The sequence below is a fragment of the Schistosoma haematobium genome, chromosome 7 (assembly GCF_000699445.3).
Source record: "Schistosoma haematobium chromosome 7, whole genome shotgun sequence".
NCBI classification, from domain to species: domain Eukaryota; kingdom Metazoa; phylum Platyhelminthes; class Trematoda; order Strigeidida; family Schistosomatidae; genus Schistosoma; species Schistosoma haematobium.
In genome coordinates, this window is record NC_067202.1 from 2,409,630 (window position 1) to 2,477,525 (window position 67,896).

The 67,896-nt window shown below is 35.9% G+C and overlaps 2 protein-coding genes across 2 annotated transcripts; one reads left to right on the forward strand and one right to left on the reverse strand.

Moving 5' to 3' along the window:
• Positions 1–24,325: 24,325 nt before the first annotated feature.
• MS3_00009426 (uncharacterized protein) lies at positions 24,326–26,521 on the forward strand. Its single transcript, XM_051217793.1, has one exon. It carries the CDS (start codon positions 25,610–25,612, stop codon positions 26,207–26,209), a length of 600 nt encoding a protein of 199 aa, XP_051064216.1. The 5' UTR covers positions 24,326–25,609; the 3' UTR covers positions 26,210–26,521.
• An 18,717-nt stretch (positions 26,522–45,238) lies between these two features.
• Positions 45,239–60,555, reverse strand: MS3_00009425 (uncharacterized protein). The gene is made up of 12 exons (XM_012943062.3): positions 60,516–60,555; positions 60,271–60,475; positions 60,179–60,234; positions 60,050–60,144; positions 59,889–60,017; positions 59,785–59,853; positions 57,353–57,685; positions 55,139–55,389; positions 53,253–53,334; positions 51,304–51,384; positions 48,389–48,528; positions 45,239–47,535 (listed from the first exon to the last, which is right to left on the reverse strand). The coding sequence occupies exons 2-12, from the start codon at positions 60,390–60,392 to the stop codon at positions 47,406–47,408; spliced, it is 1,488 nt and encodes a 495-aa protein (XP_012798516.2). The 5' UTR covers positions 60,393–60,475; positions 60,516–60,555; the 3' UTR covers positions 45,239–47,405.
• Positions 60,556–67,896: the final 7,341 nt, after the last annotated feature.

The following is a 67,896-nucleotide window of genomic DNA, read 5'->3' on the forward strand; positions in this document are numbered from 1 at the left end:
ACTACTACTACTACTACTACTACTACTACTACTACTACTACTACTACTACTACTACTACTACTACTACTACTACTACTACTACTACTACTACTACTACTACTACTACTACTACTACTACTACTACTACTACTACTACTACTACTACTACTACTACTACTACTACTACTACTACTACTGCTGCTGCTACTACTGCTACTGCTGCTGCTACTGCTGCTGCTGCTGCTGCTACTGCTGCTGCTGCTGCTACTGCTACTACTACTACTACTACTACTACTACTACTACTACTACTACTACTACTACTACTACTACTACTACTACTACTACTACTACTACTACTACTACTACTACTACTACTACTACTACTACTACTACTACTAATAATAATAATAATAATAATAATAATAATAATAATAATAATAATAATAATAATGATAATCAACTCTCGCAAACTCAAACATACACAAGTAAAAAAGTGATTGGCATACATTTTGTCGTGTTTTTTCTCCTCTTTTTTTCTTTTTCTTCCTATTTACTATTTCAATGAGACTTAAGCATTTGTAAACATGAATTGTATAGATGAATTTATCTGTTAATTACATTTCATTGTAATGATACATTGATAGATGTTAAAATGTGATGAAACATTAATGAATTTTAGTTTTATATATTTTGGCAACTGAGTCTAATTTATAAACTGTTACTCATAGACTGAAATCAGACAAGGGTTTATGTGGAGATTATAATAATTTAATAGTTGAATTCATGAGTTCATTGAAAGATAGACCATTATGGCAAAACTGGAAACAATAGATGGCCGTTTCATCCTAGTATGGGACTCCTCAGTATCAATGGGCATCCAGGATCCCGCTTTGCGAGGTTCGAACTAAGGATCTATAGGTCTAGCTTCTATTCATCTAACTTCAATTGACCCATGAACTCAACTAATAAATTACTATAATATCCACAAAGCCCTTTCTGATTTTAGTCATCATACGATTATAAGTGACTGGTTTCAAGAAGTATTTCGTGGAGTTCTAGTGAGAAGCAGTGACCAGTGGAGTTCAACCAGGTCAGTTGTGAGATAGTAACTGAGTGATGACAATGGTGAATGTGTCTCTCAATTTCGTGGATTAATTGAAGTTAGACATTAACACCGTTGGATGCTGACCAGTTCAGTGGTATAGTTGGTTAAGCGCCTGGCGTGCGAGACCGTTAGGACCTGGTTTCGAATTTCGCAAGGCGGGATCGTGAATGCGCACTGCTGAGGAACCCAACAATAAGATGAAACGGCCGTCCACTGCCTCGAGGTTTTCGATGATGGTCTAGCTTCAATTGACTCACGAATTCATAGATTGAACTTAATTAATGTACCACGAAAAAGCAAGAAAAATATATAACACAATCGTTTTTGTCTCAGTGTGATATTCATCAGTAACGTACATGTACGACCCTACCTGAGATCAGTCTAGAACAGATATAACTTAAAAATTAAACCTATCAACCGAATTATAATTTCTTACGATAGAAGGTTTGTAGAGATTTTCGAATTTTGTAACTAATATTGTGAACTGATCTTAGTTAAACAACCATTGAAAACCATGAAGCTTTGGATAGCTGTTTCCTCCTGGTTAGTGACTGATCAGTTATGAGTATTCAAGAGCATTCGCTGTTTGATCCTTGGTTCAATTCTCCTCAGTGTTGGCAGAGTTAATTCAACACACACCAGTTAGCCTTAGTTTTTAGAGCAAGGTAATTGTTTTTGAAAAGTATACAGTTAATAACTAACTGCCAATATAGAGTGATCACATAAATAAGCACTATATAAATTCCTAATTCCTACATTTATTTATTTGAACACATAAATATTGGTACAAAATGCATCAAGTACAATATGGGCCACACAAGTCACTTGATTTGTGTGTGGGTTGTGATACTGCCCAGAATGAAGTAGATGGTTTCCTTAGGGGGCCACACCCGGAGCCTTCGACTAGAAGGTCTGATCCACAAGGCAGTAGCCGGTGACCAACGATTAGTTCATACGCCATTTGTTCCCTCAAGATACAGCGGCCCATATGCACCACTGGTTTTAAATCAGGATTTTCCAACTCCCCTAAGTTGAAAACATTTTGTTCAAACAGAGTTTAACAGGAAGTTCTAAAGAACGACGGATTTCGTGTTACACTCTGACTAGATAGTTATCTATTTTGTTATTAAATATAGAATGGTTCCATAAACTTTCTAAACATTAATATGATGGATTAGCCTTGTCTTTTTACACATAATAATCATAGAAACAAAGTTTTCGATCGATTTCCTGAGCAAATTGTCTCGATTTCACTATTTAGTCTCAAATTATTATTAGGAATGAATAATAAAGAACAGTGAAATCCATAACATGCATTTTTTCTTATTTGAGACTCATCAGCTGAATATTCCTGGATTCAAATGTTGTTCATATACACCTTTCAAAAAGGATCAAATGTAGGCGAATTAAAGAATGATGAGAAAGTCATTGCCACCTATTCAATTGATAAATGTTACTTAGTTACTTACTTGCACCTGTTACACACAATAGAGCATAGGCTGCCAACCGGCATTCTTAAACCCACTCTGTCCTGAGCCTTCATTTCTAACTCTATGCAATTCTTATTCATTCTTCTCATATCTGCTCGGTGTAACGTGTCCTTTAGTCTTCCTTTTCTCCTTTCACCTTGAGGATTCCAAGTGACGAGGGTTCGCCTTGTGACCCAGTTGGGCACTTTCCTCAATATGTGTCTTATCCATTTCCAGCGCTTCTTCCTGATTTCTTCCTCCACTGGAATCTGGTTTGTTCTCTCCCACAGTAGGTTGTTACTGATAGTGTCTGACCAACAGATCCGAAACTCCTCCTGGAGCCCTCCTTGAGCTACTGCCGGTCACAAGCCCAGATAAAGAAGGTGGGTTGGGTATAGAGTTAGCGACCCCATCCTGTAGAAAACTAACTGGCTAAAAAAGAAACGCTAACCGGAGAAATTAATTCAATTGATAGATATATCATATTTAAAACTAAAGAGGTATATATTCATTGATTATTATTATTATTGTTATGATTAGAACCCAGTTATTCATCATAGATACAATTTTTATGAGTTTTGTTTCCAGAAACTAGATGATGATAGATTCATTATTTTGATATGGTATCCTCTTCTTCTTCTTCCTCTCCTTCTTCTTCTTCTTTCTATCTTTTGAACTTTTACAAATGTCGGTATAATCATTCAATTCAATATTTAGCCTATTTTCATCATTTCATGTTTATTATTACAGTTAGGTAAATGTTTGTTTGTTTGTTTGTTTTACTTATCTACTAAATTTGTTTTAATATGAATTACTCATGGTTACACACGCACACACACACACAGAGACAGAGAGGGAGAGTTTTAGAATGAATCTGAGTAGAATTTCATGAAACAAGGTCAATGGATTGATGAACCGAAGAATCAGGAAATGATAAATTCTAAAAACAATAAGTAATTTTTAAGGTTTAACATGAAAAAACAAAAAAAAAGATGTTCAGGTGATATTAGAAATGGAGTGAACAGATAACTTTATTGGATTAGTGAAATTGTCACTGAGCTTTAGTTAAATCATCTTGGTAGTTTGGTTATTGAATATTGAACAGATCGTCGATTCCTGTCATAGTCAACGATAACCGGGCGTGCATCAAATAATTGTATGCTATGGACTGGCTAATGTGATGGTGGTTTAGTTATCTACTCTGTACTCATTCTTACTAATATATTTCCATGATAACTTCTCTTGTGTTATACGGTCTTCAAAGCAGCCATGATACCTTGATAAGACGTTAATTGCTGACCGCAAGGTATAACTTTTGGTCACACGATTGCCGTCTAGCTAGAACAGCCCCCCAATCATTCGATATAGATCATCTATGTTGGTAATATACATATACATGGTATTGTGGTGTATCCTACTGATGTCGACATGTATAAGTAGTATGTATTACGACTCGGAAGTGGAATGCCTGGAGACAGAAGGTTGAGAAAATTAAAGAGAAGAGAATAAGAACAGAGAGAGAGAGAGACAGAGATGGATATAGAAATGAAGATACAACAAAATCTGAGACAATTGGTAGATATTTTACAAATGAAGTATTTACTGTAATGTTTCAGAATGATTCAAATAATGATATACCGTATGAAACCCTATGAGCTATAATTGAATTTGAATATTAGATAATCTGATCTTTTAACAACAAGTCAGTTTAGGTTCGCTACATGATCCAATGTATGAATTGTATAGAAATTACCTCTCAATTCTTCAAACGACAAATGTAGAGGTAAATATATGAACCATTGTTTTTCAGGAATTACACTTTACATTAGTTTGTAGACATTCTCTGAAAGTACGTTAATATGTGTCACTAGGGAGCGTAATTAAGTAGTTAAAAGAAATTCAGAACTGGAAAATTTCTGACAATAAATACATTTTCAGAAATATGGTTACTTAGAGGTTTGAGCAGGTGACTCTAAGTATAACTAGGCTAGTCCAGAGTTCCCCGGGTCTAAAGTAGTCACATCAAATCATAAACCATAACGAGGTTAATATCGAAAATGAAAGAAAATATATACCTGTTGAAAAAAAACTATAATTCTTCTCAGACAGCACTGAATTCATATATCATTGATGTTAGATCGATGTTGGAAATAGCCAACATGAAACCTTAGACCTAGTTGTTATGCTATTTGGTACTCATCAACAACGTGTACCTATAGTTTTTTAAGGGGACTGATGCTTATTGATGGGTTCGAACCCATTTAATCCATCTTTATGGTCAGTGTTATAATCACTAAGTTATTCAGATAAACAGAATCCGTTCAACTCTGAGAAATACTTGACTAATCAATAATTGATCATCTGTAAATCATACTCATTGAATACTTATTACTTTTTCTACAATGTACAAGTGAAAGTCATGTTTATTAGTGCTATGTTTGAAGCAATTACGAGTTCACTTAATCTGCGAATGGAACAAAGACTTGTGACCAAAGACCAATAAACTGGCTGTTCTGATGCGTCCCAGCTCCACTAACTAGAGAGAGAGAGAGAGAGAGAAGTCGAAGTTCGAACGAGGAAGTATATTCCGCAAAAAGACAGAAACACGAGTAATCACGACAGGCACGAATCACAACGTATATATATATATATATATACAGCACAAAACCGTCCTTGAGGAGAGTTAGGAAAAAGCATATTGAATGACGCAACGGATCAATAGCGTTTAAGATTCTCATAAGTAGGTCATTTTCCAAGTGATTTCTGGGGATCTAACATCCCTAACAATTAGTCAATCTCACCTTCAAATTGTACCAGAAACACTAAACTGTTTTTCTATCATGATATACTATTAATTTGAAGATGCTGAAAGTTCCATATCGAATATGTAGGTGGTATACTCAGTAGTCAGTTTATTGATGGATGAATTATGTTTACTTTTGATAGTTTTTCGTAATAATAAAGATCTTATTATGTAACGTAGTATTTCTTTTAGGACAGTTTATTGCTTAAACTCTTCTCATTGCTAAGCTTCAATGATTCAACATTGAGTTCGATTGAATTAACTCATCTTCAAGTCATGTATCTAACTTTCTCTCCCCCCATTCTCTCTCTCTCACTCAATGTTATAAATATTAATCTTAATCCACCCCCTTATCTACCTTTACATCTGTCTAGCCAACCATCAGGTATCATGGCTGACCTTTAGAAAGTGAAACTAATTTTAAATATTCGAATACATTTTTCATTGGATAATTTAAAAAGAGAAAAAAAAAATTATTTTTTTCATTTTAGCTCATGATTAACCATATTCAGACTGTCTGTCTGTCTATTTATCTGTCTATTTGTCAATCTATCAATCAATCAATCGATCGATCAATCAATCAATTTAATTGTTCAGTCAGTAAATCAATCATTTAAGTATTCACTTTTAAAAAAAATGGGAAAATCGATAAAACAATTTGCTTATTTCATTTTTATCAGAAGGAGGTTTTGTGGAGATCTTTTAGAAATTTCACAGATTGAAATCATGAGTTAATTGAAACTAGATCACTATGGAAAACCTGGGAGCATTGGAAATCCGTTTCGTCCTAGTATAGGACTCCTCAACAGTGCGCATCCATGATCCCGCATCCCGCGAGCCCAGAACCTATCAGTCTCGTGTCAGGCGCTTAACCAACTAGACCACTGAGTTGGCCGGCATCCAACGGTGTTAATGTCTATTTCATTTTTACCAAAAAAGAGAGAGATTGAGGAAAGCATTTGTCATAATCCGTTAAAAAAAAAGAAGTTGAGAGTCATGGGAAACTTTCTTTAATTTTATTTTTCATTACACGAATAATCTAAAATAAATAAGATAAAGAAGGTTACTTGAAATAGAATTATATAATAAATATGAAACAGAGCATGCGCAATATTGAAGAGTCCCTACAATAGGACAAAACAACTGTCTAATGCTTCCAGGATTTCCATGGTAGTCTAGCTTTAATTGACTCATGATCTTAACGATTAAAATTACTAGAATATCAACAAAAACCCCTTTTGATACTAATTAATATATGCTCACTAGTGATTGACTTTAAGAGGTATTTCGTGGAGTTCTAGTGAGAAGTAGTGACCAGTGGAGTTCAATCAGGTCTGTTGTGAGATAGTAATTCACTGAACACAATGGTGAATGTGTCTCTCAATTTCATGGATTAGTTGAATTTAGACATTAACACCGTTGGATCTAGGCCAGCTCAATGATTTAGAGGTTAGGCGCTCGCGCGAGAAACTGTTAGGACCTGGTTTCGAATTTCGCAAGGCGGGATCGTGAATGCGCACTGCTGAGGAGTCCAACAACAAGATGAAACGGCCGTCCAGTGTCTCGAGGTTTTCTATGATGGTCTCCCTTCAATTGAGTCATGAATTCAACTATTAAAATTACTACAATCTCCTCAAAACCCATTCTGATATTAAATAGTGATTAGTTGTTATTTCCTTCTTTAGTTTTATGTATGTGCTTTTGAATTCCTAAGGTGATAGAGCCTGTAAATGTTTAATGGTTAAATCAAAATTTACTTGATGTTGTTGACTTGTATTTTCTCATTGTTGCTTTTAGGACTGTAATTGATCAGTCTTTTACTGGTATATGTGCATCCTGTAAGGATTGTCTCGATATAGCCTTAATTCACAAGCTTTATAAGTAAAGATGGTTAGTGGCTAGTAGTGGAAACCAGGACGCACATTTCGTCTTATCTAGGACTCATCAGCTGGATGTACATATGCACAGGATACACATATGCCAACAAGAGTCTAATCAATTGCAGTCATAAAGACAACAAAGGAAAGATGCAAGCAAACAATATAAAGTGAATGTAAAATTCACCCGATTGCACAAGTGAGTGGTTATAAGGACTCAGTAACTAAGTGGATAATGCAACTGCGTTCGAAGCAAACGGTACTGTGTTCGAGCCCCGGAGTGAACATCAATTCTGGGACGCAGGTACATCCAGCTGACAAGTCCCAAATACGACGAAATTCGTGTCCAGGATTTCACTGCTAGCCATTATCTTTCTTTGCTTATAGAGTCGATGCTTTCCTGATTATTGATAATCTATCATAATAAAGTGGATCATTGATCAATATTAGTTTAGTGTGTTATGTTTTAAGATTTCTCTTCTAGTGAAGATCAACTAAAATTATGAAAATAGATCCACTTAAGAATGGAAATCTCTGTGATGAATGAGAAACACATTTCATTTACTCAAAGTCAGTTTCGTTTGGTAATAGCAATGCTGGACATGGATTCGAGTTATAAGAGAATCTTCAGCTGTCAAGAAATATACGTCTTATTGATAAGTACCAACTAACTAACTAACATATAACTTTGCTTTACAACTTTTCACTGATCGCCTCAGATTATCTAACATTATGAAATAATACAGATGATGTCGAGTTATATACCTTAATGGTTACACTGAAACATGATAGCCATGTCTGGGCTGAAAAAATTTTGAATTTGTGTCATATCTACAATGTTGTTCTTGATATACCGCGCATAACGTCAGCACTAGAACGCCAGAATCCTTCCAAGTCGCAATGAGAAGACAGAAGACTAATGTAAGGAATATTATTTTCAGACAGTGTCAATTATAGTACAAAATTGTCAGGTATTTATAGTTTTTAGTAAGAACAAAATCATCATTACACTCCACCAATCAGTATACAGGAGGTTATTAGCATTGTCCAATCGGGAAGCTACACGCAGGAATTCTAGAACATTCTTCCAAAAGGTGATTGGATGGAATATCTTCGGCTCCTTCTGAGCTTCCTACAGCTTCATCGAGTTCACCCGTGGTCCGCCGTCATACTTTGTATACAGTGTTCGCGTGTCTTAAACTCGAGTATTGTATGCAAGCAGCTAGCCCATGTCTAAAAAGAGACAGTGAGCTTTTGGAAAAGTTTTAAAGAACTTCAACTAATCTGATTCCCTGAGTAGCATAGCTCCCGTATGATACTCGATCGGCTAAAGTAAACCTATTTCCATTGTCATATAGAAGAAACAGAGGCGATTTGATGACAGTTACTTAGTGATAAATTTGTATCTGAGATACTCCCATTTCTCTTGTCTTCCAAAACAGAGTTTTATGAAAGCACTAAAAATATTCACAAGTTAAGAACATATTACTTGTCAACTGTCTATTGACTTTTCCATAGAATCGTCAACGAATGGGATTCATTAGCTCGACACGTGGTTGAAGTTCTATCTCTCATATCTATAAAAAGACAGTTGAATAACTGAGAGACAACTACTCTAGGACGAACACAGGCCGCCAAGCCTCCTCTACTTTCCAAAGTGGAACTAAATTCACTTTGATAAACGTCAGTGATCAGACAGAAAAAATGGATATATGTAAGTGAATAATCGAATAGAGTTACGTTTCATCAAGATTCATTAACATTAGTAATTAACGATGGGAATGGAATCTAGATATTTTGAGAATATATGAACTGAACAACACGAATATCATTTCAAAGATGTAGTGCTTTCAACAGAAAAAGTGTGGAAATACAATTAACTGTTAGTAGGAAAGATTGAAACGATACATGGGAACAGAATGTTAGAAACATGTCATTAGATGACTGTTTTGAGAATTTGTAAAATTTCGACACAACAACATTTAAGTAAAGATGAATGGTGGTTAGAATTGAAATCCAGGACGTGTGTTTCATCTTATTTGGCATACTTCAGCTGGACGTACCTGCATCACATAGTTGATATTCCACTTAGTCACTGAGTTCCGGAGTGAGCATCGACTCTGGGATGCAGGTACATCCAACTGACCAGTCCCAAATAGAAAGATACGCAGGTCCTGGGTTCCACTACTATTCATCATCTCTGCTTGTGACTTAAGGCAGATTTGAGGAAATCCGCACAGGATGCACATATGCCAATAAGAGAATGATCAACTACAGATTCAAACAACCAATACAAAAATCAACAATATGAGGCTTTAAAATGATTGCACCTATGCGTGTACTACTTAATTGTAATAATAAGTAGGTTAACACTTTAAATGAAAAATCGTGAACGTGTTTAAATGAAATTTACGCAATAGATAAAACAAAAAATACTGCGATACACTTTAATATTCATTGGAAAATTGTTTTCTGACATTAAGGAACTATTTAAGTATAATTGAATTTACACAAATGTACACTATCAAATGAAATGGGCTTACGAGATGGTGAAGAAGATTTGTAGCTCAGGTAGATGATTTTGATGGAGTTTTATTCTCTCAGCTGGGTGGTTTGGTTGATGAACGTTGAAATCTCATGAGTCAGTAGAAGCTAGACCACAATAGAACACCTCGGAGTACTGAACAGCCGTTTTGTCCTAGAATCGGACTCTTCAGCAGTGAACACCAACGATCCTGCCTCGAGAGATTCGAATCCAGGATATATCAGTATCGCGCGCGAACACTTAACCACTAGACCACTGAGCTGACTGGCATCTAACGGTGTTAATGTTCATTTTCAACTAATCCACGATATTGAGCGACACATCCACCATTGTCTTTAGTGAGTTACTATTTCACAACAGACCCGGTTAAACTCCACTGGTCACTCCTTGACTCATGATCTCAACTATTAAAATTACTATAATATCCAGAAAAGTCATTTCGTGACATGAATTTACTTCACCTGTGTTACTATTGCATCACATGTACGATGAACATTAAACATTGTTTCTCAGTCATGTTTCATAGTTTGTTAATTCGAAACTCGAATTCATTGCTTTTTTACGTTATTGATGTTAAACAGAGTAGGGAGTTATGAGTTATGTACGTTGTTACGTACTACGATCTCTCTTCCCATCTAACATACAGGAGAGAATTTTTCTCGATCTAGTTTATAGCCTTAACACAATAGGCTATGTAGTTTAACCTTGAGGCTCCCAAATGCCCTGGTACGGTCGAGAGTGGGGAGAGTCCGCTCTCCCTCTACAAATGCTCTCAAGTGGCCACGTGCATACAACCACTACCAGGGAAGTCCTACTCACTGGCTTCTCGCATCCCGGGTGTTATTTACAAAATTGAGGGGACGAAAAGCGAATGTCCGGCAGGGGCTTAAACCGGGTTGGTGGACACAGAGAGTCCATTTAGGGAAGTTGGAAAACCCTGATTCAAAACAGATGGTGCACACGGACTCTAGGATCCTGAAAGAACAAATGGCGTATGAACCAATTATTGGTCACAGGCTACCGTGGGACCGCATTTCCTGATGTTGATCTACTGCCTTGTGCATCAAACCTTTAGGTCAAAGGCCCTGGGTGTGGCCCCCTGAGAAAACCACTTGCTTCAGTTCGGGCACCCGAGCAGTATCCTATTCCTCACACAAATCAAATGATTTATGTAGCGCATATCTATTTGGTGCATCCTTGTATTAATGTTTAAATGTTTAAATAAATAAATAAAACTCATGTACTTGTTTAAACAATACACTTTCTTCCAAAGTATCATCTAAAAATGTAGCCTAATTGTGAACAATATATAATTCGAAGTCTAGTGTTTGTTTTTTCTGTATTTGACGCTGTAGATTGCATAATAGTATTGTTGCATAGACAAATCTTGTGTTTTAATTTCAAGATTTTTGTTGTAATGTGAGATATCTTTTTATAATATTGATAAGCATACTTTCTTCCTACACTTGAACACTACTGGTTACTTAAATGACAAAGGGGGAAATGTGGGAAGGAAGCTTTCATTAGTTAAACAAATTGAAATGCATCTATATGCTCATGTTATATATATATATATATATATATATATATATATATATATATATATATATATATATATATATATATAGCTAATTCAGTGAAGAAAATGCTCTCTTCTGTAGTATTGTAGGGTATGCTACTTAAGTTGACAGATATAAGTAGTATGTAACATCAATCTGTAGTGGGATGCCTTGCAGTAGAAGATTGAGAAGATCGAATTAAAGAGTATAGGAATGAAAGAACGATAAAGTATATAAGAGACAGCTGATGGAAGATGTGCAATTGATGTATTTAATGTATGGCTTTCATATTTTACGTAGACACACTGTAATTTTGTGATAAACAATAAATTGGTCTTTACTGCCCAAGTCTTCGATTACAACAGTATTATTTAGAATTGTATAGAACTAGAAGTAATCGGTACATCAGTATAAGAGTATCTCATCAACTCCGAAAAGGTTGTTCCACAATAATCGTTCTTCAAAATAATCTAAATGATCGAAGGGAGGTTACATCAAAGACTAGTACACTCTTTAGATGTCATCAATTCACCAATTCGAGCCTGAACTCTGTATGTTAAAGCAACGTATGTAATCTATAATCCTTCTTTGTTCCTACCACCCTTTTCAACTTGTCTTTTATTCTATGCTTTCATTTTGTAATCAATTATCCTTTATTTCTCAAATGTTATTATGATGTTTACACTCTTATCATCTTTTTATTTATGTCAAGTGAACAATTATCGCTTCTTTTTCTAATCTGCAAATCATTTTCATTCTCCTTTGACTTCTCAATCATTAAACAAGCTTATTTTAATGCTTGACATGTCCAAACACTTCTCCGGTAGTGGTTGTATCCACGTGGCCATGTGTGAGCATTTGGAGAGGGAGAGTGGACTCTCTCCACCCTCGGCTGTACCAGGGCACTTGGAGGCAATTAGTCCAATATATCAATTTCGCTTATTATTTGGTTGTTAGATTAAGACTATTTAAAAGATTCTATGCTAACACTTCAACGCTATTCTTTAATGCATATTCGTACCCACTAATAAGAAACAGATTTCCAAAGTTTAATTCACAGATCAATCTAAGCTAGACTGTAGTAAACGAGAACATAAATGAGGACAATCTAAATGTATTTAAGTATAAAATTACAGAATCTGAAAATCATACAGTAAATACTTCATTTAAAAAATATTCATCACTAATCACTCTGTATTCTCGTTCTCTTCTCTTCTATCTCCTCAATCTTCTGCCGTTAGGTATTTTACTTACGATTAGTGATACTACTTATATCTGTCAACATCAGTAGCATACATCATAAAATCACCATTGAAAACCCGGAAGCATTGGACGGTCCTATATTATGAAGAAATAGTCGTTCAATACTTCCAGGTTTTCAATGGTGTTCTAGCTTAGATCGACTTATGAATTCAACAACTTTGAAAATATTATAATCTTCACAAATTCTTATACTGATAAGTAAGAAATTGAATTCATTTAACTAACTCAGCTGAGATGTCATTAAGTCAGAAAACTGTTTTCATTAATCGAGAATATTTATATCTGGATAATTTATGATTCTATCATGAATGACATATAGTTACTTGAAGTTAAACTTATATTCAAACTGATAAGACAACAATAACGACAGTCTATCACATATGGATATAGAGTACCGATCAGAAGTAGCAAAATGTCAATCGATGGTAGTCAGAGGTGACCCAAATGTTAAATGTATTTCATTGAGATCAGTGAATCGATTTCCTAAGAAAATAATGGTATCCATATATGTGAATGAGTATTTGTGTATTTCGTTCGGTAATCACATTTGATTGATCACTGGGTGGTGATCAATGTCATGCTTGTCTAGTCCTTATTAGTGCAGATCGAATGCTATCGATCATGTTGCAATGTGGCCACCAGTCTAGGTGACTCGACACTGCGGGCACTATGTATTGAGATTTTAGATGGTAAGTCAACAGGAAACCCTGGACCCGGGTTTTGTGCTACTTGGCACTCGTCAGCAAGGTGTACCTGTAATCTTGAGGGAACTGGTGCTCCCTGGCGGATTCGATCTCGTGTTAACTACCTCCAACCACCATCTAAAATTTCGTTCGGTAGTCTAATACAATTTCTCACTCAATCCTGTGTTCTTGCTAAAGTAGGCAGTTGGAGGGTGGGGGAAGAGGTTAGCTCGTGGCATACTGTGTACCGCTATCAGATTTCAGACACCACATACCACAACAATTCTGTGCAAATATTGTTTTAATGAATGCATAAACGTCAGTTATCTGGTTTCTAATCATTTATCCCATCAAATTTGTTGCAAACTTGTTTTAAAGATATCTTATTAAAGAGCTAATATGTACTGTAACATTAATAAATTATTTGTGTATTTTTTCTCCTACTTATAACAACAAGAATGAAAGATTACAAGATATAAGTAAGTGAATTATAGTGATTGAACAATGAAGTGTGTGATCATGATGAAGTCGATGGTGATGATGATGACGATGAGGAAGGTGGAGACGAAAATGACGATGCTGACGACAATGATGATGATGATGATGATGATGATGATGACGATGTTTTAAATAGTAAATTTTCATATATAATCACACCTAAAATAATAATGACTATCTCTATAGGTATTAAACATCCTAGAAACCATATTGAATAATAATTTAATGTAAATGTTTTCCTTTGAATTGATTTATCATTAGATTTATTCAATGATATTGTGATACATTTCTTTGATGGGCATTTTTGAATTTCTTGATTGGATCCAATACAACCAACATCTCCATGACATAAACGTAAACGTGAACGATAACGTTTTATACCACAATTTGGTAGACAATCACTCCATGAATTCCATTCTTAGAAATGAAATGATTAAAAACCATTTTAATGATACAATTCACAATATGATTAAGTAAATACTATTATACATACAATAGAGTCTTACCCTAACCGGTAAAATGAATTGAAATCAATAAAAGTTGTCTAACCTTCACTTAAATAGTAGTCGAAGAAAAGTCACCGGCGATTATATCACGTTGAAAGCATCGGTTTTCGTCCAAAGAAAAGTCATCAAATAAAGTGTTGTAAAAACCTGATAAGCCCTTCTTATAGAATAGATAGACTCTAACTACTAGTGGATATTGGGGATGCATGCTGTGTTCTATCTAAGATTTTGTTTACCTGGATAAACATGTATCCTAGTGTGGATTATCACAATGATAGAGAATGAAGCGTTTGTTGGTTTGAATACTTTGATAACTTGTATATGACAAACTAAGTTATCGTGAATTATCTTATTAAGTATATAATAGCATCATATGATGATATCGGAAACTTTCAGGAAATCAACTAGATTGAAGATAACTCTGTGCAAAATTGAAAAAACGCGGTGAACTGGACATACTGTAAAAATACTTACATCTAGGTCTTAATCCGTTGATTACAAATTGAGAGTATTTGGTATGATTTGATACGTAAAAGAACGATGTTTTGAACCTCAGCTGTTTTATTTAATTCTTGTAACTTTAACTACTAAGATAATATTATGATTATAACAAAAGTCAGTTAGGCTCGTTCACCACAGATACGTCGTGCCAACTGGATATACTTTAACATAATAGTGACACGCTTAGCATGGATAGCGAATAAGTTGGTATGTGCAAATAATCCAACCAAGTAAGCTTCACTAGCTTCCCGAAGAGCATACATAGTTGAGCTGTGGAATTGTAGATCGGTCTTGAAGTCTTGGGCGATTTCTCGAACCAAACGCTGGAATGGAAGTTTATGAATCAGAAGTTCGGTACTCTTCTGGTAACGACGAATTTCTCGGAGGGCGACGGTCCCAGGTCTGTACCTATGTGGCTTCTTCACACCCCCGGTAGCTGAAGCATTTTTGCGCGCAGCCTTGGTGGCCAGCTGCTTTCGAGGTGCCTTACTTCCGGTTGATTTGCCAGCGGTCAGTTCTTTATGAAAACACTAAACCTAGTAACAAGCTCTAACATTTATAACCTTAACTTATAACATTATCCGGACTCTTGACTAATAATCTTAACCATTTTTCGCGCATTGATCATGTCGAAACTGTTAATCTAGCTATAAATTACTATCTATTTGTCTAATAAATCACTCAAGATTGCTGTTATAATGTAAAACCGAAGAACATATTATCTCGTCATACAATTGTTGGGGTGATCCAGAAAACTTTTCTCAAAAGACAAGAAAGGCTCAGGAAACACTAAGAAGCATTTTAGCTAATCAGCATTCACTAAAATTTTAGCCAGAAACATCAAGAAAAGTCACATGTAAAGTTTTCGATTGGATGATTACTATACTGCAACTATGTTTAGTAGCATTCCGGAATCTTCGGGAAACCCAAGGACATCTAAAATACTATAAAATCCCTATATTTTCTGTACCAGAACAAACCTTTGGAGTGAAGTGTTTCTCGCATATTTTTCGTATTTTCTCTCGTGTTCAGGTTACTGTGTAGTTCTGGCTTGAGGGTTACGAGAATAGCTTAGGAACCGAATATAGCGTTCAATTATCAAGACTTAACAACAGTGAAGTCAACAAACTTCAGAGTTAGTACCACAAGAAATGATTCGAATCTTGTAAATCTCCATCTTTTGTTTTGTTCTAGTTAGTACAAATAAGATAAAACTATTAAATTCTATCATATCAGAATGATGTACAGTGGATGCGCACTTCTGAAGAGTCCCATACTAGAGAAGAAACGGTCATTCAATGCTTCTAGGTTTTCAGTAGTGGTTTAACATTGATCCAATTATGATCTCAATCGATCCCTAAAATCTTAAATTCCTTTAGTTAAGATTATTTAGAAATAAACAAGAGAATCAAATGATTAGAAGTTGCATACGAATCCTGTATGTTGTTGAACTGTAGATACCAACGAATATTTAACATACTTACTTATCTACTTACATACTCACTTACTTACTTGCTTATTTACTTGCCTACCTACTTACTTGCCTACTTAATTACATACTTATGCCTGTTACTCTCAATCGAGCATAGGCCAACGACCACCATTCTCCAACCCACTCTGTCCTGGGCCTCCCTTTCTAGTTCTATTCAATTGTTGTTCATTCTTCTTATGTATGTCTCCATTTCCCGGCATAATGTGTTCTTTGGTCTTCCTCTTTTCATTTGACCTTGAGGATTCCAAGTGACAACTTTCTTGTGACACAGTAGGGTGCTTTCCTCAATGTGTGTCCTATCCATTTCTAGAGCTTCTTGCTGATTCCCTCCTCCGCTGGAATCTGGTTTGTTCTCTCCCACAACAGGTTGTTGCTGATAGTATTTGGACAACGGATTCGAAATATTTTGCGAAGACCACTGTTAATAAGCACTTGTACCTTCTGAATGATGACTTTCGTAGTTCTCCAGGTTTCCGCCCCATACAGTAGAAGTGTCTTGACATTCGAATCGAAACTTGTGACTTCGGTGTTGGTTGATAGTTGTTTTGAGTTCCAGACGTTCTTCAATTGTAGAACTCCACCTGCCCCCCCTAGAGCTACTGCCGTTCCCAAGCCCGAATAAAGAAGGAGGGTTGCGCATTAGGTTAGCGATTTCATCCCGCAAAAAACTAACTTACTAAAAAAACGCTAACCAGAAAAAATAATTCAAACCAATATTTAATATACTTTGATCATATATGGGATTTCTTCTTCAATGGGATAATAGCCGACATGTTTCATTAATAATAGAAATTCGTATGACAGAAGTAGAATGCGCCATATGCTTAGAGTGAAAAGGTCGATCATTTTATGATAATCACAGCACATTTTATCAATTTGAGCTTGGAATTCTCTTTTTTATGTCAATTATCAACAATGTAAAACTGTTTGATATCAATCATACAACTCTTTATTTGATATAATGAGATGGTAAGACCTTTAAAACTAAGTTTTTCAGTCACTAAAACCCGAATATGTTATGCGTACTAGTCATCTTGACCGTTACGCCAAGGCAACATCTATCTACCACAATTGAATATGGATAATATTACTGTTTATCAATCCTGTAAATTCAACAGGTAACTTTTCTGTTATTTGTACTCATATAAGTAATTCACAATTTAAAATACGAGCTGATCTTAGCTAGAAAACTATTGGAAATCTGGAAACACTGGACGATCATTTCATTTTGAGAGTTTGAGAGTTATTAACAGTGTGTATCCATGATTCCGCATCAAAATGTAACTTCTAGAGTTCTAGTAAGAATCCGTAACTATTGGAGTTCAATTCGTGTTAGACATGAAACAGTTATTGAATTTAATGAACATATGAGGATCGCGCAGTATTATGAACTGACTGAAGTAAAACATTAACACCGTTAGATGATGACTCCATGGTCTTGAGGTTAAGCGTTCACGCACGAGATGAGAGGTTATGGAATCGACCCTTTCATAAAGGGTAATAGATGCACACTGCTGATAAGTCCCACACGAGGATGGAACAGCCGTTCAATAATTTTATGTTCTCATTGGTGATCTAGCTAAGATCAGTTTGTGATTTAATTTGAAAATCCAACAATCTTCACAAATCCCATAGACTAGCAATTGTATATCAAGAGGGTAAAAATAGGGAATACAAACGAATCAAAATGAATAAGAAGTTGTTGTAGTTTTTGATTGATTACTTACCACTCCATATACCTTCTTTTAATTCACAATAGAAACCAGTATAACCTGGTTGACATTGACATATTGGCACTTGATTATATATATGATTAGTATCATTAGTGGTAGTAATCTCATCGTTATATTGATCAATATAAGTTACAAGTCCTTTAGTTACATAAATACATTGTCCACCATTTAAACAGATATTTTGACCACATTTATAAACAGTTTCATTGTTGTTTACTTGTTCAGTTTGTTTCCAACAATTATCCATATCACTGTAATTTACATCTTTTTCATAACCAATATTACATTGACAATAATATTGTAAGCCTAATAATCAATACAAAAACGAGTATAATATATAGTAGATAATGATGAATCTTCTTATTGATGATTAGGACTGTAATTGATCAGTCTCTTATTGGCATACGTGCATTCTGTGAGGATTGCTTTGATATTGCTTTTATCAACAAACATGATAAGCAAAGATGGATGGTGGCTAGTAGTGAAATCCAGTTTAACGAGCGTTTCATCCTATTTCGAACTCGTCAACTGAATGTGCTAGCATTCCAAAGTTGATATTCACTCCGGGACTCGAACTCAGTATCGTTCGCTTTGAACGTCATTGCGTTATTCGCTCAACTACTTAGTCCTGATAACTATTTGCTTGTGCAATGGGGTGAAGCTTAAATTCGATTGGTGTTGTTTGCTTGAATCTTCCCATTGATGTTTAAGTCTACAATTGATCAGTCTCTTATTGGCATATGTTCATCCTGTGAGGATTGCCTCAATATAGCCTTAAGTGGCCTAGGATATATCTGATTCTAATTTGATTATGTGATTACCGTTATCGACTATGACATATCATCAGTCCTCGTATATAATTATCGAATTAAATCGAGTTAGTGAATAACAGAATTAAATAAGTCGAATACGAGAATGAAATGTTGAATGCGAATATTTCATACAATCGTTGATCTGAACAGACAATCGGGGAGATGGAACAAAGAAAGCGAAGAGGATTAGTGAAGGTATTTAACAAGATCTACACATATAAATTAATGAATACTGGCGAGACTATAATTTATGAACGAACCAATCAGGTGTATAAGGTAACAAGTGTTGGATTTTGACGTGAAATTCAGTTATCCATTTGGCTAAATAATGTTTTGGCATTTTAGCTGATGTCAGTTCGTGATGAAAACCATAAATCTAATTCCTAACCTTAACCATCAATTGTTAATCATAATTCTAATGTCTTAAAAATCTTGCCAGCATCTGTCGGGATCACCGGGTAAGTAATAGTGAGGTTAGATGCAGGGTATTAGGGAATGACGATGAGAAACCAGCTGATGAGATTGTAAATCTCCATCGACTGAGATGGTTGGGCCACCTATTACTTATACCTGAACACCGATTACCAAGACGCGCAATGCTGACTAGTGGTCTTAGCCATGTTGGTAGATGCAGACTACTTGGTTGAGGTCTGCGTGACTATCGTAACCAATGGTTGGAGACTTGGTGACATGGCTCAGAATCGATCACAATGGCGTAAGTGTATACACTCGCTGTCTTCCCTTAAATCATGAGATTAAAATTGCTTCATATCTTTCTTTCTACGAACTAATTCTTTCTTCCTGTACTATATCCTCATTGCAATCTTTCTTTTATATATTACTACCACTGAATTAACTACTTCTATGAATCCGGTGTCCATCTTGCTGTGCTAATGTGGTATGGCAATTTGGACTGATGCATATATGTGCCTGGTCCTACGTTGTAACTGACTGACTGACTGATTGACTGACACTGGTTAATAACCATCATTAAGTCCTAGTGAATAGATGAACACTCTGACGGTCACTTTTGCATCACTCAAAGATCATCCATGAATTATCAAGTTTAAAACTTGTATAAATGAATAAAACTATCCAACTAAATAGTTATTATTACATTTCCTTTTTTGTAAAATTACATTATTATATTATAAATTATTTATGTAAATGAAGTTAAACTATTTCAAATGTTTCAATGGTTAAAATCATGAATCAGTTGAGGCAAGATCACCACGGAAAAGCTGGACGGCCGTTTCGTCCCATCGTGGGACTCCTCAGCAGCGCGCATCCGTGACCCCGCCCCCTGCAAGATTCGAACCCAGGACCTACTGGTTTCGCGCGCGAGCACTTAACCACTAGACCACTGAACTGACCGGCATCCAACGGTGTTAATGTCTAACTTCAACTAATCCAGGTTTTCCATAGTGGTCTAGCTTCAACTGATTCATGATCTTAACCATTGAAATTACTATAATATCCACAAAATCCATCTGATATTTCATATGTATCATAATTGATATGATGGAAAGAAAAATCGGAATTCAATTAATTTATTCATTATGAGTTTTTGGTTCAGCATTACTTCTGTTTTTGATTCAATGTAATGATTATTCAGTGTAATATTCAGTTTTGCTTTCCCTTATGACTTTTTTATCCGGTATAACATCAGATATTCTTGTATTCAATGGACATCAACTATGCTCAGCATATGATTTATTATAACCCTAAGTATCTATTATCTATGTGATTTCATCCTAATGATTAATCTAAGTGTGTGTACAACCAAAAAATGAGTGTACTTTCTACTAGAGTCGTCGCCATTGTCGTCGTCATCGTTGTCGTCATCGTGTTTTGGGGGTTAACAAATCATCACTTATACCAGTCTTTGTGTTCTTACTTTTCGCGTCGTGAGAATTGCAATGGTTCCTCATTTTCACAAGTATAAATAATGATCATTTTCTGACACAACCAACAATTAGCAACAATCTAGATATAAAACAAGTAACATTCAAACACAAAACATATCAATATAATAACTAACCAGAAGAAGAAGAAGAAGAATGACATGTACCATAACCAAATGGAACACCACATAACCAATTACCAGTAGCAGATTTAAGATAATCCCTATGACTATCACCACCATCATCATTAAGTGATATTAATGGACGATCAATATCATGATCATAAACTAATTGATTATGTAATAGTACTTGTGATTTCATTAAAACATTCGATATAAGATGTTGACATGAATTAAATGGTATAGAACAATCAATACCAGTAAAATTTTTATAACATAAACAATATGGCCATAATGAGATATCAACATCAGAGATTAAGGTTAATTCATTATTATTATTATGATTATTAGCACTATTATTATTGTGATTAGATTGAATTAAACGTAAACGTTGATAACATTTTTTTGTACCATATTGACAAAATGGATACATTTCATGAGTACATTCAATAAACCATGTTGCCATGGATACATTTTTGTATTGATTTTTTATAATTTCTGGTATTAATAAACAACCAGTTAATGAATTGATAGTTTGCCAATGATATGCATTTGATTTACATTGACATCTTTTATAAATATATGGTAATAGTAATTTATTTCAAATGAAAAGATTACATTGAATATGATAAGAATAATAAAGTTTAAAGAATAAAATGAATTCATGATTTCTTATCCGGCTACAAATATACTTACTTACTTACTTAGTGTTCACGCGGCTTCCGAGAACTGCGACGGAGCCTTCAGAAGCTCTAAAAGGGCGAGACTATAATTTATGGATGACCTTTGAGTGACGCTAAACTGACCTTGAGAGTGTCCACTTAATAGGTAGAACAAAAATGACAGTTATAAACCTGTGTGGGGAATTATAATTATAGTTTACATTTGATGGTTAAGGTTAAAAATTGGATTGGATACCGAAATTCTAATTAACTAAATGCATGAGAAGATTTTGCGTTGAAATCTGAGACTTGTCATCTTATATCTGACTAGTTTGTTCGTAAATTATAATCTCACCCCTTAAAGAGCCGAAGAGTTCCATACAATCAGAACGTAATGAAGCTTTTTAGAATGTCAACGTTGGTATGCTACTATCGCTCAGTGGTATAAAATGCCTTTTGCGGATTGGCTGAATTTTAATGGTGATATAAAAAACGTTAAATATCTATAAATACCTATGATTTTCTGTACGTTTTGATTCCTACCCAACAAAAAATTTCTTCAGTCTTATTCTGTATTCCTATTCGCGACTTGGAGGGTTCTAGAGTTCGAGTGCTCAAGTTATACGCGGTATATTAAGAATCTAAAGATTTAGATATAACGCTTACGCCGGTTACCCCTTCGTCAGAGAGCATAGGCCGCTCATCAACCTTCTCCATCCAACTCTGTCCTGAACAATCCTTTCCAGATCCTTCCAGTTGTTATTAATGCTTTTCATATCTGCTTCTATTTCCCAATGTAATATGTTCATTAGCCTTCCTATTTTCCTCTTCCTTTCAGGATCACAAGTTAGGGCTTGTCTCGTGATTCAGTTTGGTGACTTCCACAATGTATGTCCTATCTTCTTCCAACATTATTTCCTAATTTCCTCATCAGCTGGAAGCTGATTTGTTTTATCCAACAGTAGGCTGTTGCTTATGATATCCGTTCAACGGACTTTGGGTATCTTGCGTTGACAACTATTTATAAATACTTGTACCTTCTTGGTAATAGTTGTAGTGGTTCTCCAAGTTTCAGCTCTGTACAGTAGAACAATCCTGACATTCATATTGAGAATTTTAACCTTGATGTTGATTGACAGTTGTTTTGCGTTCCATATGTTCTTCAATTGTAGGATAGCAGTTCTTTGCTTTGACTGCAAACATGTTGAGATGTCTTTAATTCACAAGTTATACATATTGATCTTAACTATGTTTATTCACACACCTTGTATCCCTATTCTTCCCATTATCATGATTTTGGCTACTGTTCGAACATTTATCTTAACTTCACAACGTAAAGTATCCTAAACATTTGTTAATAATTATGTTTAATATCAGAAGGGGTTTTGTGGAGATTGTAGTAATTTCAATAGTTGATATCATGAGTCAATTGAAGATAGACCACCATGGAAAACCTGGAAGCACTGGACGGCCGTTTCGCCCTACTGTGGGACTCCTCAGCAGTAAGCATCCAGGACTCCGCCTCGGGAAACTCGAACCCAGGACTTATTGGTCTCGCACGTGAACGCTTAATCTCTAGACCGTTGAGCCGATATCCAATGGTGTTAATGTCCAACTTCAACTAATCCACGAAGTTGAGCGACGGCCGTTTCGTCCAGAGCTTCCAAGTTTTCCATGGTGGTCTAGTTTCAGTCGACTCATGATTTCAATCTGTGAAATTTCTAAAATCTACACAAATCTTTTCTGATAATAATCATCTGCTCACTAGTGACTGACTTCAAGAGACACAACTGGAGTTCTAGTGAAAAGCCATTACCAGTGGAATTCAATCAGGTCTGTTGTGAAATATCAGCTCACTGAAGACAATGGTATACGGCGGCGCAACTTCGTGGATTGGTTGAAGTTAGACATTAACACCATTGGATGCCGGCCGGCTCAGTGGTCTAGTTGGTTAAGCGCTTGGCGCGCGACTGATAGGTTCTGTGTTCGAATCTCGCGGGGTGAGGGATCGTGGAAGCGCACTGCTGAGGTGTCCCATGCTAGGACGAAACGGATTTTCAGTGCTTCCAGATCTTCCATGGTGGTCTAGCTTTAATTGACTCATGATTTCAATTTGTTTAAATTTATCAAGAGATCTAGTTATAGGAAAAGGATTAAACATAAACATTTTAAATGAAATAGATTTTGATTCATGCTACTACATAGTCTGAATAAATTTTATTGGACAGTTTATTCCATCAATTGGCCAATCAACGTAAAGTATCACTATGCTAGTTTTTGATTGGTTAAAGATGTAAATGTAGTTGTTTTTATAGTTGAGGTCATGATTCAATTAAAGTTAGACCACCAATGGGATGTCTGGAAGCACTAGGCAGCTGTCTCATCTTTGTAATTATACTGTTTCTCTTCTTTCTTCTTTTCAAAGGAAAGAATGGTAATTTGTGGTATCAGGACGGGTATTGTCGTCTGATGTTTCTGTGAAGTGATGAGATTTACAGTAATCGAGTATGTTTACATGACAGCTGTCTAGCAATATATTACGATCTTTAACTGAATGTCAATATCTTTCACTGGTTGGTTCGATGTTCATTGACCGTTGAACATACAATTACATTAGTTGGTTAATCAATATATCATAATCATAAAATATCCTAGATGTGTTTAACTTGTAGTGACTCACATTCATCACGAGAACACGACTGGTTAAATAAAAACAATTATTATTATAACCAACTGTACCAGTGTTTGTTTTAACGTGCTTTTGTTTGACTGTGCTAATGACAGCTATTTTGTGCTTCCATTCTTATACTTACACTTTGATTGTAACTTCGCGCGAATTCGGTTACGTTCTGTAACCAAGCTTGTATCCTGGCACGATCTCGGTATCCTTTCGATGCCACGAGATCGCCAGCAAATAAACCTCGACTTGGTCCATTAACTGCCTTCTGATATTTGGCTTCTCGGGGATTTTATGGAGTCATTTGGAACGAGCTTCTTACGCCTTCTGATCTATTTGGCACGTGTTTCTTGGTAGCGGTGTTCATAGTTAACCTCAACTCGACGCCACGCTACAATTGGTGACCCGTATTTTGGAACACGCCTCTGCTTCTGGTCAAATCTTCCAAAGAAGCCAATTCGGTGAGTCTATGATTTATCTATCCACGTCTGTCGTATATTTTCATATTTAATATATAATATACTCGACATGACGGATAACGATAAGAATAGTATTAATATAATAGACTCCCATTTATGTGTACCGAACTCTTGTTACTTTTTATTCGCGTGACGATGAATTCCACGCTTTATTCGAGAAATTTTCCCCTATTAACTATTCTCCTCGCTGACCCGGCTGTTTGGTACGGAATGCATTCGCATACGCATTAACGTCTACCTCCCAGTATCAAATGGTTAAGTTGAACGGTTTCATTGCCAACTTAAAAGTGCTCTACGAGCACACGAGAACGACAACTGGTACGAAACCTTATCGCTCGTCCTCTTAGGTATTCGAACGAGCTTGAAGGCAGATATACAATGTCCCGCCGCTGAAATGGTATACGGCACGACATTGCGTCTGCCCGGAGAATTCTTCACACCACGGAGCAGACCTAATTTCGGTAAATCAGACAACGTCCGTCGACTGTCTGCATTTATGTGAACGCTGTCTCCGGTGTCAACTCGAATACAACATCGACAGGTCGCTCTCCCTCGAGAGCTATCTACCTGTTCACATGTTTTTGTACGAGTAGATTCGGTACGCAAACCTTGGCAACAACTTTACGAAGGCCCTTTTCACGTGATCGCTCGTCACGAAAAGACCTTCAAGGTTGATCGATATGGACGCGTTGAGATCGTCAGCATTGATCGTCTCAAACCAGCACACGTCGATGACAGTGCCCTATCTGATAACCTGAGATTCAATGCTAGACCAAGCAAACCTACTAGCGGGATCCTCAAACCATCTTCAGGTCCCACGCTAGATACACCTGAGACCTCACTCTCACGTCCCAGTCAACAGCACGCGTCATCTGCACCGTCTACGGACGAGACGACAGTCTCACGTCCAGATCAGCAGACCACGCCGCCCTTGACTTCGGATGAGATTGCAGGCTCACGCGATGCGAACGAGACTGCCGTCTCACGTTCCGGTCGCCGAGTATGGTTACCCGTACGCTTCCTCGACTAGTCGCACAGTCGACAACCGATACGGCGTAGGAATATTCCTATGCTACTTGCATGCTACACTCTTCTCTTTTTTGATTTTCTTTTTGTTTCCTGAGCCCACGCCTTCGACCATCTCCGTTTGGTTCCGTCGACTTCAGTCAACTTTGGCGAAAGCTGGCCTGATCACCCACGCTCTTGTCAACGTACTCAGTCGATATATTGGTTTCGAATGTTTGGCATACGCTTGGTCTCGAACTTGGTCGTTACGGTCGCTTCTGGTCTTTTGGCTCAACGTGGTTTCGTCCTACGTCTGCAGCGTTTCTGGTCCGGACCCCTACGAACGCCATCTTCAGATTCTGGACACAAACCACTCTGGTAGCATGCCGACTCAAGCAACAAATACAGCACATCGCTCCTGGTACTGTTCTCCGAAAACGACCTTCGTTGGCAACTCGACGATCAACGATCGCTTTCCTGTTCGCCAATTCTTCCGTCCTACAATCGCTCGTCAGCCGATCAGTCCCACGATTTAAACCGCTACTTATCGAAAGTGTAAACCCTTTCTAGCGGGGGGCTCCTGTAGTGACTCACATTCATCACGAGAACACGACTGGTTAAATAAAAACAATTATTATTATAACCAACTGTACCAGTGTTTGTTTTAACGTGCTTTTGTTTGACTGTGCTAATGACAGCTATTTTGTGCTTCCATTCTTATACTTACACTTTGATTGTAACTTCGCGCGAATTCGGTTACGTTCTGTAACCAAGCTTGTATCCTGGCACGATCTCGGTATCCTTTCGATGCCACGAGATCGCCAGCAAATAAACCTCGACTTGGTCCATTAACTGCCTTCTGATATTTGGCTTCTCGGGGATTTTATGGAGTCATTTGGAACGAGCTTCTTACGCCTTCTGATCTATTTGGCACGTGTTTCTTGGTAGCGGTGTTCATAGTTAACCTCAACTCGACGCCACGCTACAAACTTATGAGGTTTGATAGAATTAAGTTTAACAAGATGAAACGTGGTCATTTGTCTAAGTAGGTTGTTGTCACGAGACACATTGTTTGATATAGTCGGAAGCAATCGACATAAAGTATTGAGCATAGATTTCATGCTAGTAATCACTCATCAGTAAAATGTTTCTGCAATCTCTCTATGACTGAACCAACATGCTCTGTCAAATAATCAAGAATTCAGACACTTTTTCTGAAAGTTAAGCTTACAACTTTGTTGAATTAAAGCAGCATAGTGTTTGTTCTCAGTTATAACCTTGGTATAGCACAAATCTAGATTCTCTATGGTACTTTGCTATAAGTTAACGACATCTTGTTGGTCTATAGTATAAACTCACCAAATATCTCCTAGTGTACTAGTCTTCGGTACGTTTGAATAGTTTATCAGGAAAAGGCAATAATCTTTTCATAAAGTTACTATGTGGTGTAAACTATCTTGAAATATAACAATCCTCACAAAATCCTCATCTTGATAGTATTTATGTACTAACTAATGACTGGTTGCTTCGGAAAAAATTCTAGACGTTTTAGTGGGAAGCCATGAATGGTAGAATTTAATTGTATAAGCAGTGAGATAAACATGAACAACGACATTGAATGGTGAAAATCGATCGTATACAGGGATGTAAACCAATGGATCTCAACTCAATAATCTGAAGACAATATGCTTCCTAGGAAAATCTGAAAGACCTAAGTTAAATAATTAGCAGGATTGTTGGTACATAATCATTGAAAGTTGTATGTAAGACTTGAATAATTGTTCAATACTTCATATTCTCATATTGATAATCTTTGAAACTTACGAGAACTCATTTACATAGACACCATTTCCATGCACTAAACATGAACCAGATATTGTATGAAGTAATTGTGAACAAACATCAAATGGATTAACAATATGAATTGATTTAAAAGTTAAATTGATAATTTGTTGAATAAAATCATTTTTTATTATATCTACACGTGGACGACAAATTTTAGGACATATTCCATCAATATCATTTTTAGGTTTTGGTCCTAAATTTGTACATATAACCCAATTATACATCCATAGAACATATTCATAATTTGGTATATAATCTTTACAGTCTAAAAATAAATGATATATAAGAAAAAAGACAAAACAGAAATCAAGTTGACAAATTCCAGAACCGTTAAAAAATACATATTGAAATTACTTATATTACCCTAAAATTAGGTTTCATTTATGTTTATAAAATGGAAATGATCATCTAATAACCTCACAGAATCTTCTTCTTAATCATATTCTGATTCGTCGAATAGGTTGACCTTAAGTGAACCAATCAGGAGTAACGAAACTATTAGGTTGATTGTAGGGATACAAACATAAAAACATGAGGTATATTGAGGTGTTATGGAGAGACTCTAATTTATGGACGAGCCAATCAGAAGCGGCTTAGAGATTTCAAGGTTACGGCTCCAACTTCAGTGCTTAATACTAACGTACGATTGGTTCACAGGGAATTTTGTACAAAATGTGATAATTGAGTGGCTATAACAAATAAAACGGCGAAACTATAATTTATGGACGAATCAATCAGGTATAAGATAATAAATCTCGGATTTTAACACGAAAGCCTTTCATGCACTTTGCTAAATAGACTTCTGGCATTATAGCTGATATCAGTTCGTGATGAAAACTCCATATAGAATTCCTAACTACGGCAAATTACGACAATTATTGCGAACTGGATAATAAAAGCACCCGTAACACTGGCTGCAGCCAGGCGCTACAATATATACGGATGATTGGAGAGCGTACTCCATAGGCTTGGTTATGTGCATCATGTCGTTATCCACAAATGGCATTTTGTGTACTCAACAGTCGGAGTGCACATAAACAATATTGAAGCTATGTGGTCGAGGCTGAAAGAGTTCTTGAGACTTTATCATGGCTCCAGATGCCGAATATTCTGTAGCCGTATGGATGATTTGCTCTACTGCATCCATTAGGATTTTAGAACCTCTGAACCTCTTTCTAACCTTGACAAGTTTTTGAACCACATATAAGAAGTGTATCCACTTTATTTCCTTGGATTTGTATAACATCTTTTTACTCTATACTGACTGTTTGATGATTGGCTAATGTTTCTCAAGGTTACTTAAGATTCATTCAAAGGTCGTGAATAAATTAGAGTCTCATCGGTGTTATATTAAAACTATTAGGATTATAATAGTGACTTGAGTATGAAATGAAGTCTCCAGTAAAAATTCTGCTCTTGTATTTAGGATTCACTCATTAAATGAATAAAAATGCTTGATATTGCACAAATATTGAACATTGAGAAGCAGATGAACGAAACGACCACAGATATGTACCCTATTCCCGTTTGGCTCTATCTGGGAGAATGTTAAATCTAGTTAAATAAGTCAATCAAATATCAAGAAGTTAATTCCTTTGTACTGGTTATTTGAATCTTCCTATGGATGTTTAGAGCTGAAATTAGTCTCTCTTTCCGCATTTGTGGGTCCTTTGAGGATTGCTTAAATATAGCCATTAGTTTATAAGCATTTCATGTGACAAGTCTCAAATAAAATGGAACTCAAGTCCTGTATTCCACTTCTGGCTGTCATCTAACTCTGCTTAAAATCGAACGATTAACCCAAAGCATACAGATGGACAAATAAGAATAGGATTTGGAATTAGTGTTAAGAGTTAGGACTAGATGTTACGGCTAATGTTTCCATCATGAAATAATACTGGCAATAATATGGAGATCATTAGATCATATTCTTATTCGAATTCCCAGTACAAGAAATCATTCATTTATCATCCTTATCTCCTGACTAGCAAAAACGTTTAAGAAGTCAAGGTTTCAGTTATTTACTCAAGGTTTTCCCATCAATCATGCTTAAGTCGGGTTACATGACTTTGACACCGAACAACTCTCAAATATGATTAGTCTTACGAAAAAATATTTATTTCCTCTAGTCGTTTATTAAATACAGATTAATACAGTTTCAGGGTAAATTATGGTTACACGTTAGATATTTTACAGTAGGTTATGTTAGACAATGTTAATCATGATTAGTAGCCTTATTTGTTCTCAACACTTATTGATGATAATTACACATTTCTACTTTAATCATACTAACTGAACTTTGTAGTTGGTTACCACACAATTATGGATTGTTTATTAGAGACAAGGAGAATGGATCAATTTGCCAATTCATTGTTTCAGTATTACATCAATTCTTTCAGAGAATATGGGGATAGTTTTCAGGAAAGTAGCTTAAAAGGTGTTATATCTTAAAGGGCCGCCGATTATAGGACAATGACTTATCGATCGGACCAAGGGATTCAGAATCTCGATAGGCTATTCTGGTCCGTTGCACCCGACTCAGCTAATGCGATCAAGAAGTCTGGGTGAGGCGTAGAAAGTGTATTCTACAGGCAACCAGCAGATACCAAGTCAGGTCAAGCACACAAGCCAAGCGTATTTATACAAATATTTATAATCGATATAGTCATAGTAAAATGTTTTTAAACATTATTCAATAAGTTCATCAATCGACAGGCATTCAAATATTTAATCGATAAGTTCATCGATAAGATGAAATTACAAAATATGAGTTTTGGGGATCTATCGTCCCCAACAAAAAGCTCGTTATGTTTGTGGTTTAATACTAATATTCTGTTGTCCTTATCCAAGACAGAGTTGGTTGGAGAACGCTGGTGGGTGGCTTATGCTCCTCTATGAGGAGTAACACGCGTATGTAAGTTAGTTCTATTATCCTTATATAGTATGGTAATGTGAGTAAACATTTGAATTATGAACACACAAATATCTGATGTATTAATGACAGGATAAATCATCATTGAAAATAGTGTATCTTATGCCATTAGTACCTCATTAGCCAGATTACATTTATAGTAACCAAATCTTTGTTTGGCATTAATGTCTATGGTCTGGTGTATGATGAAATTTCAGCATGCATACAGAAGGTTCTATTGGCTTTTGCCAACTTGCGTCATTTATGGTGTAAGCGAGATATCCATCTACCAAACAAAAGACGGGTTTACTGCACAGCAGTTCGTTCCATCCTACTTTATAGCTGTAAAACATGGCCGGTAAGGACATTCGTAGGTCACTAGTATTCGATCACAGGTGTCTTCAATGCATTGCTCGTATATCCTAGGACCACCGAGTAAGTAATTCAGTTGTTAGGAAACGGGTACTAGGTAAGGATGGCAAATGAATTGATGAAGTAGTAAAACTTCATCAGCTGAGATGGCTGGGACATATGTTGCGAATGCCTCAACGTGCGATGTTTTATGGTGTAGGAGTAGGTTGGAAGAAAGCTAGGGGCAGACAGACCAAAACATGACAGAAATCCATGAAGTCACTGACAAGTGAACTGAGTCATGATGGTAGGTGTAGACTACCTGGTTGGGGAGCATTGCTTACTGCCTATGTATATATTCATTCTGTTAGCCTTACTAGTAGTCGCTTAATTGATTCGATGATTCATTCATTACCCTATTTATATGTATATGTACATTTTAATCCTGTTCATAGATTCACTGACTGGCTCATTCGACTCGCACATTCACTCACTTTCCCGCTAGCTTTTCGGCACTACTCTTTCATGCTTGTTTAACGTGGTTGTAAATTTGGGTTATCTATGTGTAGTACAATATTAAAACTAATCAACAATTCGTATCCGTCTTCTAATTGATACACCATTGAGGTTTTATCTAATGACGGTTATCAGGACGAACTGTATACGAAGTTTACGGATTCTATTGAATGCCGACCATCACAAAGTATTTCATCTATATCTAACCTTATATGATTACAGATGAGAGAAAATTACATCATTTATACCCACAACTAAACAAATAACCTATCCAAAGTTGTACTTGTTAACTTACTTTTTCCACATTGTACTTTAATAGATTTAAATATTCTATAAATATCAATAAATAAAGGAAGAAACATTCTTGGTTGAAGTCGTTCACCTAAAATAACATTCGTTATTCTATTCTTCTGATCGTCTGCATCATCCTCATCCTCATCATCATGTGTATACACCATTGTATTTGTCATTTTCTCAGTATTCATTTGAATATTATCATAATTGTTCATCATTGAAGGTTTAATATTCATAGAATTCATCATGTTATCATTATTACTACTACTTATACTACTCTTATCATTGTTATCAGTAATATCATCATATGTAAATGTTTCATTAGCAAATTTTGATAATAAATTAGAATATAAATCAAATAATGTGAAATTTTCCGTTAAAATATATTTTCTTGTTAAATTATGAGTTGATTCCTTGTGATAGAAAGAAGAAGAAGAAGAAGAAGGATAAGTGAAATGAGATGTGTAGCTAGAGTTTTGTTCTTTGAGTTGGATGATTTGATCGTGGAGCTTTCATTGTTCTTCTGAATAACATGATCAGTACAAACTTCAAGTAGAAGTGAAGTGTTCGAATTTCTCCACACATGTGGTTCTCAGCTTGTCTTGTAGATCTCGATGTTGACTGTGGTTGTTGTTGACCTTAAATCTGTCATTGTTTATTTCTTTGTTTTGGTTGTATCTCCAATTGGTTTGATTCTTGGTTTCTATATTTGTCCTTAATTTTCTTGATTGATTGGTAAATTGGAATGATTTTAATCAACATCAAGGTGTATAGGACAAGTTGTGAACCATATGTGTAGAGAAATTCGAACACTTCACTTCTATCTGAAGGACGATGAAAGCTACTGGACCAAACCATCCAGATCAGAGGACAAACCTCCATCATTAAGATGCAGTATACATGTGTTGGTAAATCATAATATATGATCTGGCATGAATACGCATTGATCTAGGAAAACAGACAAGATCTAAAATTAACAGATCAAATCAATAAAACGGGTGATTTTCAATTATATTTATCATTATACGTCTACTACTCTTACTCAACTTGACTTTGATGAGATCTGTCATAACTTGATTACTCCTACTGAACAGTGAATACCGTAATCCAGTCATACGTCAGCCATAATCAACATATAGCTTATCGCATTTGTAACCAACTCGATGTTTCTAACTACTTGTTGTGATAATCATGCAGACTTCAACCAAGTAGTTTGCACATAACCACATGGTTAAGAACAACAGTGAGTAATTTCACGGAATTAGGTGGCGTCTTGCTTTGCTATACACTAGGTTTCTGTCAAATTACCTCAACAACAGATAACTATAGCCTTCGAGGCAGTCGTTGGATCAATTTACGTAATACATATCGTAACCGCTTCAGTCAACAAGCATTCAATATCTTATTCAACAGATTTACCATCTTTATCTGATACCCTGATTTTAATTTGGACATTTTTCACTTGATTGTCTCAATATACTTGAGAAATACTACAACCGAATCAATGATCAAATACTATCAATCTATGAATATCTTCCAATCCATATTTCACAGTCATAAACGGATAAATCGTCTACACCGTTTATGATGTAAGTTGTCGAAAGCCAACTAAAATTTTCAAGACGAAATTATACAATTGTCGATTACTCCTAGGTTTACATTGTTTATTTTAACTAACAGTGTAAGTGTTTTCCTACATTGAGACTGAATAACAAATTACTAACTTTGGGATATGTAATTCACTTGGTATTGTTTACTTGCACATCCAGCTGATGAGTCCTAAACAGAACGAAACACGCGTCCTGGATTCCACTACTAGCCACTAGCCATCTTTACTTATAAAGCTTGTGAATTAAGGCTATATCGAGACAATCCTCACAGGATGCACATATGCCAACAAGAGACTGATTAATTGAAGTCCTAAAAAACAGTGGATAGGTACAAGTAAACAACATCAAGTCTATTAAACTTCACCCTATTGCACAAGCAAGTGGCTATCAGGACTATGTAGCCAAGTGAATAACGCGTTGGCGTTTGAAGTGAACAATACTGAGTTCGAGTCCTAGAGTCAATATTAACTCTGTGATGCAAATACATTGAGCTGAGGAGTTCCAAATGGGATGAAACACGAGACCTGGATTTCACTGCTTGCCACCATTATCCATCTTTGCTTATTGAGACTTGTAATTTATTTAATCGAATTCAGTATATATCGAAAATGAAAATTAGTTAAATGAAACAAACAGTTGTACACTACTTCGTAAGTTTAAATTCAACTCCTAATTAACATCAATTCATAACTTTTTTTAAAAAATCTCAATTCATTTGATAGAATAAATAAGGTCCTGGGTTCGAGTCCCTTTGATGCAGGATCTTGGATACACATTGTTGAAGAGTTCAATACTAGGACAAAACAATCATCTATTGATAATCTAGCTTTAATCAGTTAATAAATTCAACTCGAAATGCGTACTTACTTACGCCTATTACTCCCAATGGAGCATAAGCCGCCCACCAACATTCTCCAACCCACTCTGTCCTAACCTTCCTTTCTTTTGATGATAAATATTTCATTTTCTATAAATGTAATATAAAATTAACTTCGCCTGGAGCCCCTCTGAGGCTAATGCCGGTCCCAAGCCCGGATAAAGGACGAGGGTTAGATATGAAGTTAGCGGCCCCATCCCGTAGAATACTAACTCGCTGGAAAAAAAACTCTAACCAGAAAAAATAATTCAGACCATTTAAACTCTGCCCTAGGAGTTAGGTTTTCATTTAGGAGGATTATGACGTCTCATGATGAAAGCCCAGTTCTTTCGGAATTCACGAAGTTGATGCTCCTTCTAACAATCAGAGCAACTATTAATTTCGGTAAATGGAATGCTGGTACAATGTCGGCGACCAGGAGAGTTTTTCGAATTGCTCCAGAAATGAAGAGATAAAACCTGGAGGTGCTTAGAATCAATGAAACACATTGTACTCAGGTTGGACAACAACGACTAGTTTTATGGGAGCTTCTTTTTAGACTCCAGTCATAAATTAACAAGATCCTGGGTTCAAATCCCTTTGATGAGAGATCATAGATACACACTACTGAAGAATCCTATACTAGGACAAGACAGCCGCCCAGTACTTCTAGGTTTTCTAAAAGTTATGATACATCATGATGAAAGTTGAGTTCTTTCAGAAGTCATAAAGTTGATGCCTTTTTTTTAATCACCATAGCAACTATCCATTTAGGTAATTACTTACTTTAATAATCAATATATCATTTTTTATAAATTTCATATTAATTCTAGATGATAATGATGGATAAAATGGATTAGGGAAACCATATTGTGAAAAATAATGATATGGTTTAGATAATTTCCATAATGGTTTATAAAATGGTCCATTATATGGATAAAATAATAATGAATGATTATATGGTAACATATATAAATCATTGTTTCTAAGTGATAATAAAATATCGATTAAATTATTCATTGTTATATTGATTGAATTCAATTGTATCAAATCAATAAAATCAATAAATAAGAATAAGATGATCAATGATGACATAATCATTTTGGGATAATGAATAAATAATGTCAGATACGAGTAATAGGCCTAAGTAAGTAAATAAGTAAATAAGTAATATATATATATATATATATGATACTTGAAAGAAGATGGAATTCAATTTGATTGATTGATTGGGTTGATTGATTGATTGATTGATTGATTGATTTTTCAATGATCAATCGATATATTTCTTATGAAAATGCTATTTATTTATTTATTTGAATACATAAATATTGGTAGAGGAGGCATGAAATAGATAATATGCCATATAAATTATTCGATTTATATGAGGGCTGGGATACTGTGTGAGTGCCCGAATTGAAGCAGGTGATTTTTTTTAGAGGACCACACCCGAATTCTTTGATATGAAGGTCTAATCCACAAGGTTGTGGAGTAACGTAAAAACATGCAGTCTCAACAATTGATTGATACGCCATTTTTTCTATCAGGATCCTGAAGCCCATGTGTACCATTAGGTGGACTGTCCGTGGCCACCAACCCGGACATTTGCTTTTCGTCCTCTCAATTTCGTAAACACCCTCTTTTTGAGAAGGCAGTGAGTAGGACATCCCTGTCAGTGGTTATATGCATGTGGCCACTTGAGAGCATTTCGAGAAAGAGGGAGCTGACTCTCCCCACTCTCGGCCGTGCCAGGGCATTCGGGGGGGGGCATGATAATGGAAATCTTAAAAATATTACTGATTGGTTGTTTGCTTAGTCAGACATGTAGATAGTTTCATAGGTGTTAGATGAGTTATATATTCTCCTATCCTTATTATTAATTATTATTGATTGATTGTCCATTGTTGTTGGATTGTGTCGGGTTATTAGTGTAGAAATATATTTACATTCTAGTCAGGCTAATCATGTGTTCTTGATCATCTGAATTGTGTTGAAGTCCTGTAGAATAATAGACACTGGGAGGGAATCTAATGTGGATATTCGTCCAAGATAAATTAACGTTCCATTTGTGTAGACGAGATGAAACCGAGAATTATAACAACCTACAACATTTAACATGTAATTTACTTAGCCACTGTGTTTGGATATTCACTCATATATGTAACGGGGTATGAATTCTAAATTTGATTTGCAACACTGTATTATTTTTGTTATTAGTATTTTAACTGATCGGTGGCCTATGCTCCATTGGGAGTAACAGGCGTAAGTAAGTATTTTAACTGAGGATTATCTCGATATCTCAGAGTAGACATCAGCTTGGAGATGAAGTTATATTCAGCTGACGAGTCTCAAATAGGAGAGAATGCATATCCTAGATTCTATTGCTAATTAGATTCTAGCTATCTTACATGAACTTGTGTTACAATGAGTATATTAGAGCATTCTACACAGTATGTACATATGTCAACCAATTCAGTCAAATTATCAATTATAAGATAGTTCAAAGCATTGCAAATTCAATATACAGTTGAGACAGAATACTAAAGTCAAACGAAGCTGCAGTTTAAACATAAAGAGTAGTACCTGAAATCACAAAAATGAAAATACAAGATTAGTCTACAATACTTACTTATGTCTATTACCTCCAGTTAAAGAGCACAGGCTGCTCATCAGCATTCTCTGAACAACTCTGTCCTGGGCAAACCTTTACAGTTGTTTCTAGTTGTTATTTGTTCTTTTGATGCCTGCTTCCAATTCCCGACAAAATGTTCTCTTTAATCTTCCGTTTTTTATTTTCCTTTTGAGATTACATGTTGACACTTGCCTCATGCTACGCTCTGATGATTTGCTTCAGTGTAGTCAGCTTGTGCCTTGATTTTCTCTGCTCTTATTCGGCTGTTGTTGATTGCGGTCTTCTTCTTCCTTTTTTGAGTTTTTTCCAGGGTTTCGATAAAGATCCATTCCTTATGATGATGCTTCTTCCAGCCCAGAACCTCCTAGCACGCCCAAGTTAGTGCTTCTTTGATCTTTTTTCAGTTGTCCTCCATAGTAGTTTATTCTTCAAGTAAATCTTATAATGCTTGAAACTGTTATAACTTGTGCCCTGTGTCCTATCAGTGTATAACGTAGTGATACCACCAATTAGAGAAAAGCGATTTATCGACCGAACCAACGACGCATAAAACCCGTACGAGCATTCTAGATTCCTTATCAGTCCTGCTTCCTGACTAGTTCTGCCTGCCCGTTGAGTCCAGAACACCAATCTCAGCCTCCGAAATATGAATCATGTATTTCAAATATACTGGGTTTATATACAAACCAAACAGACCATATCGTACCATAAAATAGAAAACAACATTAATGCAAGATTTAACCAAATGTGGCTGTGAATGTGGGAGACTGTAATGAATAGACTGGGCATAACTCAAGAATGGTAAGTCGTATAATCATCATCAATGTGTCAAAATAAAGCTTTCAATGAGAGGAACATGAATATGAATAGTTTATTTACTTAACAATTATACAATAAAAAATATCTGTATAGTATTAATCCAGAAATAGATCCAAACAGTTACCATTCATTATTCTCATCGAGATATAACAGAATACAATGAAAATTGTAGTGTATGAAAATCACATAAAACTAATGAATAATCTGATATTTAATTTATTCCTAATCATTTGTATATCAGTAACCTGATATCTGGGATGCTTTCATACAAAATACTTCAAGTCCGTTGACCAGACACTATCGCTAACAACCTACTATGAGAGAGAACACACCAGATCCCAGCGGAGGAAGAAGTGCTGGAAGTAGATAGAACACACATTGAGGAAAGCACCCAACTGCGTCACAAGGAAAGCTTTCAATTGGAATCCTCAAGGCCATAGGAGAAGTGGAAGACCAAAGAACACAACACACCGAGAAATGGAGACATACATGAGAAGAATGAACAAAAATTGGATAGAACTAGAAAGGAAGGCCCAGGACAGAGTGGGTTGAAGAATGCTGATCAGCGGCCTATGCTTCATTAGGGATAACAGGCCTAGGTAAGTAAGTAATCATTATGGTTGATCAAGTTGCTTGAATTGTGCATTGTCCATATGAATCAATACTTTAATGTAATCAAGTATTGATTTATTCACTACGTCAAACTATGCATGAAAGATGGTTAATGGGATACTAATCAATATTCTGAATTGACTTACATAAAATTGGATTCGAACCATCGACCTATTACTAACTGCTACCTTTCTGTTACATGATTGATATTTATAAACTTGATTAGTTGTTTTAAGCAACTTAGTTTAAGTAACTCTTTATTATGTAAATCAGTTACGTTTAAGACATCGATGGGATAAAAAGATGATATTGTTGTAGGTCAGTATAAACTTCGTTCAGTATGACAGGGATGGGGCTATCAATGTGGGTGTCTTTCAGTAACTATGTATCCTTCCTTTTATCTAATAATGTGTGTATAAACCAGAATATAAATGAGGGTATTTTTGTTTGATGACGATCATTATGGACGACATAAAGAGTCGATAGATCCACATTTGTATCAGTCTTTTGTTCATACTTCGTGTCATAAAAATTACAATAGTTCCCATTTAACAATCATAAGCAATCGGATCGAAGATACATATGAGGCGATACGAATGTTAGATTCAACTTTCATAAGACTTATCTCAATTAATACAAATACATAAGTACCATTCATTTAAGTACTTCCAGAAATATATTCAATTCAGTTGCCGCCAAATACTCTGGTACGGTTGAAAGTGGGGAAAGTCAGCTCTCCCTCTCGAAATGCTCTCATATGGCCATGGGCATACAAACACTGACAGGGAAGTCCTACTCACCGCCTTCTCGTATCACGAGTGTTATTTACGAAATCCAGAGCACGAAAAGCGAATTTCTGGCGAGCTAACCGGATTGGTGAATATGGAGGATCCACCTAGGGGAGTTAGAAAACCCAGTATCCTGAGTGAACAAATGGCATATGAACCAATCGGTGGTCACCGGCTACCATGGGATTGCATCTCATTACGTTGTTCCCCTGTCATGTGGATTAAACCTTTAGGTCGAAGGCTCCGGGTGTGGTCCTCTAAGAAAACCACCTATTTCGGTTTGGGTACTCGGACAGTATCCCAGCCCTCACACAAATCGAATGACAGAGTGTGGAGTCTGTACGACTGTTTGTGTTTAAATAAATAAATAATAATTTCAGTTGAAAGGATTTAAATGTAAAATAACGGTAAAAATGTTCATGATGAAATGTATGCTACTACTTCTACTCAGTTTGATCCATTAATTCAATACAACAACTTCTGATTGGTCCTCAGATTATTTATAACCTCATTGAAATCAATAAGAAAAATTATACTTGTAGAATTGATTCAGTAGTACTTATCATTCTACATTGGATTGATGGTATATCAGTAGTTGACACGTACAGTAAAGTGTTACATATGTAACTGTTGAATGTGTAGTGAACGAGTGAACAAAGATGGTGACAACCAATGTACTTAAATACATTACAGATCCTGTTGGTAAAATATGAGGACTATACATTGAATACTTAATTTGCTCATTTCCATCATTTGTCCTTCATATTCTGTATGATTCTTCCAGTTCATAATTCCTTTTTATTTCCACTTCTATTCTCTTCAATTCGAGCTTCTCAGCCTTCTGTTGACATGGTTTCCACTTCCGAATGATGTTACATACTACTCATATCTGCCAACATAAGTAGCATACATCACAAATGCATTACAATTAGGGATTTTGTTACACAAAGTCCATCCAACATTAAGATGGTAGGGAATTTTTTTATAGATCACGATCCGAATTTTTAAAATGTTTTGTTCTCTAAGCTGGATGATTTAATCGTGAAGTTTTCACTCTCTTCCTCATTAACACGCACATCCTAATAACAAATAAGCTGTTAAGAGCTCTTTATAATCGCTCATGAAGAAAGTCCAAGAACTCATTTCTTATTGAAGTATTGGTTGACAATGCTGTCGAGATGGACAATGAAAGCTTTACTATCAAACCACCCAGCTCAGAAAGAAGAAAAACTATTCAACACTCCATATAATAGGATGTGACAGATTAATAGCAAATTAAACCAAATCCGCTGGCTTTTTAGAAGTTCACTTAAGAGAGATGAATGAACCGACTAAGTTCAAAAATCGATTTTTACTTCAGGACCCTAAGATTATTGTTGAGCCTAATACAGACTCACTTTACTCATCAAACTATTCTAGAGACTAAACCTCCATGTTTGTATGAATACTCTCACAAACTGGATTCAGTGATGATAACTTGTTTAAAAGGTATCAGTACTAACTCATACATGTATAAAGAGATTTTGAGGAAGGAAAAGTGAAATCTTTACACAAATGATTGTATCGAATCAACTGAAAGCATCTATGCTAATAAGTTAGTCCGTTAGTTCTAGATAATTGACTCGATTATCCATTATTCCGATTATTATCATCATAGTTCATAGTGTGACAAATTAATTTTAAATAATATAATCTATAAAATCAAATGACATAACCTTGGATAACTTTCATAGAAATCATCTTGTTTTAATGTATAGTCAGTTAATTAGGTTACTAGATGTTAGGTGTTCGTGCAAGAGACTTATAGGTCCTGGGTTTGAATCTCATGAGTCGGGTTTGTGGATACGCACTGTCACTGAGGAGTTCCAGAATAGGACGAGACGACCGTCCAGTGCTTCCAGGTTTTCCATGGTGGTCTAGCTTCAATTGACTCGTGAACTCAACTATAAAACCACATTCATTATTGTAGTACTTTTCTAGGTCACTTGATATGGATTGTTTATAGGGTTGATGAAGAACGGATACTACTACTATCAAGTTTTCTAATATTTAGTAACCTGAATTAATCGATAGAAAGTTCTGTCTAAACTAAGATCTTGTGGAGTTTGTAGTAGTTACTTTTTAACAAATGCAAGTCAGTTAAAAACCCCTTGGACATTTAGTATTATGGGAATCATCGTTCAGGGTTATCTACATTGCGTCATGTTATAGATTTATGTAAGTACTTAAAACTGTTGCATAACAACTAGGAACCACGGTATGTTCAATTGTCAAAAAAAGTTGATAATGAATTAGTTACTGAATGTTTACAAGTAGTATAATGGAATGAACAAAAGATAAAGGGGGGGAAGTAAACATCAGAGATGTAGCATACAATTAATGATGTTTCAATTTCCCATTTGTTTAAAACAAAAAAATCTGTGAAATAAGACTGATTCCACTCTAGACCAAAATCTCCACGGGCTTTTTTCAATAGTTTGTATAAAATTGGGGAAAGAGTATCGAGAATTCTCAATACACACAAACGGAAGTAGATCATATTAATAACTGGAAGACCAATAATCAACTAGGTAAAAATGATCGAAAAGAACACAATAATCAATGTAAGATAGAAATAGGTAGATGTAAAACTACTGCTAAATTGATTATCTGGAGGGTAAGAGAAGCAGGGATATTGCTAAGATGTTTCACTGAATACCTTCGTTGAAACAATGTCCGTTATTATTATTAGCTTTATTCAATATTATATTATTGGTACAATATAGAATTCTCAGTGAAAAAAAGTATTTCAACAAGTTTACTTTTCTTATTTCTTTATCGATCCTGACGGCAAATATTGAGTGATCCCCAGTTAGATGTTAGCAGTTCAGGAATCGACATCTGAATAATGTTCATTCCTCTCAATGCATATTGCCAACAACCACAATGTTTTCGATTGAGCTATTCATGGAGTTCGAATGATAAAACCTGTGAAAATCTTTGACATTTTGTCAAAATTTGAGTGCATTACCAGGGTGGATTATCGAAACGAATGCACCACCCACTATGTACATCACATTACTACCACATGCTCTCCAATACGCACCAGGCCAAGAAGACAATTGCTAAGCGAGAATTCGAGCACATGTTGCAACTAGGCATCATTAGGCAGTCTAGCAGCCCATGGGCTTCCCCACTACATATGGTCCCGAAGAAGGATCAAGATTGGCGCCCCTGTGGAGACTACAGTCGTTTAAACAACCTGACTATTCCGGATCGATACCCCATTCCTCACTTACACGACTTCTCATTGAACTTACATGGAAAACGGGTTTTTTCGAAGTTAGACCTAGTTCGGGCATATCATCAAATACCGATAACACCTGAGGATATGATAATGGAACGATTAATTAACTATCATCTATATTTATAGACTGTTGTAACATTCACATTACCTTCTACGTTCGGATATACTACTGAAGCCATATCGTCTCATTGGAATTATTATTTACCTATAGTTGTGGATTCTGGTACCAAAACCAACAAGACACACGCCAACCTACTGATTTAAGTAACGTCCTTAAACTTTTATTTGTGTTATTATCTTATGCGTTGTTGATTGCTACATTACCTTTGGAATGTAATAACTTTATTACTGTTTTTCGGTTAATATACTTTTTGGTCCACCTCAAGCTTTTTTGTAAATTGTACAATGAAAGGTTGTAAACTTTGTTTCACTTGTTAAATATCGTGTAAATGTTGTTTTCTATTTTATGGTACGATGTGGTTTGTTTGGTTAGTATATAAATAGAGTATGTCTGAAATACAATGATTCATAACTCAGAGGCTGTGACTTACGTTCTAGACTCAACTGGCTGGGCTAGACAGGGAAGCGGAACCAATCAGGACACTAAGTTGTTCGTACGTGTTTTACGTTGTCACTGTAATCGATCGATATAAACGCTGCTTATCAAAACCTGCAATCCCACCCGTTACAACAAAAACAAACACAAAAAAACAGATAACTTGTTGAAATATCTCGATGGAAGGAACAGTGTACCGCAGATATTCAAACAAGCCACCTTATGTACAAAATTAGTATCCATGTTGAGTCCCTATGAAACTATTTATTTTATGATTTTATCTAACATTACAGATAAAACAAATAAGATGAATATTTATCGAAAAACATTTATCATAAAGGTGACCTTGTAGTTTAATTGATTATTTCTATATACATACACGCATAGATACAAATACACATGGATACTTTAGTCAGTAACCTACATATCTGAATATGAAGTGAAAACAATCAATAAGGTTAATAATTCATTGAATTAGTTCAGAAGAATTCTATAAATTAATAATAAGATTGTATAATGAATATTAATATTGTAACTAAGACAATGAATAAAATAGTATTGATTTTCATCGATATAAGTTATTGTACTCGAATCAGAAAAGTATGCGTATTATTACTCTGCTCCCAAATGGCCTGGTACGGCCGAGAGTAGGGGAAGTCCGCTCTCCCTCTCGAAATGCTCTCGCATGACCACGTGCATACAACCACTGACAGGGAAGCCCTACTCACTGCCTTCTCGCACTACGGATGTTGCTTACGAAATTGAGAGGACGAAAAGCGAAATTTCGGCGCTTAAACCGGGTTAATGGACATGGAGAGTCCACCTAGGGGAGTTGGAAAACCCTCATTCCAAACCAATGGTACACATTAGCTCCAGGACCCCGAAGGGACAAATGGCGTATGAACCAATTGTTGTCTCCGGCTACCATAGGATTGCATCTCCTTACGTTGCTCCACTGCCTTATGGATCAGACCTTCAGGTTGAAGGCTCTATGTGTGGCCCCCTAAGAAAACCACCTACTTCGGTTTGAGCACCCGGACAGTATCCCAGCCCTCACACATATCAAATGAGACCTGTGTGGTGCATATGTATTTAGTGCCTCCTTGTACCAATATGTGTTAAGATAAATAAATAATTAAGGGACAAAAGAGTAGAATATTAAGAATAAGAATGTAATCAATATTGTTTGATTGTAGTTTAGGATACTATATAATATAGAATCTATTAGTTTGGATTTGTCGACTTCTATCAATTCGTGACCGTCTACAATCATTAACTGGTACTATTGTTTTGTACTATTCATCTTCGATCTGATATGAATAAACATTTAAAGCGTAATCAGATTAAATCATTCAACACAGAGAAGTGAAACCCCACTAGAATCAGTAGCTCGACTATACACTATGAAAATGTTCAACCAACTTATTCAATTCAGTTTCACAATTAAACTGATAAACTTTCATATTTTGTTCCTCAATTTCAATTATACGCATTCATTGTTCTATCACAACCGATTAACCAAGTAGTAGTACAACAAAATGAGTCAATAACAAGGGTTAATGTTGTTGTTTATATAAAACTGTTGCAATCTCATGATTGATAATTAAATCAAAAGGAATCAGAGTAATAACCAGTATGAGATTCAATCAAATTATCTTAAATGGTGGATGTTTAACTTAATTATGACTGATTGATTTACTTCGATCAATCGAGATTAACACTGTTCTACGTGTTACGAACATAAGACATGATATGTAAATCATACTTCTTCTTTGATAACTAATTAAATAAGCCTGTTGAATAAAGATGATTCGTTTAAAAATATTGTCATCATATAGTTGAAAATATGTAGACATTTTGTTTCTATGATCTTATTTAATTACGTCTGTTACACTTCGTGAAGGAGGATAAGCCGTCCATCAGTATACTCCATCCAACTCTGTCCTAGGCAAACCATTTCAGTTTCTATGATCTAATACAATAAAATATTCCTCATATGTATAAGTACATGTAATTACGATGCCATTTTATTCACGGATAGAAACAGAAAATCAAGTGAATATTTCAAATTTAACGTACATATTATATAGGAATCTGCTTGTCGAATAAGGTACTTAGTTTACATTCAAACATTTGTAAATATTATCAATATTTCTCATATTTTATTGATTGAGATCATGAACCGATTGATGTTAGACCACCAGTGAAAACTTGGAATCACTGGACAGCTGTCTCGTCCCACTGTGGGACTGCTCATCCATTTGCGGGGCTTGAACCCAGGGCCTCCAATGTCGCGCGCGAACGCTTAACCTCTAGACCATTGAGCCGGCATCCAACAGTGTTAATGTCTAATCTCAACCAATTCACGAAACTGTAAATTACTTTGAGGAATTATCATTCATATATCTTAACACATACTTTTGGTAGGAAATTGTTAAAAAAAAAACATCTCAACCACTGACATAGTAGAATGTCAATATAATTAGCCTAATTAATCACTGATTGTACTTAGTTCAAAAGTTATAGTATATGCATATAAGATGTTTTATTTACAATTTGAGAATATTTGAAGTGTCAGCGTGTTATAACGTGGTTTATCCACCAATCAAAATACGACCTAAACAATCTTAGCACCGTGCCAAACCAATGACGTTCGACCGGTATGGGCAGTCTAGCGTACTTATTTGGTCCTATGTCCGCCTAGCCCGTCCATTCGAGTCCAGAACACCAATACCAGCTTTCACTTGCGAATCGAATCGTTTATTTCAGACATATTGGGTTTATATATCAAGCAAACAGACCGCAACGCACCATAAAATAGGAAATAACACTTATACACAATTGAGCCAAAAAGTGGCTGTGAACATGGGAGACAGTAGTCAATAAACTGAACATAACTTAAGAACCGTAAATCGTACAATAATAAATTATAGGTCAAAATAAAGCTTATAATAAGAGGAATATAAATATACATAATCTAATTATTGAATAATTATACCATAAGAATATGTAAATAATATTAGTCAATTCGTATGTCTCAGAAGTTACTCGTGATTTAATCTTCGCTCGGATATAACAGTAACAATTTGTTCTGTTCTACTTTATGACTCTGAAACGTGGACTTTAGAAACAAAGCACTTTTGTATTTTATTAGTATTTGACTGTAGATACTATCAAAGCGTTGTTTTGTGTACTGCGATGATCGAGTGCGGAACGTTGATGTTAAACACATAGTAACACGTAAGTCAGTTGATAAGATAGGGGATTTTGATTAACGATTGGTGTTTGGGACATGTTACGTATGCCCAATAATGTCCTACTTCGACGAGCGATGTTGTTTATTGTAGTAGATTGGAATAAAACTAGGAGAGGCCAAACCAAAATATAGGATCAGTCCATGAATTCATTAGTTGTTGTACTGAGCCATGTTGGTAGGTTCAAAATAACCATTTATTTATTTATACACACAAACACTGGTACAAAGCGGCACCAAAATACAAACGCGCTATACGAAATCCGCGTGAGGGCTGGGATACTCTATCTAAGTGCCCCAACCAAAACAGGTGCATTCTTGAGGAAGCCACTCCCCGAGACTTTGACGAAGAGGTTCCCATCCACAAGGGAGTGAAGTATTCGCTTGAAACAACACCCTTGAATAGGTAGACCTTCCGTAACCACCAACACGGTTAAAGTACCCGACATTCGCTTTTCGTCCTGTCAATTTTGCAAACAAAACTCTTGATGAGAGAAGGTAATGAATAGAACATCCTTGGTAATTGTTATATACACGTGGCCATATTTGAGCGCTTCGACAGAGAGTGAACTTTTCCTACCTTCAGTCATACCAGGACATTTGGAACCTTCGACCACTTTAATTGGGGATAGAATGATTATTGTAATTAACCGTTGGAAACTTTAATCGTCATGACTCAAAATCGATCACAATAACTCAGAACCATTAACTCTTACTCTCCTACTCAAAATTTTAAGTTCCAAAAGTATTTCATAATCTTTACTCTACAAGTTCATTTTTTCCTCTCAAATCATATTGATTATACTTCATTTTTTCCACTATCTTATCTACTACCTTGACTATTTCGTTACTCTGATACATATATAAAATCATAACAATTTGAACCAATACAAACATGTGTACCTTTATTTACATAGCTACAAAAAAAGGAAAGAAATACACCACCTTCGTATATATATACACACACACACGCATATAATAGAAAATTTAATAACACATAGTATAACCATGCATGATATACAATTCAATTTTCTAAAAACAAAAATTCCCTGTATAAATAACTATAGTCTAAGGTTACATTTCAAAGTGAACAACAAAAACAGAATAGTAAAGAAAGATACATTAAGTGGACAATCCTAGCAACAAGAGATATGATAACTAATGTTGTAATAAACTTGTTTTCAAAAAACTTACATATTACACCTAATCCAGATAATACAATGATCTTCAAGTGTGTGTGTGTGTGTGGATAAGTGGGGTGGGGATGTAAGGTGGGTGTAAATCTATTCATGTACTTGTTGTTATGCTACTAAATATTCTATTGAGTGAATATAGAGAAAACAGTGTAAAGAAGACGAACAATACATCCGTTATGAGTATATTAACAAACAAAAAAAGTTTAATTAAATAAGAAAAAGTGCTGGATTCTCTAAAATCTTTTTAAATTCACTAAGCCAATAAGCTCCAACTGCTCCATCAACAACACGATGATCACAGCATAATGTAACTGATAAAATATTCGCTTCTTTAAATCTACAAAAGATAAAACAATACAAAATGAAGAGGAAGAAAAAAAGATGAAAATCTATGACAATCATCACTTATTAATCATGATATTTGTGTGACAGATATCAGCTGTACACTTCTAGTTTCCATTTCAAGATTGTCTTAAATCTGTAACTTGAGTCGTTGCTGATTATTGTTTATTGAATTCAATAGTAAATGTAAGTGAATTGTATGTGTGATTACTTTTTCTCTTGTTCTTCTCTTTTTCAACTCTTTTCAATTTTGCTACTCTTCATGGTCACCTAGTAGTACACAAAACACCTCCTTCTGAATAGACGCGAACTACCAGACATAACTTGCAGCTTCAATTGACTCATGATCTCAACTACTGAAATTACCATAATATCCACAATAGAAACTTCTGATACTAATCAGCATATGCTCACTAGTGACTGGTTTCAAGAGCTATTTCCTGAAGTTCTACTGAGAAGCAGTGACCAGTACAGTTCAACCGGGTCTGTTATGAGATAGTAACTCACTGATAACAATGGCGAATGTGTCGCTCGATTTCGTGGATTAGTTGAAATTAGACATTTACACCAGTGGTCTAGAGATTAGGCGCTCGCGTGCGAGACTGATATCTCCTGAGTTCGAATCTCGCGGGGTGGGGTCGTGGATGCTCACTGCTAAGGAGTCCCACAGTAGGATGAAAAGGCGGTCGAGTGTTTCCAGTTTTGCCATGGTGGTCTAGCTTCAATTGACTCATGATCTCAACTATCGAAATTTTCTTATTGTTCACAAAAATGTAAGTCAAATTCACGTACATACACACACACACACGTATATATATAGATACACTAAAATATTTGATCAAATTTACCCTTTAGGATTTTTATTATCTGGTAGAATTTTTGGTCTTGTACTACCTACAGTAAGAATACACGCTTGAGGTGGATTAATTATAGCACAGAAATTAGTAATTCCAAACATCCCCAAATTAGAAATTGAAAATGTTCCACCCTGAAATAATTAAAAAAACAATTGAGATATTAAATGTATTGAAAGTATTCTGAGATACTATTCATAAAATTCAATAATTAATTGAAGAGTAATTATTAACAATTAATGAAATAGTACTTATTAGCTGATAAGGCGGCCCATGCTTCTTCACGAGGAGTAACAGGCGTAAGTAAAAAAGAATGCCTGATGTCAAAGAAGAAAAGTAAGTAAGTAAGTAAAGCTGATAAGTGAATTATGGAATTCAAATGTTTAATTTAATGATTTTGTATGCCATATCTTCATTTACAGAAGAACAATAGAGGCCTGAATAACTTAGTAGTAATATCTAAGAATGTAAAACTGAATGATACGGTCCGAGTCTCACAAACAGTATTAATTCTCCTAAAGATTACAGGTACGTCTTATTGACAAGTGTTGACTAGCATGAAACCTAAGTTCAAAGTTTCTTACTGATTACTTCTAATCATCTCACACATTACATTTTTATGTACGAGAGCTTCAAATTACACTACGGCTAATTGACTAAAGCACTTAACTTTCAACTATTTTGCTGTATACTTTAAAGCTTCTATTCAATTTCATGAAAGCACTCAATACTACTGTTTAAACTATCTAGAAAGGAATACACTTTTCGGTGGCATTTAGAAAGACAGTAATAATTTGTAGCTTGGAATGTCTAATGAAATGCAACCGAAAATCCCTGACAATAATGTAGATGCATTCACTAAGTTCTCTTTTAAATATTCTATTTCTAAAACATACACTAGGTTTCATGTTGAGTATAATTAGTGAGTAGCAACGTAGGACCTTGTACGTATGTACATCGGTTCGATCCGCCATACCCTATTAGCACAGTGATGGAATTTTTAAAGCGAATCCCAGAGTAATAGAGGTAGGAACAATATCAATAGTGATAGAAAGTACTAGGTATCAAAGATATGATTCGAGAAAATATAAATTAGTAAAATAAAAACAAAAAAGTTGGTGAATTTAGGATCTCAGAATTTGTGGGAAGACAGATAATTGATGCACCTGCGTCACTGCAGACACTTTTTAGCCGTGTCATCCGAAGTCTTTAACAATCGGTTGTAACAACCACGCGTACCCCAACTAGCTGGCGGTAACCTACACTTATTAAAATGGCTTAGTCCAATTGTCAATGACTTCGTAGACTGATGCCATGTTTTGGTTTAGTTGTTCCTACCTTTTTTCACAACACCAGATAACATCACCTGTCGAATTAGGAGGTAGTTAGGCATACGTAACGCATGTGTCAACCACTTCATCAATCGTTTAATTATCCTTATCTAGTACCTTATTCCCAACACAGACATCGCTTACTCGATGGTCCCAAAATATACGAGTAAGGTTTCGAAGATATCTATGATCAAATACTAGTAACCTACAAATATCTTCCATTCTTAATGGCCATTTTTCACACCCATAAAATGGAACAGAGCGAACTTCTTTTGGTTGAGAGACGGATATCTCCCATAACCCACAAGAGCTGGCCAAAAGCCAATCGAGACTTCTGAATTCATTCCGAGATATCGTCAGACATCAGACAATCAGAAGTGATTAGGCTCTCAAGATAAGTGAAGCGATCGATGCGTTTAGAATCTTGACTCCCTATCATAAATCCAGCCAATGACGCAAGCCAGTCCTGGAGAAAACCGCATCCTAAACATCATTGCATTGTTTCCTAAGGTGGTTAGAAGATTGCATTTCAAACAAAAATATATCATCTGCGTGTTCTAAGTTAACAAGTTAATCCCTTAATAAAAGATCAACTCCTGAGAAGTCAGACGATGAATGTTACTTCTAAAATCATATCTATGACAAAGTTGAATAAAAGTGGGGAAAGCAAACAACCATGACGAATATAATTTGAAGTAATCAACTCTGATGACAGTTCGCCATAAGCCCTGAATTGACCCGAGGTGTTCGAGTAGAGAGCCTGTACAAGATTAAAGTACTTTTTTGATATGCCTTTAAATGACGGACACTAATATAGAACCTCACAATCAACCGAGTCGAACTCTGTCTTAAGATCAAGGAATACAGCTATAGTCGGACATTGAAAAGTATGTTGATTTTCCAGAACCTACGGTATGACTAACTGGAATTTATTATTATTTATTTATATTAACACATAGATATTGGTACAAGGAGGCACCAAATACATATGGGCCACACAAATATCATTCGATATGTATGAAGGCTGTGATACTGCCCGGGTGCTCAAACCGAAACAGGTGGTTTTCTTAGGGGGCCACACCCCGAGCCTTCGACCTGAAGGTCTGATCCACAAGGCAGTGGAGCATCATAAGGAGATGCGGTTCCATGGGAGCCGGAGACAACAATTGGTTCATACGCCATTTGTTCCCGCAGAATACTGGAGCCCATGTGCACCAATGGTTTAGAATCCGGTTAAAGTGCCGGACATTCGCTTTTCTTCCTCTCAATTTCGTAAACAACACCCGTGGTGCGAGTAGGCAGTGAGTAGGACTTCCCTGGCAGAGGCTATATACATGTGGCTATGTGAGAGCATTCGGAGGGGGAGAGCGGACTCTCCCCACTCTCGACCGTACCAGGGCACTTGGCGGCCAACACTATCATTCTTTAACGCCCTAATGAATATATTCTTGTATTATTCTATGGTTAATTTAATTCGTTACATAATACAAAGGAATAATAACTAATCTTCATATAATTGAAATAAAATCTACATTGTAATACAAAAGTATATAAAATTAAAAAGAAAAGTTAACTCACCTGATATTCTTGAGGTTTTAATTTATTCTGTTTAGCTTTAGTAACTAACATTCGCATTTCTTTATTGATTTGTATTAAACCCTATAAATTGAATAAAAGAAATAACCATTTAAAGATACAGTGAAAATGAATATTGAACAAACAAATTGAAAACAATTTTTTTATGCGGATGAAAATCTCAGGAGGGGGGGTTACTTTACCATAATCATCGTTTTTATAGTGCAGTTTGCATTCAATTATCATGTCAGTAATATTATGGTGTAGTTGTTACAAGCAGGCACCAAATAGATATGCACCACACTTCGTCATTCGATTTATGTCACGGTTGGGATACTGCCCGGGTGCTCACATCGAAGCAGGTGGTTTTCTTAGAATAGTACCACACCAAGAGCCTTTGATCTAAATGTCTAATCCGCAAGGTAGTGGAGCAACGTCAGGAGATGGAGTCCCATGGTAGTCAGTGACCAAAAATAGGTTGATACACCATTTGTTCTCTCTAAATCTTTGAGTCCATGTGCATCATTGGTTTAGAATCAAGGTTTTCCGACTCCCCTAGGTGGACCTTCCGTACCCACCAACTCGGTTAAAGCGCCGGACATTCACTTTTTGTCCTCTCAACTTCGTAAACAATACCCCTGTTACGATAAGGTAGTGAGATGAAGATCATTTTACTTCACAAATTAACGAGGTAACCTCATAACACTTATGTTGATGAATTAAGTTATGGCTTTATGTAATCCGTCGGTATGAGTTGATTTCATGTTAGGAATTAGTTGATAAGACACGAACCACCTTGTAAACTGAATGATAACTGTATTTGCACAACACCATCTCGACATAATGTCTGTAGGAATTGCGTAACTTAGCCATTCAAGATGCTAGAAATATTGATCAACATTAAATACAATGTTTGTGTCGGTTAGACTGTATACCAATTCTATTTTAGAACCAAATTACTCATTGGGACTCAATGGGAAAATTTAAGAGGTGATCAGTTTATAAAATGAAAAACAGCGACACAAGGTTAGAATCTGTTAGTCGATCACGACTACCTTGGTGGGTATAGGAGCCCTAAATGTTATCCAACTCAGTAGGTTAAGACATTATCAGATGTGCACAAAAAAGAAACTAGTGGTAACTTGGAATCCTGAAGGGAAACAGAACAGAGGAATGCCAAAGAACACACTGCGTCGAGAATTGAAAAAAAGACATCAAAAGGATGAGTAGCAACTGTGAACAACTAAAAAAGATTGACCAGGACAAAGTTCGATAAAGAATGCTGGTGGGCAGCCCATGCTTCTCTACGAGGGGTAACACGTGTAAGTGAAATGAAAATATCTCACTATTACGAGTATGTAAAATACTGTTAGAAAATAAACGACTAGAGCAAAGAAATAATGGGGCGGAAACCTGGAAAATTACGAAAGCCATCATCCAGAAGATACAAGTGTTTATTAACAGTTGTCTACGCAAAATACTTCGGGTCCGTTGGCGAGATACTATCAGCAACAACCTATTATGGGAGAGAACAAACCAGGTTCCAGTGGAGGAAGAAATCAGGAAGAAGCGCTGGAAGTGGATAGGACACACATTGAGGAAAGCCCTCAATTGGAATCCTCAAGGCCATAGGAGAAGAGGAAGACCAAAGAACACAATACACCGAGAAACGGAGACAGACATGAGAAGAATGAACAACAATTGGATAGAAGTTGAAAGGAAGACCCAGGACAGAGCGGGTTGGAGAATACTGGTCAGCGGCCTATGCTCCATTATGAGTAACAGGCGTAAGTAAGTAAGTAAGAGCAAAGAAATATTTCTTTTCAGTTCAATTGAGAAATAAACTCTCCTTACATTCAGAATTCATCTATTTACTTTTTTAACGTCTGAAAATGAAAAGTTTTGCTTTACCCGAAAAAAAATATTAAGTTAAACAACTAAATTTTTGTTACCTTTGTATCTGCAGAAAATATTATTGGTGTGATTAATCCAGAAGGAATAGCCACAGCTACACTTACATCGACAGTATGATATCTACATACACAAAGTAAAGGAAAGAATTAGAAAGGCAAAATAAGTGAAAATTACTATGGAAGTTTCAATTTTTTACGAATTTGTTACTGTCAATGGTCATGTACATGTGTAACGTATGCCTAACCACTTGACTACTTTGATGAGTGAAGCTTGCTAGTGCTGAGGTAGGTTGAAAGAAATCTAAAGGAGGATATACCAAAGCGTGGCATCAAGCTATGGCATCACTGACTGTTGGTTATGTTTGTAGATACAGACTAACTGTAACTGAAGTTTGCATGATAACTGTGATCAGTGGTTGGAAACTATGGGTGACGGGTTAGAGTCGTTAGCAATGGATGCAGTAAAATTCATTCTAAATCTTCCTCTTGATCTTAAATTTCAGTATCATTTGATCAATACTTTCCAGTCCTGTCTTGTCAAGTTATATTCTTAGTGATTAATCTTTTTTTTCATGATTATTACTACATTATTTCGGTCACTTTTGTTATTTTTATCTCGTCGTGCTAATCAGGTATAGAGACTTGGGCTAAGTACAATTGTCCCATGCTCTATATTGATGATATCTGTCCGTTTATGTACATTCATATACATTTGTCTTAGCTACCTATCCTATAAAACACAGGCTAACAAGTATTGTAGAGTTAATGACATGTTTGCATAGATTGTAGTTACAACATACGATACTTCCTGGTAGAATTTTTTAAAGTTTAAATCCAACACTGACCAGTTGATCTACGACAGTTCTAAAGCAGTGACTACCGAATACATGCAAATTCATGTAAGCGAATCTAAACGTCCATATTTTATAGGTGTATAATATGGCACGACTCACTGTTGTAATGTACGCTTCCTCCAAATGAGTTTTACGTGCTAGTATTAAGATTTTGTATACTGGGTATTATAACGACGTGAGTAATACATGAAATCGATTTCTCTTAACGATCGTCTACAGAGTTGAAACTTTGAGAACTACAACCATCATCAAAAAGTACAAGTATTTATAAACAGTTGTTTACACAAGATGCTCAAGATTCGTTGCAGATGCTGGTTGTCCGAGGGAAAATCTTACTGTCGTCATACTCCTCTACAGTTAGCAGTAATTCGTCCTCCGGCCCTAAGTTGCTGGTTTTAGTCTTACCGTTCTCCAACTGATCTGCAAGGCATGGCAGGACCTAAAGGAAAAAAGTGTTTCAACTAACATAGCTCGGTTGAATTATCACAACAGGTAAACCTGACCCCACGCCAAGGCAGCAGCTACGATCGGGAATCTGACTATAACTAAATAATGTAAGAATTACTGTATTTCAATGTCATTTCGCTTTACTGTGAGGGTCAAATAAACCCTCATACATCGTCTACATGTTCTTATTTCGGTCATCCGACCGGTGAGTTCAAGTAGCCAATACCAGGACGTTAGTTAAGCACTCCGCAGCAATAACAAATAGAGCCAACTTTCGAAGGTGTTTTGTCTTCTAAACTAAATTATCCCGTTGTTTATTTTTTGATAACATCATTAGTACAAACCTTAATAAGAAGTGAGTTAGTCGTTAAGACTTTTCTATAAATGGTTGATCATTGTCCGTAGGTGAATGTATATTTATTTTGATTCCCTCCATCTATGATCTGATCTCTGATCGTCGAAATTCTTATTCTGGGATACACATATACTCTATTGTTCCATTGGAGCTGAATATCCCTACCCACATAAAATAACTCAACTATTAGTATTAAGTACTACAAATATATTAAGCTGAATCCAATTTAAACAAACATTCAAATTATCAAACAATATCAAACAACTTACTGTCGAATAAAATCACCATGCCAAGATGAATTACATTCAGGTACTTTTAAACATGTCAATGATGCTGCTTTTATAAGAATATCATTTAAACTTATTTTTGGCACAGGTTCATCAGATTTTGAGTCGTTTAAATTAGATAAACTTGAATTAATTTTAGAGCGTATTTCTAAAATTTCATCTACTTGAATATCCATTGTTAAATAATAATGTGGAATAGTTCGTTTTGATTCAGTTAATCGTTTAGCAATTACCTTAGATACAAAGAAGAAATTCATAGAGAATTAGTGACAGTGTTGATTACTGAAAAATCAATGAACTTTGACATGAGTTGGACAAAATATTATGTGGTTAATATACAATTTACCGAACAAATTTCATATAATACCATCTCGTTCAATCATTGTATATTGTCGAAAGTCACAGTGACATGAAAGTGTGAACAGTCATCTTTCAGAAAAATGGATATGTACACTTTATCAAACAAAATCGCAATTGAGCAAAACTGACAAGAGAATTTAATATACTGATTATATTAATCCACATAAAAAGTTGTTACATATCAGCTGGGGTTGATTGAAATGGATAAAAACCACAATTTAACAAAATCCCTCCAACCTACCTATATCATTACAAATGGGATACGACGACAGAGAAAGATGAGCTAAATAAAATGGAACGTCTGGATTGCTACATCTAACAAAGCGGCTAAAGCTGTTTTAGCCAACATCTATTATTACACATTTTCTCTCATTCATATAGATACGATTTCGAGATCAGTGCTTATCTGACTGTTGATATTATTTCAAAGACAAACCAAAGATTAATGAGATTGTAATCTTTTCAGTCTGGTCAAAGATGTTTCGAATAGATCTTCACACGCCAATATACTACATTTATTTGACTTAATGTATAGCTTTTAGAGAAAGCATCACGAAATTAAGTCAGACTTTAGAAGACTGATAAAACTCTCTTGGTCATATGAGGCTTTGAAAAGTAAATCCAAAGATAGGTAGAGATAGAATAGGAACTAGAACAAATATGCCCCCCAATGCCCTGGTATGGCCGGGAGTGGAGTGGACCCACCCTCCCTCTCGAAATGCTCTCACATGGCCACGCGTATACAGCCTCTGCCAGGGAAGTCCTACTCAATGCCTTCTTACACCACGGGTGTTGTTTACGAAAATGAGAGGACGAAAACCGAATGTCCGGCGCTTTAACCAGATTCCAAACCAATGGTGCACATGGGCTCCAGTATCGTAAAGGAACAAATGGCGTATGAACCAATCGTTGGTCACCGACTACCATGGGATTGCATCTCCTCACGATGCTCCACTGCCTTGTGGGTCAGACCTTTAGGTCAAAGGCTCGGGGTGTGGCCCCGAAAAGTTCAATAGACAAGTATTCCCCCCATTAACACAGCATTCAAGAAGAAAAAACAGCTGAGAACGAATGATGAAAAGATAAATAGTAGGTGGATTTAAACCAGATACAATAAATTCCTTAATCATACGGTCTTTATTCCATCTGACAACTCAGATCAAAAGTTCAATGACACTGTGAACTGAAATCAAGTCATGGTCGAGCTCCTCTTAGTTTTCTGGGATAAAAGTACGCGTTACTGCACTACAACTTCTCTAATAAGAAAGATGATCATCAACTTCCTTTCAAACTAATTTTGTTTAAGCTGTATTTCTAGAAATGAATTTCGTGTTCGAATCTACAGATATTCATCAGAATTCATCGCCGTGTGTCGATATGGTGTAGCAACTGGGGCTGATGCACATATGTATCAGGTTATGTATTGTTTACGATTGACTGAAATCGAACGAACTAAGAGCGAAAGCCTAATACGGTTAGACACGAAAGCGGTGAAACTAATTTTTAGAGAATCTCAATGAATAAACTCGGGTATGTCTACTCTGCATTTATCGTTTGCATTGTGAGGTGAGATTGAATCCCAATATTTTCAACGTCATCGCTAGTAAAAGAATAAAACATATTCAAACTAATTTATTTCAGATCTATAACAAATAAACACTGGTCGTTTTACTAGATCCAAAGTACGCTAAAACAAAACCCCTCTCTTGGAAAATTAGTTGTGGACCTAGTCCAAGTAGTCGAGTAGGAATACACCCTATGTCTTAACACAATCGTACTAAACATATCATGAAACTAAAATACAAATCCACTCAATGAATTTGTAAACACACTTACTGATCGCATGTTGCTAACATTAATATCCTCGAATTTTCCATAATTTAACATTGGACCACCAGTCATTGTGCTAGCTTTTTGATCAATAGATTCAAGATTTAAGTCAGTCGAACGAATCATGCCGTACATGCCAGTGCCAACTACATTTGACAAATCAAGTCCCTTTTCAGCAGCCAAACGACGAGCGAACGGTGAAACAACAGCCCTTTCGCCGGTTGCTGGTGCTTTGGGAGTAGGAGTAATAGGTTTAGGTGTAGCTGGTGAGGGCTGAGGAGCAGCAGCAGGAGGGACCTGAGGTTTGGGTACTTCAGTTTTCGGAGTAGAAACTTGTTCCTGAACAGAATTTAAAAATAAACTCACTTGTAATTTAAAGATGATATATGAAGCATATATGTGCTTTATACGAAATATTACGAAGGCATGGGATCTACAAAAACCATATGATACATTATAAGTACAGATGGATAGCGGCTAGCAGTGAAATCCAAGGCGCACGTCTCGTCCTATTTGGGACTCGTCAGCTAGATGTGCTCTCATCCCAGAGTTGACGTTCGCTCGAGTATTCGAACTGAATACCGTTCGCTTCAAACGCCATCGCGTTATCCACTTAGCTACTGAGTCCTGATAGCCACTTGCTTGTGCAATGGGGTGAAGTTTAAATTCACTTGGTATTGTTTACTTGAATCTTCCCATTGATGTTTAGGACTGCAATTGATCAATCCCTTATTCGCATATGTACACACTATTCGGATTGTCCCAATATTGGCTTAATTCACATGCATTATAAGTAAGGATAGATGGGAGTTAACTATATTAATATTAAGATTGTAGTGAACGAGAACACAAGTGGAGACAACTGAATGTATTTGCATACAAAATCACAGAATCACTTAGTAAAATCTGAGAATCATACAGTGAATAATTCATTTGAAAAAAATGTCAATCCATCGTTTCAGACATGATTGTTCCTTCATTTCCACACCAATCAGTCTCTGTCCTCATTCTTTCTTCCGATCTTCTTAACCTTCTGCCTCGACGCATTTCACTTTCGATTGATGATACATACCACATATCTGTCGACATCAGTAGCAAACACCACATTAATATAACATTGAGAGTGTAACTTGAAACGGATCAATTTTTTCTAGTATTAAACATTCCTTGTGTTTAATTAAAAAATGATCTGTCAAACGATTGAACTTAAGATTATACGTGGAGGCAATCAAAACAAATATGCAAGCAACGATCATTCACCTACGGATAATGATATATTTTTTATAGACACGAGTGTTCACTTATTTAGTTAGACATATGGACAGTTATTTACAGAGGTTCACTAACTTTATTCCAGATTGTAGCTAATGAATGAAATAGTTGAGATTTACTACCCAAAGAACAGAGGTTTGAATAAATGTCAAATAATCAAATAACAAACGCTGTACGTTCCATATCATTATGGACAGCGTAGTCTACTGCTAAGAGCTCAATCGGGCAATAAGAATGTGTGACTGAATTCGCAGGATGAAGTTCAATATTTTTAAGTGAGGTAATCGTACCTTCTATTGCATCTTGATGTTTCGCAAAATTTTACTGGGACTATTTATCATGCCACCGATTGATGTGAAAATATATTCTAAGAACTTGCACAGAGGTTTTGGTTGAAAAAACTCGACAGGAGCTAGCTTGGCTAGTTAATATCAAACGTAGTTTGAATAAAAAGTACAGGTTTATTTACTCGAGTTTGAGTGGATAGTAATGATACCAATCAGCTGTCCAAACGCAGATAGACGGGAGTTTAAATCTGCAAAATAGGGGTGGAAAGCCGAGTACTTTGACAAGAGTTACCACCTTACTAGTGTGATTTGAGTACAAATCCATAATTGAACAACAAAAATCATGATCATTAATAAGCAATGCTGAAAATCGGACGGTTTAACTATAGACTATGGAGAAAAAACCTGACCCTACTAAGTACAAAACATTTGCAACAAACGTTCGTCCACAGTGATATCAGAGGCATAAAACTCACTTAAAAAAATCCAGCTGTTTCTTAAATTGTAGGTTTATAGTTTATTTTACAATATCCATCTTATTTTCTGATTAACATGAAAAAGTCTTTCGAATGTGGTTAATACGGCTGAAGACCATTAGAACTACAATAATTACGTCTGAAACTAACAGATTAACTTCCTACACATTGAACTACATTTAAATTCAAAATTCATTTCACCAGTACATGTCAGGACTGTAAACGAATGAACCAAATTATAAAGAAATTGAGGACGCCTTAGTGTTACAACATACCATGGATAACTTCAGAAGTATATTTTTATCCCCGAGGTAGATATTTTAATACTACAATACGAACTTAGTATATAGATGTTTAAGGAAATATTTTAACGGTATTGAAATACACATGAATGACAACTTACTGTTGGTCCAGTTACATAATCCTTGAAAGCCGAAACGGCACTCTCGTCTTGAACTATGATACATAGAGCCTAGAATATTAAAATAACATAAAGAGAAAATATACTGTTCCGACAGGTATATCTTTGCTTCCAGCAGGGGCCAAGATTTTCGCAAGATATCCGGACTCATTAGCGTCAAATGACATAGTTGCTTTGTCTGTTTCGATTTCAGCAAGTAGGTCACCTTCCGAAACCTAGAAGATTAACAAAAGAGGAGCGAACATACTTCATCGCCTTCGTTCTTTGCCCAGCTTACAACCGTACCTGTCTCCATAGTAGGAGATAAGTTGGGAAGCTTAATTACGAGATGAGGAGGATAAGCTGAACTGTAAAATTATTCAGCTGACAAACTTACACATAAAACGTTTGAAAGACAACAAAGGCAAATCATGATTCGTTAGGATGATCGACCTTTTAAGATTACTTACATTATTTCAGGGCACTTACCTGTAAATGACAGACCTCTGTGTAGCAACTGGCAAAATTTGTCTTTCTCCACTCGAAAAGCAAGCACTCGGTTTGTAGACAGTGCGCAACCTCAGAAGAAGTCTACAGGACCGATGAAACATTTCCGAGCAACGGAAAGTTGAAATACCAGCTTTCGTCAAAGACACTAAACATATTCCTTATTTCATACACTAAAACACAATGTCTATTATCGTCGTAAGTGGCCTATTGGTGGGTAATATTACCTTAGCAATGTTTTGTTCAAGAATAGTCGATACATTCCAGACTTTCAACCCCATTTAAAGTCTTGGAGAATAAAGAGCGTTTTAAAAAAGTCGTGGATTTCGCACTTAGGAATTAACTTTGCTTTTGTTTATTTGTCTCATTAAAGCATACTTGGTCGACTCTAACTTGAAATATTTTGGTTAAGGTTTGGAATTTTCGTTAGATCCGTACCTACCCAAAACGACTGTTTCCGTACATTAAACTAAGAACAAAACGTGGTGATGATATTCCTGAATTACTGTTGTATGAAAATTCAAATAGCTCTAGCCGAATCAAATCTGATTTGGCTTGGACTTTGCCTAGCTCTGAGGGAAATGTTGACAATATTTATCATAACTATATCACTGAGATACCACTTATAGGACCTGTGCATGTGACTAAGAAAGCTGTTCTTTAATTATCCATTAACGTCGGACCTAACAAGACATCGGGTTCTGATGGGTCACACTCGCGATTGCTGTCACCTTTCACGGGCATTATGTCAGGACCACTTATGATGCTGTTCAACATGTATCTTTCTCACACTCAACTCTCTATGGACAGGAAAGTTGATATAGTTAGTCCTGGATTTGAATATGGACAGAGAAATACCGTGTCTTACTACCGACCTGTCAGTCTAACCAGCATAATGGTTAAGTTGCTTCAAGAAATCACACAGAATCATACAATCTGTTAACGCCCGAGCAACATTGGTTTCGGACTAAGCATTCAGGCTTAATAAAGTTACTTATTGAGTGAAAGGGTCAGACAGCAGCCCAAGATGGCTGCTTTTCAGTCGATATGTATGTATAACATATTTGTTCAAGGGCAGGTATACACCATCTACAGATCACAATATCTATTGGTTCACAGTATGCATATTAAGCAATGTTGTTAAATAAATATAATCTATAAAAGTGGATATCAGTTCACTCGTTCACATATATTGAGTAGTCTTAAAAAGATTTTCCAAAGTTACATCGCGTCCACGTTACACACAAGATCTAATCCCAGCATGATTGTGTTAGGATTCTGGTCATACTAAGTATTTATGCAACGTAACTTTTTAGGTTTATAGTCGCTATAAAGTAGACTTGTAGAGCGCTTGGTGTGAACCACGACCTTGGAAAATGCGTGCGTCGAGGTTGTTCCAAATGTCAGAAGTTCCATAGCTGTGCCCACAGAGCAAGATTCTGAAAAAAAGATTAACAAAGAAGCAGCAAGGCAATTTGATATCAACGACAAACAATACTCAACATTTTGTAACGGAACAGACAGAGGTATGATAAATTATTAGATTAAATTCATACTAGCTCTTTTGCCGGAGTGAGATATGATCCGAGGCTCCATATGAGAGAATGCAGTTATTGTTAACAATGAGTGATGATATTTACCGAGGTGGAGTAAGTTCAAATGAAGGAAGGGAAGTCAAGGCTGGAATAAGGAAAGCTGTTTATTAGAACAGAAAGTGCATATGGAGAGCAAAGTGTTAAGAAAACTAATAACTATATCTTTTATTGTCCGGTTTTTTTATTTTTTCCATCCGATGCCTGCCACACAGTCCTAATGTAAAAGCCCGAGTTAGCATGTTATGAGTTGTCTTAGTAGAATAGCTAACCCAGTATAAAATTTGAAACATGAGTCTGAGTAGCGAGCGCAGGAGAACAACCTCAATATCACTGACTGATTGACTTATTGTCGACCATAAAGAGTCTGATACAAACAAAATGTTCTGTCCCAAAAACATGAGGCTTGAGCAATTTACGTATTTCAGATGCTTTGGTTGAGATATGTTCAGAGAAGTTAAGACTGTGGTATTCATGAATTTTAGCACAGCATTTGATGGGAAGAGTTCTTACCTAGGCCTTATGCAGAAGCTCCCGAGAATTGGAATAACGGGGGCCGTACAAGAATCGATAAGAAACTTCCTCTGTGGCTGAATACAGAAAGTGAGGGCAGATGGAGCACTATCTGAATAGGAGCCAAACAAACGTTGTGTACCCCAAAGCACCATCATAGGCTTCCCATTTTTTTTCTCTCTAAATAAATTAATTACGGCAGCTACTCAAGTCGTCAACGTTATTGTTTTCAGGTGATTTCAAAATCTAGGGAACAATAACTGATCATCTTGATCTTCAAGATGACCTGGACGAATTAGTTAGATGGTCGCAAGGTTTTGGATTATGAATTAATTTTGGAAAGGGTGTGCAATGCAACTCAAGCACGGCAATATTTACCAATATACTGTCAGTGATACATCGCTTCCATGTGTGTAGGAACACAAAGACTTAAAGGAAACTGTAAATCATGACTTAAAAACAACTGCGCATTAGAATGCAGCAGCCACCAAAGGTTTTTGAGCGTTACGTTCACTTCTCCAAGCGTTCATATGCTTTGACAAGATGTTTCAGACCTTTGTCCCACTTTTGTAGGACCATATCCAGAGTGCCGTTACCAAGCTTCTGTTCCATATACTGCTAAGGTTACTAAAAGGCTCAGGAGTGCTCAGAAAGTGGGAAAAAAATAAGTGAAGGGTCTTTTCAAACTTTCTTATTATGAGGGATTAAAACGCCCAAAGGCTTTCCCCTTATAGCGTCTCAGAAAGCGAGGTGACCTAATATTGGCATTACGTATATTTAATAACGACTCGGTTGTTAATATGTCTTATCTTCTTGATACCTTCAGAGCCAATCATTTCTGAAGCCACAGCAAGAACATTCAAAAACTGCGGTTTTATAAAATTAGAGTAAGGTTCTGTCCGCAATGCTTTACCTAACCAAGTGGTATCAGCCCCATAATTGAGAGTTTTCAAGGAGCTGAACCCCCACTGAAAAACGGAGTGTAAGCGTTGACACAGGTCCAACAACCCACTATCTTTATTAGTGAAGACTGAAAGGTGAATGCCGAATAATCATGTAGTCTGATTTCGCAAATACGACAATACTGATTCAAGCGTTTCAAATGGGTTTAAATAGAACAAGACAAGCTTTCGCTCAACAGTCGTAGTGGACGAACGGTGCCTCCAGCTATGAACCTAAGTATATTTAACAAGCAAAGGAGAACTGTTGGTAAATTATAATGAAGGTGAAACTCCTCCCATTAAACATATTGGATCTTAGTTAATCAAGCGTATACAGCTACTGTAAATGGTCCCCATATCTACTACATAAACACTCGAAGCTTGACCAATGAATTACTGGATATAATAGTTTATTCAAAAATAACAATATGTCACGCGAGATACCTCAGTTTACAGGCAAGATCAAATCGTTACAAATGCTACAGGATTCACTGTAGTACGTTGCTCAGATAGGTTGATATGCTATAAGACAAAATGGTCATAGAAACAAGGGGGTAAATTTGTGTAAGTTAGAATATGTATGATCTCAGTTCAATGTAATAACTGGGGCGCTCTTTTACGTCTGCATTATGATGTGCAGCTGGTGGCTGAGAACTAATGCAAGGAACGTCCTTGGGCAATTATTCCTAGACGCAACTTGGCAAGTGCATAATCTGTCAGTTAGGACGTTAACTTCAACGGATCTTTTTGTGTGTTCCCAGACAACTAAATTGGCAAACTTAATTACGTCATCACTGGACTCTTTTTTAGCGTAATTTTTCAGGTCAGCTTGTAATAGGAGTTTTTGTTGGGTAGTGAAACCGGTTCAAGGTTACAAGCAGGCGTCAAAGAGATTATTTTACATAGGGAAGTGACATAAATACCAATGATTCACTGGATCTCACTAAACCACAAGGAGCTATGAGTTAACAAACTTGTCTGCTCTACAGACATGAGTGGATTAAAGGTTTCTTACTGCTTTCATGTTTACTGGTCGGGAACTCCACCTTTCTCCTTTCGTGATGTTAGGATGTCTTACGTTTTTGGTGTGTATGAATAGCACATTAATCTGAGCTCCAAGTTGCACACATTGCTGGAAGACACCGTCTCTGACAGTTCCATGTCACAAGTAAACAAACAGCTTAAGATTCTGTATTGTGGATAAGGGATCTGTTTGGTTTATCACACTACTATAAAGTTTTGGTCCGTTTTGGTCGTGTCCAGTGTCATCATTTCTAATTTTCCCTGTATCCAGATCTAGTTATCACAGCCTTCGTATCTGCACAAAGAACTCATTACTGAACGTCCGTTTCAACTGTTATCGGTTACAGCTAGTCGAACCAATTTATAACTATGCATTTGACTGCGTGAACTGAGTTATTTACTTCCCTTTATTTATTATTATTATTCACAAAAATCTTATGGGTACATAAATGTGATAATCAGGAGTATTTGAATTATAGTATGAACTAAAAATCCCAGAAATAACGCAATCGGATCAAGAAGTACTAGATAAGCACGAACGAATGTACTGTATTTGGAATTCGAAATCAAGCATTCAACAAGTACAAATGGTATCATTAGTTGATTCAAACACCACAGTAAGTGTTGTGAAGAAACCATTTCGCGTTTCTTAAGAAATGCAATATTGCACAATTTTCAATAATGTTACCATTATATTTGCCATATTTGAAAGAAGAGAGTAATTATAATAGACTAATAATAATAAATCAGGTTCTGTGTAATTGAGAAGAATATCGAATTGAGTTTAAAGAATGAAAGGAAGAAAATAACGGAATAGAAATAAAGGAGACGTGAAATGCGCAAATAATTTAATAGTCGTGTTTATGAACACAGAACAAGAATAAACGACTACGTATGCATCGTCAAATTGGTAATAAAAATAAAATAGAAAATAATGAAGAAAAAGTATGACGCTAGAACAAATGTTTGTGCAGTCATAGTTTGGAGTGATGCTATGAAAGTATTAATTAAGTGAAAAGGATAACCAAATATCAGTAGGTATGAGTTATATATACATAGTGAAGATAAAATGAGTCTGAGAACTTAATTTAAATGTAACATAAGTTATTATCTTAATTACAAACTTCGTAAGCTTAAGAATAATATTTATTTAGAAGGAAAAAAGAGAGGGAAAAGAAATGAACACCTAGTGAAATGGTTAAACCATGATAATAACAACAATTGTGTAATGAATGTCAACCGCCGAAGTAAACCATAAATTAAAAATAATAAGATAAGATTAAAAAATCCTTCACTGCACTCGGATAAATACATGTAGATTTATGTAATAGTAAACAGAGCGAAACCAGGTATTAATATAAACATTTGTGCAATAATAGTTAAGAATGATGCTATGAAAGTCACAATTAATTGCAAAGGATAATCAAATATCAATTTCTAAGTGTTACATATATATTAACAACAGTAATAATTATAGATACGAACATAAGCAGACTTCATACATTAAGATGAATGAAAATAAAATAAAATAGACGTGTAAAGTTCCAAAGGTTACATTTTGCTTTTCAGTAGATTAGACGGATGACGGACCTTGTTTGTATAAATCATTATCAAACATATTGATATTCAATAGGTGACACAATCCACTTTCGGAAAGAGAATCATCAAGGAGACCTCTGAACCGGGTTGTAGTTTCACTGCAGCGGAGGTTCAAGGGCAGTCTGTTCCACATAGTTGAGTAGCGAATAACGAAAAAATTCTGACGTAAGTTTGTGTGGGTTCTTGGAATCGCTAGAATATTCTCCTTATTGCGTAGATTGTGGGACGATATCGTAAAATATGAAGGGGTGAATACCGAAGAGTAGGAGATATCGTTAATGAGCCGGTAGATAGAGACAAGATTTAATTTGATACGTCTGATCCAGAGAGGTTCTAACTTGAACTGTTGACATCTCCGGTGATAGTCTTTGTTGTCGGAATACTTCAAAACAGCTTTGGTCGACGTTCTTTGAACACCTTCAATTTTAACCAAGTCATCATGCCTGCATTTGCTGTAATCTAAAATGTCATATTCAATAATGGGTAAGATACATTTTCTGCATAATAATAGTCTCGATTCGATATCATTGAAGTTTATCAATATGAGTCCGATGAGCTTTCTAGCTTTAGGTACTCTAGATGCAATGTGCTCATAAAAATTCAGACTGTTGCTATACCTTAAACCGAAGTCACGAACAATGTTGGGAGGTTTGAGTGTACGCTTGTGTATACTCAGATTTAAGTTAAGGCAGCGGCCAATGTGAATAAATCCACTTTTATCAACATTAAGTGGCATATTCTACGAAACAGTCCATTCGTACAACTGGTTTATTTCCTCTTGGATTACCGCTGAAATATAGCTTTCTTTCGTGGGAGAAGAGAATGAATAAACTACTTTCAGGTCATCAGCAAAAAGGAAAGGCTTACCATACTGAAAGAGGGAACACACGTCATTGATAAAAAAGAGAAAGAGTAATGGACCAACCACACTTCCTTGTATAACCCCACTGGTTATATTCTCAGGTTTAGAGTAACAAGATCCAAAGCGAACGATTTGGCTACGTTCTTCTAAAAAAGATTTGAGCCAAGATAAAAGGGGATTTTGTGTGCCAAACGAAGAGAGTTTTAAAAGAAGTTTGTGTGAGACACTGTCGGAAGCTCTACTAAAATCGAAGTAAAGAATTATCACTGACTGACCAACATCTCTTCTCTGGGTAATTTGATCAAAAACTCCAGGTGCGATGTGAAACATGAGCGTTTAGTCATAAACCCGTGTTGGGATGGGCTAATCAGACTAGCCGAAAGTAAAAATGATAATAGCTGTTTGTGGATAATTTTTTCGATGGTTTTTGTGAGCACGGATGTTAAGTTAATTGGCCTATATTTAACAATATCACTACGTGATCCTGTTTTGAATATTGAGGTGATAAGAGATGTTTTCCATACAGATGGATAGGTCGAAAAGTAGGTTGAAAATTTGCAAACAAAATAGTGGAAATTCTCTACCCCTATATTTCGAAAATGATGAAGGGATCCTGTCAGATCCATCATCATAAAACTTCTCCAGGGCAGCTATGGCCGGCTTGATGTTGGAGGGTATAAAATCAATTTTCGATAGGTGTCTGGATGTCAGCATTGGAAATGTAATGATAGAGCTTTCAGTTCCAGTTTTGTAGCATTGCGAGAAGTGCTTGCTGAATTGTTCGCAAATAATATTAGGGTCGTCAAGAATGCCTCCGTTAACTATGAAGAATTTAGTCGTGCCAATGGAATTTGGCCTCACATGGGATTTAAAATGCCGAACTACTGATAATTCTGGGCTTTTACTACATAAAGCTTTATTTTCTATATTAATAAAATACTTGGGTTTAGATTCATTTAAGTATACTCTGAAGTGCATACATGTTATTGTGCTCGTAGTAGCGACGTTTTAATTTCCTCAGCTTTTTAAAAAAAAGTCTTAAACGTATTCTGGCTCCTATTAGCATTATAAGCCACAT

Bases quoted from the DNA above. Each gene is read 5' to 3' on its own strand.
- MS3_00009425 (XM_012943062.3), bottom strand. From the start codon at position 60,392: ATGTTTCATCGGTCCTGTAGACTTCTTCTGAGGTTGCGCACTGTCTAC. The intron at 59,854-59,888 runs GTATATTTTCTC...TTAATATTCTAG, and splicing joins AAGATATACCTGTCGGAACA to GCTCTATGTATCATAGTTCA. The intron at 55,390-57,352 runs GTAAGTGTGTTT...TTTGTATCTAAG, and splicing joins ATGTTAGCAACATGCGATCA to GTAATTGCTAAACGATTAAC.
- MS3_00009426 (XM_051217793.1), top strand. From the start codon at position 25,610: ATGAGATTGCAGGCTCACGCGATGCGAACGAGACTGCCGTCTCACGTT.